Source organism: Crocuta crocuta, unplaced genomic scaffold (genome assembly GCF_008692635.1).
Source record: "Crocuta crocuta isolate KB4526 unplaced genomic scaffold, BGI_CrCroc_1.0 scaffold140, whole genome shotgun sequence".
Lineage (NCBI taxonomy): Eukaryota > Metazoa > Chordata > Mammalia > Carnivora > Hyaenidae > Crocuta > Crocuta crocuta.
Genome location: NW_027527775.1, coordinates 4,867,337 through 4,939,425, shown reverse-complemented (window position 1 = coordinate 4,939,425; position 72,089 = coordinate 4,867,337). Strand labels below are relative to the sequence as shown.

Sequence of the window (72,089 nt, the reverse complement as noted above, 5' to 3'; positions counted from 1 at the left end):
TCTGACACGGGGCTCAAACTCACAAACTATGAGATCATGACCTGAGCCAAGGCAGGATGCTTAACTAACTGTCCCACCAGGTACCCCGAAAGCCTTCAGTTTCTAAATGGTTTGAAAGTTATTCTAGAAAAGAACTACTCAGTCTGCTACATGTCCTAAATCTAGTCAACTCAAGTCCCTCATCAATACTGAAATTACTACTAGAATTTATAAATAAGAGACCACAGAACTTTGTGTGATGCACACCTTTCTGTAAAATCAACTGGAGACCATCCATGAGGTGGGTTTAGTTCTGCTTAACTTCAGAAAACTATCTTTTGCCTAACTTGAGTCCTCATAAGAGAAACCATTTCCTTGTGAGTATTTACATGGCACAGATAGAATAACTAATGCAATAAATTAGACAATGCCATAGTTATGGGGTCAGAGCACTTCCAAATAGGTACACTTTCAATAAAAAAAAATAGTGGTATTTCTGCCATTCTCAGATAATTTATAATAATGCAATAACCTTGAGGTACCTGGATGGCTCAATCAGTTAAGCATCTGACTCTTGATTTTGGCTTAGGTTATAATCTCACAGATTGTGAGTTCAAGCTTCCTGTTAGGCTTGACAGTGAAAAGCCTGCCTGGCATTCTCTCTCTCTCCCTCTGTCTGTCCCCCCCCCCCCATCTCTCTCTCTCTAAATAAACCTAAAAAAATTCAAGAACCTTAAATTATGTCTCATACACAACTCAAACTAATACCATAAAACTTTATTTTTATTTTGCCTACAACATGATGCTAGTTTTATACATGTTAGTGGATCATTGAAATGTAAATCATTTGTCTATACAATAATGGTCATTTACTTTATCCAGGAACCTCCAAGAGGGACCTACTATTTCCCAAGTGTTTTTTTATGTTAATTTATTTTTGAGAGAGAAAGATACAGAGTGCGAGCAGAGGAGAGGCAGAGAGAGGGGGAGACAAAGAAACCTAAGCAGGCTCCAGACTCTGAGCTATCAGCACAGAGCCCTATGCAGGGCTCAAACTCATGAACCTCAAGATCAGAACTGAGCTGAAGTTGGATGATTAACCAACTGAGCCACCCAGGAGCCCCTCCCAAAGTGGTTTTTATGGCTTCCAATTAACCATTAAAAAGTAATGCTGTACTATGAACCAGATACCTCCAGTAACTAACCTGTGCTTTTTAGTGATTTTATTCTTAATGGAAGAATGAAAACTGCTTGAGCTCACTAGAGTTATGTCTTCCTTATCTTCCTCTATATTGGGGTGAATGCTTGCCATGTCAATAGAAAAGAACTACACCTTAATAATATTATTTCTGGCATAAGATGGCTATTTCCACCTATTCCAACATCTATTATCAAAAAATGCTAAACAGTATTTTAACTAATATTCATCTTATATACAACCAGGGGCAAATAATAGCAATCCTGAAGGTAAGAACAGTTTATTAATAAGAAAGTATCATTAATTAATGCTTTTTGGAAAGGATAGTTTAGGAAATATTACTTATTAGCTTGAACCATGAGAAATTGGTATGCCTTTTTTTTAGGTCAAAATTGGACAAATAGGGATCATTATAAAAGAAAATTTTTGGTTTGTTTCTTGCTTCTATGTACTGTTTTTGAAGTTGGAACAAACGATATTTTTAATTCTATTTTTAATTTCTTTTTGATGAGCTGATAAGAATAATTTATAACAATTATATATTTATATACTGTGGCAACTTAAATCATTTTTACCTAAGTTCCTGCATTGGTAATGAAAACGTTCATGTTTGGAAAGATCGGTATGGCCCTTATTTTGAAAATCAGAAGAAAAAAGGTTTTTTTCTTTAACAAATATTTACCTATTGGCCATTGTGTAATAGGCACGGACTGAAGACATAGCCAAGTTCCTATGAAGCCTATCCTCTGAGGGAACATGATAAACAAGAAAATGCATGAATGGGCAAGTTACACCTTTTTATCAAGGTTCACAGGATCTAAATGAAACTGTGAGCAAATGTTAATATAAATCAAGAATACAAAGTTTCTGGTATTCTGAATTCTGGAATTTTAATTTCATTTATATGAGACCAATCATTGGGAATTTAATTTCATACTACATTGTTTCATAGTGTCCAAATTTTTTTCTTCCAGGTTAATCTTCTCTCCCTAATTATTTTGTAAGATCCTGATGACACAGGCAACATAGGTCACTATTTCTGTCACAGCACCTGTAACAAAGCTTAGCATCAAACAGGGACTCTAGTGACACGGATCGATTTTTCCAAAATTATTAAGGAGGAGAGGTTGGAAAATCACTTCTACCAAGTTGATTAAGTTTCTAATCTTGTTTATAGTATTAATCCATTCAGTTAATTATTTCACTTGACTTCCAGCCCAGTCCTTCTGTCAATTACTATAATTCTCAATTACCAGGGCCAAAATTAACAAAGTATTGTTATATTATCTACCTATCCCCAAATCATTCATTGTTACTTTCTGAAGCTAAGAATTAACCGAATCTACCCATCTACCCCCCCAGATGAATCCCTTTTATGTAATTCCTTTAAGAATATTTTCCGTGATGTACAGTTCACTATCTAGTGAGCAATTCCATGTTTTAATATTGTAATGTCTTTCTTCTATTGATGAAAAATCTGTCTCATTTAAATTTTGTTTGTTCTGTCTTTCAAACTCTGAAGAAATTATCTTAACTTCCCCACATCTGGTTTCTCCATGCTAAACAGTCACAAGCTTTAGATTTACATATTGTTTTTCAGTAAACTTTGTAAAATAATGATTTAATTATTAGGCTTTTTAAATTGTCACATAAAAACTTAAGTTTGGGTAATTCTCTTTTGAATAACAGGTCAAATTTTGAGTTGAGAAAATATGATTTTAATCAAAAGGCATGATTTTAACTCCTGAGCTAGCCTGATCCCCCTCCACTGAGTACTTTGGTTTGTCTATCTAGTGCTGAGAAACATCCCTCTGTTCTGTCACCTAGAATCACAATTCCCCATGTGTTCTTTGTTCTCGGTGACACCTCATATTTTGGAAAGCGTATTTCTATCCACAGCAAAAAGTTGAAACATACTTTTAATTACCATTCAGCTTTATTAACCATATAGAGCTAGCAGTCAGTTAATCCCTCTATAATACATGAGCTTCTATCAAGTATTCAATCAAGTATATCCCCACCTTGTCCTTTAATAATCAGCTATATTATCTAAATATAAAGTGTTATATTTATTATAATTACTTTTCATCTTATTTAAGTTAGTAAACTTATGATTCCATTTAGTCTTCCAAGCGTGTATCATCTTCAAAACCAATGCTGTCTTTCATATACTTGATCAATGATAATGATAACTCTCAGTTGGGGAATGCAAGGCAGTGTCTCTCCAATTTACAATGATTTTCATCAACACACACTGGGATATAGTCACTCAGCTAGTTAAAAACCATTACACATTCCTCACATCACCATTTAATATGTAAGATCATCAGGGAACAACTTGCCAAATTTCTTTTTTGACTCTGTATTTGTGACATTTCCTCAAAACTTATTTTTAGTAAATTTATGATCCTGCAGTTTTCTTTTAAGTAAATACAAACCTTTGTTTAATAATAGTCTCAAAATTTTGAAGGAGATTAATAATTTTTAATAGCTGAATCTAGAGTTTTGGTCCATATTTTATTAATCTATTGATAGATATTTTAGGATAGATGTTAACAGAAAGCCCTGCTAAACTTGAGACTGAGTTACTCCTTCCTGTAGGCCACCTGCCCCATAATTTCCTTATAGTTTTATAAATTAAATTAAATTAAAGGAAGAGAGAGAACACAAGCAGGAGAGAGGGACAGAGGGAGAGAGAGAATACCAAGCAGGCTCCAAGCTCAGTTGAAGCCCAATGCAGGGCTCACTCCCATGATCCTGGGATCATAGCCTGAGCTGAATCAAGAGTTGGAGGCTCAACAGACTGAGCCACCCAGGTGCCATAAATTTATTATTTTCTATTATGATCTCTATTATTATAAAAAGAGGATAATAGGGGCACCTGCATGGCTCAGTCAGTTAAGCCTCTGACTTCAGCTCAGGTCATGAACTCACAGTTCCTGAGTTCAAGCCCCACATCGGGCTCTGTGCTGACAGCTCAGAGCCTGGAGCCCTGCTCCAGATTCTGTGTCTCCCTTGCTCTCTGTTCCTTCCCTGCTCGCACCCTCTCTCTCACTCTCTCTCAAAAATAAACATTTTTTTTTTAATTTTCAAAAAGAGGATAAAAATGATGTCATGATATGCCTGGTAACTCATTTGAAAAACTGTTTACTTTGATTTATACTGTACTTTAATATACTTACTAAAAACCAATTGGTATTTTTCAGACCTGAAGAGAGCCCAGATGTTTAACCAAGAACCTTTAGATACAATGAAAATATTCAGCAATCTATACCAGAACAATTACCTTAAAAGTCCTAACAACCAGATCATTAATTTGTTCGTAAGTAATAATCTTAACTTCATTATGATACCTAATATTAGATGATACTTTCTACATATGTGTTGTATTTATTTTTATTTTGCTTTGAGGAGGGATAGGATAGAGAGCATTTTACTTGTTTTCATCAGACTAAAGGCATTCTGAATTCTCTGACACATTCCAGCTTTATTTTATTTCCACCTTCTGAAAGGTGACAGAGTGAGCAGAAAGCATCTGTGGGCTACAGGAATAATTCAAATTGCCAATAATCACCATAATGGCCAGATCTGGTCAACTGTATCCGAATGGCTCCCATTTCTATATCACCACAATACGACAGCCCATCAAAATCAGTGGATCCTGACTGGTTTAGTGTTTCTCATATCTCACTGGAATATGCTGACACCATAGCACCTCTTCCCATGAAAAGACAGAGTCAAATGAAATCCTGGACTCTAAGAAACCCACGGAATACAGAGTAGCTCCCCAACAGGGACAGCATTTGGTAAACAAGAAAGAAACACAGCATGCTGCCAGTCATACAATCTCTGGCAGTTAAGCCTGGCCTACCAATCATGTTAACTTAATCAGATATAATTTTGATAAAAATAAAATTTCAGAAATGATGAATACTTCTTTTTAAATATTTTTTATTTATTTTGAAAGAGAGAGAGAGAGAGAGAGGAGAGGGTAGAGCAGAGGAGGGGTAGAAAAAGAAGGAAAGAGAATCCCAAGCAGGCTCTGCACGGTCAGCGTAAAGCTCGCCAATGATGATTACTTCTATGGAGAAATTTAACTTCAGTTCTTATAATAAACCTGAAGTAGCACTTTACTGATTACAGAAATAGCTTGTTACAAGGAGAATACATGTTGAAATATATACAAAGGACCAAAAAGTATTGTTTGAAATATTTTATGTATGTATAAATATTATTTTCTCCATCTTTTGATCTACCTCTTTATCTCCTAAAAACTAATTAGGTTTAGAAACTGAGGGTAGTTTATAGCCTACGTGGAAATTTGAAAAAAAACTTCAAAAGAATAACAAAATTAATATGCAGCAAATTTTACCTATATATTAAAATGATAAAAAGATTGTGCAGAGGTCAAAGGATTTTAAAATAATGGTATTATTTGGGTCACCTCGGTGGCTCAGTTGGTTAAGCATCTGACTTTGGTTCAGGTCAGGATATACGGCTCATGAGTTCAAGCCCTGTGACAAGCTCTGTGCTGACAGCTCAGAGCCTGGAGCCTGCTTCAGATTCTCTTTCTCCTTCTCTTCCTCTCTCCCTCTCTCTCTGCCTCTCCTCTGCTTACCCTCTCTCTCAAAAACAAATAAACATTAAACATTTTTTAAATATTGATATTATTCTAATAAATTATCACTTAGGTTGTGTTTATTTCCATATCCAAGGTAAACAGTAGCTGCATTAATGCTATGAATGTATCCATTTTAGATATCATTTTTTCCAGTTTATACACATTTAAGTAAAATAAATAAATGATAAAAAGGATACAATGGTGTTTGAAATAATGATAAAGATGAACAGCAAACTAGAGATAAAACAGGGAAACATTCCTTTTCAAAGTCCTCTGAAAATTATATACATTAGACAGACCCACGTTGCTACTGCTCCACTTAATGGCTGGAAAGCAGTTACAGTTTGTAGTTTTTTGGTTTTTTTTTTAAACGTATGTAAGATACCAAACATGACACAAGACTCCAAAATGGAGTCTTATAGATGGACAAAATTCACAAAATGTCCTTTGGAAGAAAATAAAATCCATCTTTCATCAGCAACACACTGATTTCATATTACTATAACTGTAGGTATAGAACTATATATATATATTTAGAATATAGTTTCTTTCCAATGTTTCATTTCAATGAAACATTTTAAGTAACTGTACACCTCGAATGAGGACAAAATAATGTGGAATATAGTAATGATGTTTCCAAGTTGTCATGGTTACTTGCTTGTCAAATAACGTTTCTAAGCCATACACCATGTCTGTCAGCAATGGAGCAGCACAGCAAAACTCTGCACATCACCATTCACCTGAGAAGGCCAGGATAAAAATGTCAAAAATGATGGCATATGTACAGATCTTGGCTGTAGTTTCAAATACTGCTCTTTTGCCAGAACCCAGAAGCTTCCAGAATTAATGAAAAATGAAATTTTGAGTTGAATGTGATCTCAACAGGAATGAAATACATCTTTCTACCTCTTTGGAGGACTACCAACAGCATCTCCGTGCATCAGGTCTGCTTCCAATTCTTAATTGGGTTCCAAAAAGGAAAAAGACTAACACTACACAGTAAGAGAATAAATTGTATAGCTACCCAATTTAATCATTCTTGTTTGGTTTAGATTGATGATTTATTTTGTTCGTTCTACTTAATAAAATTATTATGATATATTTTAATAACCCACCCTATCACAAATAAAAATATCCAATGGGGTAGAGTGGAAAGAAACAAAAAGAACGTGGGAAGGTATCTATTTTGGCTAATATATTAATAACTCATTTTCATTTAATTAAAAATAGAAAAACTCATCCTAATTGTTCAGTGTATTTTCTAAAAATTAGGATTTTAATATTAACAAACATATTGGTATGACTCTAAAAACAAAATGTGATTCTTTAATTAAAATTAATTAACTTATAATGAATAATAATAATAAATTTATATATATAAATTAGTATAATTTAATGCAGGAATGTATAGAAAAATATATATTTGTGTATTTTCTTCTTATAATTCTAAATATCCAGACCAATATTATCTAACCTGCATGCTGAAAATATGGTCTTAGAAAAGAGGGCCTTTAGTTAAATAGATTTGGGAAAGCTACGTTCTTGAAGATTTACAATTCACCTTCACATGCTAAAGGCTTTGAAATGTTGGAGCTAAATAAACAATACTAGTTTAACTTTATCTTGTAGTATCTTTTTTCATAACAAATGTTCATCATACAGGCCTGTAACGCGAATAACCTTAAAATAATACACTGTGAAGTCTCCTTAACAAAAGTATGCATGAAGCCGGTCCTTCAGACAGACTTTCTTCCACCTTAGCGTGGAACATGTATTTATTTTTGTCATGAAATTTAAGTTAAATCTATGTATCCATCCACTATGGTAAATTTTGTATGTGAGGTATTTAATAAATGACAGCACTATACTCATTAAAAAAATATTTGCACATAATAACAGGTCTCAAAAATATAAGTCAGAAGTCAATGTGGGAAAATGGCAGCAGGCAGGAAAGGAAACAAAGATTTCTCTAATAATAGGTTTTCCAAATGAAGTTGCTTAAAATAAAAATCAATACAGCTCTCTGGCCATTAAAATGATACAATTAAAGCCATCTTGCTTCATAGCAGTCCCTAGGACAGCTGATTTCATGAATGTGTGAAGGGAAAAAGAATCAAGTTTGCAGAAGAATAAACAAAAATGTTTCTAGCTGAGAGTATAATCATGAAATTCACTGTCCTCAAATGTATAGAGAGGTATGACAGACAATCTAAAAATTGCCTAAAAAATTGTCTATATACTGAATTGATGATTCAGTATATGTATACTTTGTGAAATAATTTCCTCAATCAAGCTAATTAACGTACCCATTACCTCACATGGTAACCATCTTCTTTTTCCATTTTTAATAGTAAGTATATAAAGTAGAAAAATACATAGATGATCACTACTACAGTTACAAGAATGCATCCTTTTTAAAGGGTAGGAGAGATTATTCAGAAATAAACACCTTTAAAGATTAAAATATGTTTGGAGAAATTCTGTAACCTGTATTCATGCATAAATTATACAAACATATGTAAAGCGTGCACAAAGACACACATATTGTGAGTACATATATGAGAAATGTGAAAGCACTGATGTCATAAACAAAGCAGAATAAGAGGTCTGAGAGGCATGACTATCTTAGTTCCCAGCCCCGTGTCTCTGCATCCCTCAGTGTTTACCTCAGTGTTACCCCTAATTCCTTCTCACACTCCCAATTGTAGTTTCTTCAACACAACTCTCTGTCTATGCTCCTGGTTACCTCTGAAAGCTCTTATATCAGGTAGTTTTCTCTGTCCACCAGCCTTTCCTAGCCAGCTAAGAAATCTATTTGGCAAAAGTGTGTAACAGATAAGGTCCAGTGAAAAATGTCTACACTGCCTATAGGTCTACCAAAGGAGTTCTCTTAGTTAGAGTACATACATTCCATGAATAATACCTGCCAGAATAATACTTTAAAACAGAAGTATTTGAAGTAATTTGTAAAACTCTCTTTCAAATGTTGTTCCAAGGGCACTTGAGGGCTCTAATGGTCAGGCATCATGGGACTCTTGGTTTTAAATTTTTTTTAATGTTTTATTTCTGAGAGAGTGAGAGTGAGTAAGTGAGAGAGAGAGAGAGAGAGAGAGAGACACAGAGAGAGAGAGTGTGTGAGCAGGGGAGGGTCAAAGAGAGAGGGAGACACAGAATCCCAAGCAGGCTCCAGGCTCTGAGCTAGCTATCAGCACAGAGCCCAACACAGGGCTCAAGCCCACGAATGGTGAGATCATGACCTGAGTCAAAGTCTGACGTTTAATGGACAGAACCACCCAGGTGCCCCAAGACTCTTGGTTTTGACTCAGGTCATGGTCTTGTGAGCTTGTGAGCTCAAGCCCCATATGGGGCTCAATGCAAACAGTGAGGAGCCCACTTGGAATTTTTTCTCTCTCAGTCTCTGCCCCTCCCCCACAGCTGTCTCTGTCTAAAAAATAAAACGTTGTTCCAAAAATCTTATCCAACAAATAGGCAAAGGTAGAGGAAGGCATTCTCCACGAATATTAGTAATTCCTTTGCGTACTTTTAAAAACCACATTATTCCTTTAAACACATTGGGGAGCAATTTTGGGAAATGTTATTGTATTCACAATTCAGAAGGTCTCACATTACAGAAGTTGCTGCTTAATTGAGAGCCAGCCCAGCAGCCCTCCCCCCCAAGATCATTGCTATTAGGTTGCTAACACTACAAAATTTTGCAAGAAAAAGGATTGGCAAGTGGCTTCATTTGGAATGGAGCATGACACACATTTGCTACATCTCATCTGTGGTTCTTACTGTACTAAAAATGTTTTTCAGCCAGCAAATGCTCTTTCATATCTATCTTACTGATGTATCTTACTGGTTTTTTCCGCCCCTTTCCTAAACACAGTTCAAAGACAAAAAAAAAAAAAGTATGGCTATTTTCCATAGCATTAGAGGTGTACAAAGTTTACATACATCCAGATAAATGACACCATACAAAAATATCTGAGTATCAAACCTTTGGGGGAAAAATGTTTGTGTGTGTATATTAGTTATTTACTTGAGAGACTGGATACTCAAGAACAAAAATATATCTATCCTTACATTCTAATAAATGTTAGCCATTTTAACATGTTTTCCAGTAGATTGGTAAACACGTAGTCAAAACAACTTAAATGGAGTTTCTGACCCATCCATTGCTTGTGTGGAGGCATAAGAAAATCTAGTTATCGGGGCATCTGGGTGGCTCAGTTAAGCATATGACTTGGGCTCAGGTCATGATCTCAGGGTCCATGAGTTTCCAGCCCTACATCTGGCTCTCTGCTGTCAGCACAGAGCCTGCTTCGGTTCCTCTGTTCCCTTCTTTGTCCCTCCCGTCCTTGTGCATACATGTGTGTCCTCTCTCTCTCAAAAATTAAAAAAAAAAAAAAGAATTTTTTAAAAAAGGAATATCCAGTTGTCTCCAGAATTAGTCTCCCTCATTGTAAGAACTCTAACACTGATGGGCATACATTACAGAATTGCTGCCAATTTTTTAAGAAAATGTTCTGAAAACTATTAATTGGTACCCAGAAATGATTAGTCAGCCTGGAGGCAGTATATATTTGGTTAGTGGCATGGATTCCAAAGGCTGACTGAATAGTTGCCAAAACTCTCCTCTGATGTCTAGCACTGTAACCTTGCATCCTAAGATTTTCATTTTCAGGGGCACCTGAGTGGCTCAGTTGGTTAAATGTCCAACTTTTGGTTTCTGCTCATGTCATGATCTCATGGTTTGTGAGTCTGAGCCCCACATCGGGCTCTGCGCTGACAGTGCACAGCCTTCTAGGGATTCTCTCTCTCTCTCTCTCTCTCTCCCTCTCTCTCTCTCTCTCTCCCTCCCTCTCTCTCTCTCCCTGCCTTTCTCCAGATCACTTGCTCTCTCAAAATAAATAAACATTAAAAATATCTTCATTTTTATGTATGTCAGTGGTGATAATACCAATACTCAGCTTTCATACTGTTAATTTGATTCAATAAATTAATACTTTTTTATGTTTATTCATTGAGAGAGAGAAAAAACAGGGGAGGGGAAGAGACAAAGGGAGAGAAAATTCCAAGCAGGCTCTGCACTGCCAGTGTGGAGCCCGACGCAGAGCTCAAAACCACAAACCTTGAGATCATGACCTGAGCTGAAATCAAGAGTCAGAGGCTTAACTGACTGAGCCATCCAGGTGCCCCCTGATGAATTAATATTTTAAAATTATTTAAAATAAAATTTTTGTTGGCAATATTTGGTAATGCCAGTAATATTTACGTTTGTCAAATAAATAAAATGAACATATGCCAGATGTCACTTTTATATGTATGGTTCCTTGTACTCATATCAGAGAACACACAAATAGACTAGAAAAATAATATAAGTTAAAATACAGACTCTGAACAATTAAGATCAATCAGTAGTAATATTATCCCATGGTAATTTTTAATAGTACCAATGTCTACAATTTATTATACATCTACAGGTAATTTTCCTATTCTTCAGAAATGTTATTGCTTAGACCCACCTTTAACCCTTCACATAGAGCTTATTTTCCCATTTTAAAAGTGTAGAAACTAATACCAGTAAAGAGTAGAGGTTAAGACTAACCGCTAATTATCTGGGCTCCTCTGGGTAAACTGTTTATTGCTTAAAACTGAATAGGAACTTAGAGTGCATGCTAGCTTATGACTTTTTGTGCAGGGCTGCGATTATTGTCTACGGGACCAGGCTGTCAGACACTCAGGAGCAGAACTTCAGATGATAATAATAACCCAACTGAAAAGGTGCTATAATAAGTTTGAAAGTGGCACTTAATGATTCCTGAATAACATGCCAGCAAATCTGTCATTCCAGATATCACTGTCTACAATTATAAGAAAAGCTGGACAACCTTGTCCAAATGTACTGCTTTTTACCAAGATGATCTGAAGCACTTACAAACTGTATTTAAAGAAGGAAATAGTTGGTCCAGGCAAGATAATGAATAAACTGGAACTAACCAAGCATTCCTCCATTATTTGAAAAAATAATCAAGAGAAAAGCAATAGAAAGCATTCTACTCTGAAGAACGGCCCAAAGACACTCTTGAGGAGAACCAGACAAAGATAATGGATTAAGAATATATCTCCTAAAAAACATGGTATGTCAAAGCGGCCACAATTTGCTTCCAGAGGAATTCCACTAGTTCTGGACATCATTTTACAGATACAAAGTTTGCAACAATCAGCAAATTGAAGGACCCTATAATGATGACTTTGTGTTCCTCTTTCCCACATTTTGTTACAATTTAATAAAAGATTACTTTCTGTTATGGGTCCAAACATTTTCAACCAATGAAAGGACTTTAGATAAATGTAAAGAACAGGCTGAACAACAGAAACCCTAGATTAAAAAATAAAACTGAAAATGGCAATTTGCATCATTTTTATGTACCAAGAAATAGTAATCCATGAATACACACTTGATGCAATACTATAGTATAATTAAATGGTTTTGGTGGTTTTAGAGACTTCAAATCACCTGTCATTTATCTGAATACCCTTGATTTTATTTTCCTTACCACCACAATATTGATAGAACTTGAAGCCATGCCAAATTGTGCTCATTCCTGCTTTGGCTGCTTTATTTCAAATATCCCTTGGTCAGCCTCAGACCTTGGGGAACCAGGTGAGTAAGATATGAAGCAGTAGCAGCAGCTAGAGAAATACCACAAAAATCATGAGAAGACTGCTTACAACTATCCTTTGTAATAAGATTGTTACTGGGCTAGGCAATTTGTCTTGTGTTCACCATTTCTTTAAAAATATATTTGATATAGAAAGATTCTATAAAGATGGTCTTGGGGCACTTGGTGGCTAAGTCAGTTAAGCATCTGACCCTTGATTTCGGTTCAGGTCATGATCTCACAGTTCATAGATTCAAGCCCCACATCGGGCTCTGGACTGATTCTCTCTGTCTCTTGCTGCCTCTTCTCTGCTCGCTTGTGCACACTCTCTTTTTATAAAAATAAATAAACTAAAAAGGTTTTTTTTTTAATTTAAATAAGTAAATAAAGATGGTCTTTAAGGAACAATGCTTTCAATTTCAAAATATAACATTCCTTCAATTGTTTTCAGAACAAAAATTATTTTTTGCTAAATTAATATTATTTGAGCAACAGTGATTCAAATAGATATAGGTTATCTGATTCTAAACGATATTCCCTGATTCCCAAAATAAGATGCTTGCACCCTCATCTTCAGAATCATGAATACAAAAATACACATGGAATACTTTTAAAATACTCCACTAGACTCTAGAAACATAAAACAATTTAAGATATCATCATCTTTTAAGACAAAGTATTTTGCATATATTTAAAGACAAAATAACAATTCAAGGCGATATGTATATATCAAACGTGTGGAGCAAGAAATAAAGGTACTCTTAAGAGGGCACAAATTAAAGACCTAATTGCCAGAATCCCAGAGGGTGGGGTCAGTAAAGAAATCTTGGAAGAAGCGGTCTTACATGGACTTCTGTATTTTAAGCTCAACCACAGGGGAAGAGCTGAAATTTCCAACAATTTCTACCAATTAATTGATTTACAATTTCAATTTAGACTTATACACAATGTTATATTTTGACTGTCAAATGGATTTGAGGGCTTTAAAATGAAATAAAATATCTTTTTCTGAACTAGAATTTTAAAATTTGGAGATGCTTGAAAGGTCATTTTCTGGCAGAAAATTATAAACTCAGGTAAAACTGTTCAATAACTTCAGAGCAGTGGTTTGGGCAAAGTCTGCTTTCACAGGCCAAACAGCACTGACTCCCAGAAGAATGTGACTATTCCGGATCCCCTCTAATGTTACCTTGATTTGATAGAATGGCTGGCTGGTATTATCTACTGTGCTATTTCTAAATATTTTTAGAAAATTTTAAATTTCCCAATTTAGTGTATTTTTACTAAAAATATGTATATTTCACTTCCTTAATTTTCAGAGAAAAGGAGATGAGCCTTTCTGGATGTGTGCCCAGAAGCAGAGAGATAACAGAATTGGATGTGTGGAAAGACTAAAAGTATCCCCATAGTATTTGCTCTTCATATGGAAGTTTTCTGCAGCTACAATATAGCAGGTGATCAGCTGAGTGAAAGAAGTTCCCCAGGAGGTCATTTATTAATTGTGCTCTGTTTGCTGTATTAAAAAAATCATTTCAAGATTCCTTCTCTACTTCGCTGTATGTGGGATGGAATTCAGAGGCCACGTACAATTTCATACCCAATGGAAATAGAGAGTTGTATATTATGTCACCAGAACAAATGTTGCTGATTAAGGAAAAGTTCAGTCTCCACCTAAGCTTGGAGACTATTGTCAGGTTTTTGTTTGTTTTTGTTTTGTTTGTTTTATACGTGTTTTCAAATCTTATAATCTTCAATACAGTTAGTGATATTGCTACAAGAAAATCTAAAAATGGAATTAGAAACTTCAGTATGGGGACCCACTCTGAACCCCGGAGATGACAGGACAATGTTTTAAGCTCAATACGTGTGAGATTCAACAGATGCAGAATGAAGCCTTTCAGAGCCTCCCTTACCTGAACAGAAGCAGCTACTTCTAGAAAACGCAGCTGCCTTGAAGTCACTTCTAGTAGACAGACCAAGAGTAAACCTATCATAAAGCTGGGGGGCAGGGTGGAGAAGAGTTGCACCTACATAAACAAACATTACCACAAAGTTTATCTCCCATTGTTCTCCTAAAAACCCATTACCTCTCCTAAAGAAACCTTTTTGTTTTTCTTCTCCTAGAAGAGTTTTCTCCCCTTCCCCTACTAAGTGATGGGACCTTCAACTATAACCATTTAGCCAGCTAGCGGCATTTTTATTAGCTCTCTGGTGCACCTGACATACACATTTTTTTTTCTCTTGTTCGTCTGCCTTTTCTCATTTTTTTTTTTAATTTTTATGCCCTCCCTCAGTTTAATTCGCAGGCCCACATTCATCAACCGAAGAGGGTGGAGGAAACATTTCTCCTCCCAGACAACAGAAACCAAGGCATCGAAATAACATTTCAAATACCAGATACGCTCAAGTTAACTCACGAACAAAAGCCCAAGAAATGGAAGCCTTTTTGGTGGCCTGGCTCACGTCACAAATCTAAACCCAAGTCAGCCGCCTCTGGAAACAGGTCAGGAAAGCTAACACACATCAATCACCGTCCTCCAACTCAACGCTCGCGAGATTACAACTCAACGCTCGCGAGATTACCCGACGCTGGACCACACGGCCGGCGAGCCTCCTAAGGAAGTCCGTGACCTCCTGGCCAACCGTGCCGTGTTTCTGCCTTGCCTCTTCGAACATTCTAGAAGCCCCAAGCTTGTCCCCAAATCCCTGGGGGATAGTGCGCCAGGCGCGGAAGGTACCACATCCACCCCCAACCACCCCCCAACCCAGGGGCTGTTTTCCCCTAAGAAAGGGACACCAAACGCGTCCCTAACCTGCCTTAGCTTCGTCACTTGGCAGTACTGGCGGCTAGACGACGCTGGAAGACGCTGCTGCACATTCAGGAAGGGCCCCGAGAGGTAGGTGAAATTTCCCAGGAGCCGTTTGAGTTCTCACCGCAGCCTCTCCCAGAGGGAGGGTGTGCAGCCTGTTTGACCTTCCGAGGTCTTTTAATTTCTCCTCCTCCTTCTGGCTGGGAGACATTCCAGGTGCTTCTAGTGAGGCCTGGCGGGCCTGGACACATGTGTTCGCGGCCTCCCTCATCAGCAAGGGAGCATCTCAGGGGGGCCTTGGGGGTCCCAGGGACCGTGCCCTGGTAGCCAGAGACAGTAGTCTGCTTGAATTCCGGAGGATAATTTCAGTATGGGGAAATCGTAGATAAGCCTCAGTGTAAGAGTGGCAGCCTCAGGGGACTCAGAAGCCTGGAGGTAAAGCCACAGCTTAAACCACTGGGGGCCTTGGAGAAATGAATGAAGACGTTCCATCCAAATCTAAGTAGGCACAAGTCAGGCTATTAAAAGCCACCAGAGCACCTGTCACTATGAAGAAAATCTTGTGAAAGGAATAAATAAATAATAAACAAACAAACAAAGGATAGGAAAAGAAAAGATAAAAACAGGGATGCAAACCAAAAGGGACTCAAACACAGAGAACAAACGGTTGCTGGAGGGAGGAGGGAGGTGGGCTATGGATTAAGGAGGGCCCTTGTTAAAATGAGCACAGGGTGTTGTATGTAAGTGATGAATCACTGGGTTCCATTCCCAAAACCAATACCATACTGTATGTTAACGAACTTGAATTTAAGTAAATTGCAAAAGAGAAGGAAAAGTGGAAGGGCGGGCGCCTGAGTGGCTCAGTCAGTTAAGCATCTGACTCTTGATCACATTTCAGGTCAAGATATCAGGGTTTCTGAGTTTTAGCCCTGAATTGGGCTCTGGGCTGGAGCCTCGGAGCCTACTTGGAATTCTCTCTCTCTCTCTCTCTCTCTCTCTCTCTCTCACCCTCCCCTGCTCTTACACACACTCTCACTCTCAAAATAAATAAACTTAATAAATAATAAAAAGAAAAGAAAGGGATAATAGAAATAGTACCAGTGAGAATCTTAGAAGCCAAAATGGTGGGATTAGTGGGCACAGACAATGGAACACTGTTATAGCAGTTGCCACTTTGTCTTTTGATAGATATAAAAGGTATTAGAAAATATTAATTTAGCTTAATGAAAAGCTGATACAATAAAGGAAAGTTTCGACATTTCATGTTTGTGGGCCGCCTTCTGGGCTCCCAGGGAAGCTATATGTTAGCATTTACCAAGGTTAAAATTACTCAACAAAGCCTCATAGCAGGGGTTCTATTTCTGCCCAGAGCCAATGTTGTATGTCTGATCTGTTAAGGAAATAACCCAAAAGGAGCATTCCAAACATAAAGATAAGAAAAAAAAATCCTGGGGGCACCTGGGTGATTCAGTCATTTGGGCTGCGGACTTGGGCTCAGGTCATGATCTCACAGTTCGTGGGTTCGAGCCCCTCTTCCGGCTCTGTGCTGACCGCTAGCTCAGAGCCTGGAACCTGCTTCGGATTCTGTGTCTCCCTCTCTCTCTGACCCTCCCCTGCTCATGCTGTCCCTCTCTCTCTCTCTCTCTCAGAAATAAATAAAGCATTAAAATTAAAAAAAAAAAGAAGAAGAAGAAGAAGAAGAAAAATCCCTTCCTGGTTCCCATAAGATTAAAGTCACATAGCCTTGCACATACTAAAACCATAAGATGAAGTCTGTAACTTTCTGAAATGTCCTTCATTGTGATGATTTGTAACTGTTTATGTTAAAATTTATACATATGTGTGTGTGTGTGTATATATATTATATAAATATATATATAACCCTGCACCAAATGTTCTTTCCCTGGAGCAATCTCTTCTTTGTGAAGATTGGGTATCCTGGGCAACAGTCCTAACTTGGGCTCAAATAAAACTGGTTTCTTTTTTTAAAAGGTTTGTTCATTCTGTGTTGACAAATCAAAAATCTCTCATGAGTTCCATATATTTTGGTTTTCTTTAAGGAAGATAATTCAACTAATGAAGACTAGGTGCAAAAAAAAAAATGTACACCCTCCAATTTACACGAAACATATTTATCCATATAATTCTAGATTTTTTTTCTAGATTCTTTAAAGAAGAAAAATATAATGGTCAGAATGGGGATATGTTTGTTAGTGACAATATTTAACATTCATTTTTTTATGTAAATAAACTTCAGAAAGAATAATCAAATGAATAAGCTTCTCAAATCTTTTTCAACATAGTGAATTGAATTTAAAGCTAAAAATCCTAATAGGTTAAAACCTTAATTTGTTAAAGATTTGTTATTATTGTATTATGTTTACTTCAAGTATATTCTCTTACATCTTTAGGAATTTGAGATATTTTCTGTATTGCTGCAATTAAATCTAAAATTTTATTTTCTTATTTAGTATATGTGTATACTAACACAATATTAACATGGTCTTTAGTTATCAGGAGCAAAGACAAATTTGTCTCTTGATAGAACATTAATCTAATTCACATGGCATTTCTTTTTGTTTTAATTTCTTAACATCAGTAATTTACTGCCCTCACAACATGAGAATTCCAGCTTTTAAAAAAAAGGGAGAGAAAATTGCATGTTAAGAGTTTTGTCCTTTACTTTCACGTACCAGGAATCAAAATGTCTTAAGAATTGACCCAGCAGATACAGCAACTTCTAAAAAGATGCTTCTTAAAGGTTAACTCTTTCTTCTCAAGAAAATACATGCCTATAAATATATGCACAGAAGTGGCTGAGGAGGACAGCTTCCCTAAGGTTGCTTGAAAAGGCAAGAAAGTCCTTAAAGAACCTTGCTGTTGCTGGTGTAAGAGGCAACGTTCCTGGTCCAGGCCCAACAAAGCCGCCACTTATCCAGGGTTGGGTTTGGCGTTTCCATTGCTGTCTCAGATGGACAAAAAGAGCACAAGTCAATGAGTACCATGGTTCTTGATTCCTCTGACCACCAGAGAGGGGCAGGAGGTCCAATGAGAGTGGATACCTTAGGACATAAGGGGAAAAAAAGGAAAAAGGGACGCATTCTTATTTTGGACAGGGTAATTACAACAGAGCACAGATGGCCTTTTTAACAGTGTTGAACAGCAAGAATATGATTTGCAAGTAGATAGCTGAAGTGCAGGTTATCTCGGTGGGTCTGAAGTTAATTATAGGAAAAATGTAGATGAATTCACAAAAGGGAAAATATAAATCATGATTGATGTATGGGGCAATCACTATGAAGAACACTGGTCATTAAATTCAAACTTTAATTTCAAAGAAAACATTTTGTATTTCGGCCACATAGATTTTAAATTTTAACAGCACTTACATGCTTGTTTACTAATTTATAAGTCAAATTTCAGCCAAATTTTTAGAAAATAAGTACACATAATAAATGGTTATAAGAAAGGATTTTGTAATCATGTTTCACTTACATAAATTATATCTAATCCAGGTTTTTAAAATAAATTATATTGATAAGGTAAATATGTAGCGAACCATTAATGTTAAAAAAAAAACTATTCTTTGACTATGCTAAGTTTTAGAGGATCTAGGTAAGCATTATCCCTATGAAAACTTACTGGAGCATACACATTTATCATCTAAGTATCTTACATGCACTGATTTTCTTCAGAAGGGGTGCAAGGGGGAGGTTCCCAGCTTTATTGAGATATAACTGACAAGTAAAGTTGTATGCATTTAAGATGTACAGTGTGATATTTTGATATATGTGTACATTGTGAAAATGTCACAGTGAAGCTAATTAATTTTTTTTTTTGAGTACAGCTGACACACACTGTACCATTAGTTTCAGGTGTGCAACTTAGTTCTTTTTTGTAATTTTAATTTTTATTTTTGAGAGAGAGTGGGAGAGGGACAGAGAGAGGGAGACAGAGGATCTGAAGCAGGCTCCACACTGTTAGCACAGAGCCTAATGCAGGGCTCGAACTCATGAACCATGAGATCACGACCTGAGACAAAATCAAGAGTCAGTCACTCAACCAACTAAGCACCCAGGTGCCCCTACATTCTTAGTTCTTAATTCTAAACAAATGTTGGAATGATACTGTATTTTGTCATCTGGTATGTTAGGAGTACTGGATGAACTCAGTTGATGTTTTAATTTTGAGAGAACTGAGTATCAAAGGGATTTCATTAAATTTCCAGAATGTCACTGTCCAATGAATACACCATATAGATAGTCTCTCAATATTTAATACATTAAAATTTTTTTTAATTTGTTGTTATTTATTTTGAGAGAAAAATAGTGAGCAGAGGAGGGGCAGAGAGAAAGGGAGACAGAATCCCAGTACAGAGCCTCACACAGGGCTTTAACTAACCAACCGCAAGACCATGACCTGAGCTGAAATCAAGAGTCCAACACTCAAATGACTGAGCCACCCAGGCACCCCTCCCTACATTTTTTATAGGAAATTTAAATTTAACATATACCATATTAAAGTGCTGGGTTCTTAAATTCAAAAATATATAAATAAAATCCACCTTTCATGCTATTTGTATATTAATACAAAAGAGAGCAAGAATAAAGAATGGAGGAGAGGAATAACAAAGAAAAAAGAGAGAGAAAGAAGGCAATATAGAAGAAAGGCAGAAGGAAGAGCATGGAAAGGTAAAGATCCAAATATTTATTTGAGAAAACCATTAAAATAATTCTTCTAGGTGTGTCTTTATCGTGTCAATATATTAGCATATTGAGAAAAGGAAAAAAAATCCAAGATTTAAAAGCAAAAATGAGATAACACTGTCCTGCTTCATTAAGGGGTCAAATTCCACTCTGACCACATGTGTCTTGTGTTAAGAGTTAATACAAACAATGCCAGGAATTTCCCGCACAGAACAGAGAAATGGCTGCCATGGAATTCGATAATCCTCATTCGTACACATTCCATGACTCTGGAATATCCCAAGAGCATGGACGTTGCTGACTAATGTCCCATCACAGTCAAGTCCTTTGACCTCAGCTGACCTTCAGAGACCTTACTGCTTGTCTGGCGTGTGCCAGACGTCTCTGCCTTCATATGGTTTCAGATCCTGGTCCCTCCCAACTGGCCATCACAGTACCAATCCAGGTCATGTGAAAATACTGTCTGAAACCCAAGATGTTTCACATAAATTTTTCTCTTGGCTAGATTCTTCTAAGGAATAAGATCAATATCAGTGACATCATTCAAGTTGAAAACTGACTACATCACATATTTAAAACTGAATGTTGGCATATGGCCTGCAGTTATTATGAGCATGTCCTGCAATTTCTCATTAATTCTCAAAGTCAAATATTCTGGCCCATTTGCTTTTAAATACACCTATGCTCAATAAGAAAGGTGTGGTAACTCTTCTTATATCTTACATAGCTCTAAACTAATTGATGACATGAAGGTGGAAAAGTAATGTAAAATGAGACAAGTAGGGACAAAACAAAAACAAAATAGAACCTACTTGAAGGGAACAGAAGAAATGTATGGTACCAGACATAAAAGATTTGCAGATTATTATAATTTTATCTCTGAATTCAGCTTTAGGTGTGCCGCTGTTTAAGGTTAAAAATGAAAACTATGGGGCACCTGGGAGGCTCACTTAGTTAAGCCTCCAACTCAGGTCATGATCTCAAGGCTCATGGGTTTGAGCCCCACATTGGGCTCTGTGCTGACAGCTCAGAGCCTGGAGGGAGCCTGCTTCTGATTCTGTGTCTCCCTCTCTCTCTGCCCCTCCTCTGCTCGTGCTTTGTCTCTCTCTCCCTCTCTCTTTCAAGATTAAATAAATGTTAAAAAAAATTTTAAAAACTAATTGGTTTGCATAGTTTCCATTTTATTAAATTTTTGTGGAAATCATATATTTTGGGCCCTCACTGGCAAAAAAATATTTCACTGTAGCTTTGTTAGAGACAAAATTATTATTCAAATTGACAATTGGCAGTTTTTTTTTAAAAAAAGTTACTACAGGAGCACCTGGTGGGTTCATTCAGTTAAGTATCTGCCTTCAGCTCAGGTCAGGATCTCACACACAATCTGTGAGTTCAAGTCCCACATTGAGCTCTCTGCTGTCAGCACAGAGCCCACTTCAGATCCTCTGTCCGCTTCTCTCTCTGCCCCTCTCCCACTCGTGTTTTCTCCCCCCAGTCTCAAAAATAAAGAGAATAGAACAGAATTACTATAAGTGCTAAAGGGGTAACAACTTTTAAGGCATTCCTCCATGTAGGACTTGTGATAACATGCACTATACATTTTCTTCCTGTAGATCTAATGTAATATTGAAAACAATGTGTAATTTTAATAGAGAGGAATGGATGGCTAACATACCCATCTCTCAAATTTTAAATTTCTTCCAAAATTGAAGGCCTTTTTATTGACAGGAGCTTCATTATATTTAATTCTTGATCGCATTCTTCAAATGCCCCTCAGACAGACACGGTGCCATTGCGTCTAAAGTGAGAGATGTATGCTGTAGATAGGAGAGAGAGACTGAATAATTGTTATGCTATGAAAATGTAAGTGCCAAGCTAATCCTCACTCTGACACATTGTTATGGAAATGCCTTCCATAATGCCTGCAAAAGAAATGCTCTATAAATGTTAGTGGAATCTGAGGCTGAGGCAGTCCTACACACTGATTATTGGCCTATGGGCCTCAGGGGGTCTGAGTGAAATAAATTTAAAGGAAATAAACTTGGTACACCTATTCTTAGTCTCCCAAAGAATGAAAACACACCCAGTAGCCTCTCATGAGTCTCAGAATCGACATTTTTAGACCACCTTTTGTAAGGTCTGTTGGTATAACAGATATAAACCGTGGGTGAAATCCAAGGCTGACACTGAAGATTTGAATTCAGGCTTTCCTGGTTAATTAATGTCTTCCTTGCCCAGTAACAGGTAGTGCTTTAACATTATGAGAGATGGAATTTGGCAGAAGTAGCTCCTAATCACTGTTTGAACAGAATGACAGGTGCAGGCTAGGACTTAAAGCTGATGACTATCATTCACCAAATAATTATGGCCAGCAACCTAATTACTGAATTTTTTTTAAAAAAAATAGCTTCCGTGCTGTTCTAAACTTGGGTTTGTGGTACCAATTCCTAGTATCAGGAAAATCCTGGTATTTCTGTAACTTGAGATTAGGTCATTTTAGACTCCTACTAGGTCATTAGAAAACTTAAAACTGGTCTTTATTAACTCAAAATAGTTTGTGAATCAGATGAGATTGTGAATTAAATGTGACTAGTTTGGATGCATCTTTTTGCTTACTTTTCTCAAATACTTTACACTCCTTTAGGTCCAAAATCTATTACAGGGATTCTAGAGATCTGTGTCAGATGTAATATTGGCTTCATTACTTCTTTCACCTTTCACATTAATTTCTTTTCTTTAATGTTTGTTTATTTATTTTTGAGAAAGAGAGCATGTGAGCAGGGGAGAGGGGTAGAGGGAGGGAGGAGGAACTTAAGCAGGTTCCATGGTCAGTATGGAGCCCAACATGCAACTCAGTCCTACAACACTGGGATAATGACCTGAGGTGAAATCAAGAGTTGAAGACTCAACTGACTGAGCCACACGGGTGCCTCACTTTCTCATTAGTTTCTTTGATGGAGTCTTTTATTTATTTTTAAAAGACTCTTTTTATAATAGTTTTAAGTTCATCACAAAATTGAAATCACAGGGATTTCCCAACTATTCTCAACCCCCACATATGCATAGCCTCCCTCACTGTCAACATCACTAACCAGAATATGTATTTTTAATTAAAAAATTTTTTTTAATGTTTATTTATTTTTGAGAGGGAGAAAGAGTGTGAGTGGAAGAGGAGCAGAGAGAGAGGGAGACACAGAATCTGAAGCAGGCTCCAGGCTCTGAGCTGTCAGCACAGAGCCCGATGTGGGGTTTGAACCCACAAGTCGGTGATATCATGACCTAAGCTGAAGTCAGACGCTCAACCAACTGGGCCACCCAGGCGCCCCCGGTTTGTATTTTTAAAACAAGGATGAACCTACACTGACACAATATACTACTCAAATTCAGTAGTTTACATGAGGGTTCACTGTATGAGTTTAGAATAAACTTTGATGATTGATATCCATCATTATTTCATACAGACTATTTTTCACTGCCCTAAAATTCCTTTGTGCTCTGCCTCTTCATCTCTCCCTGCCTCCCACCCCTGACCATTGGTCTTTTTATTGTCTAGTTTTGCCTTTTCCAGAAGGCCATAGAGTTGGGATCATACAGTATGTAGCCTTTCCACATTGATGTCTTTCTCTAAATATTACATATTTAAGGTAGTTTCATGTCTTCTCATGGCTTGATGGCTCACTTCTTCTCACTGCTGAATAATATTCCACTGTCTGGATGTACCACAGTTTATCCATTCACCTACTTAAGAACATCATGTTTGCTTCCAAAGTTGAGCAATTATAAATTAAGCTGCGATAAGCGTCCATGTGCAAGTTTTTGTGGGGACATAAGTTTTCATCTTCTTTGGGTAATAACAAAGAGTATGATTGCTGGATCCATAATAAAAATATGTTCAGTTTTGTAAGAAACCACTAACCTGTCTTACAAAGTATTGGTGCCATTTTATAGTTCCAAGAGCAATGAATGAGAGTTCCTGTTGTTCCACAGCCTCACTAGCATTTGGTGTGTCAGAGTTCCAGATTCTGGCCATTCTAATATGTGTGTAATTGTATCTATTGTTGCTTTGGTTCGCCATTTTCCTACTGACATATGATGAGGAGTATATTTTCAAATGCTTATTTGCCATCTTTATATCTCCTTCGGTGAGGTGTCTGTTAAGGTCATTTTCATATTTTATTATTGATTTGTTTTCTTTTTTTTTTTAATGTTTATTTATTTTTGAGAGACAGAGACAGAGACAGAGCCTGAGCAGGGGAGGGTCAGAGAGAAAGGGAGACACAGAATCCGAACCAGGCTCCAGGCTCTGAGCTGTCAGCATGGACCCCATTGCAGGGTTTGATCCCACAAACCATGAGATCATGACCTGAGCCAAAGTCGGATGCTTAACCAACTGAGCCCCTCAGGTGCCCCAAGTTATTTTCTTGTTTTCTTATTTCATTGCATATATTGAATAACAATCTTTGATCAGATATGTCTTTTGCAAATATATTCTCCCAATTTGCAGGTTTTCTTATTTTTTTGGCATCATCTTTTGCAGAGTATTGGTTTATAATTTTAATTATAAAATTAAATTATTTCTTTTGTACATTATATTTGTTGTTGTTGTATCTAAAAAACATCTCACCATACCCACTGTCATCCAGGTTTTCTCCTATGTTATCTTCTAGGAATTTTATAATTTTGCCCGATATTTAGGTCTTTCATTCATTGTGAATTATTTTTCATTTAATTCTTTTAATTCATTTAATTCTTTTAAAGGGTATAAGGTTGGGGTATCTGAGTGGCTCAGTTGGTTAAGTGTCTGACTCTTGAGTTCAGTTCAGATCATGACCCCATGGTTGTAGGATTAAGCCTCAGGTCTGGCTCCACATTGAGCATTGAGCCTGCTTAAGATTCTCTCTTTTTCCCCCTCTGTCTCTCTTCCCTGCTCACATGCTCTTTGTCTTCCTCTAAAAGGAAAAAAAAAGTCAAAGGGGTATAAGGTCTGTATCTAGATTCATTTTTTTTGCATGGATGGTTAGTTGTTCCAGCATGACTTATTGAATAGACTGTCAGCTCCATCGTGTTGTCTTCACTCCAATGTCAAAGGTCAATTAACTCTATTCATGCGGGTCTATATCGACGTTTTCTACTTTATTCCATTGATCTTTCATTTGTCTATTCTTTTACCAATCCTACACTGCCTTGACACTGTAGCTTTAATTTATAGTAAGTTTCGAAGTTGAGGAGTGTCGGTCCTCCAACTTCTTGCTTGTCTTTCAGTGTTGTGTTGGTTATTCTGGACCTTTTGACTCTCCGTGTGAAATCTGGAATCAGTTTATTGATATCCACAAAATAACATCTGTGGATTTTGATTATGATTACATTGAAACTATAAATCAACATGGAAACTCACATTTGACGCTAGAGTCTTTCCATTCATGGTCATGGAATATCTCTTCATTTGTTCTTCATTGATTTCAATTATCAGAGTTTTGTAGTTTTCCTCATAGGGTCTTGTACATATTTAGTTAGATTTATACCTATGTATCTTATTTTGGAGGATACTAATATAAATGGTATTGCATTATACTTCAAATTCTACTTGTCCATTATTGATTTTTGGACACCAATTTACTTTGGGGTTTTTTTCTTTTTTTTTTTTATAAATCACCTTATCTTTTTTTAAAATATTTTTATTTATTTCTAGGAGAGAGAGACAGAGAGAGACAGCATGAGCAGGGGAGGGTCAGAGAGAGAGGGAGATACAGACTCTGAAATAGGCTCCAGGCTCTGAGCTGGCAGTCAGCACAGAGCCCAACGTGGGGCTCGAACCCACGAACCGCGAGATCATGACCTAAGCAAAAGTCAGACGCTTAACCGACTAAGCCACCCAGGTGCCCTGACACCAATTTACTTTGAAATATTAACTTTTTACCCTGACACCTTGCTGTAATCGCTTATTAATTCCATGAGATTTTTGTAAATTAGTTTAGATTTTCTGCATAGGTAGTTGTCATCTGAAACAAAGACTGACAGCTTCATTTCTTTCTTATCAATTTGTATAACTTTTATTTCCTTTTCTTGTGTTATTAAATTAGGTAGGACATCTAGTATGATGTTGAAAAGGAGTAGTGAGAGGGAATCCTTGCCTTGTACCAGATCTTAGTGGAAAAGCTTCAAGTTTCTCACTATTACATATGATGTTAGCTGTAGGGTTTTTCATAAACCTTCTTTATCAAGCTGTGGATGTTATCTTCTATTTCTAGTTTACTTAGGGTTGTTTTTTTTTAACATGAATGGGTATTGGATTTTATCAAATGACTTCCCGGTATCTATTGTTATATTACTGTAAAAATATTTTTGTGGTCTGTTGGTAGATTACATTAATTGATTTCTGATTGTTGAAATCAGATTTCCTTGGGATAAATCCCACTTGACTATGGTTTATCATTTTTTTAGCCCTTTTATAGGTTCAATTTGGTAATATTTTGTTGGAGACTTTTGCATCTATGTTCATGAGCAGTACTGATCCATAGTTTTCTTCTCAGGTTTACATGTTTTTGCTATTTGGACAATGCTGGATTTATGGGTTGAATTAGGAAGTGTTCCTTTTGCATCTGTCTCCTGAAGGACATTATAGACAATCTGTATAATAATTTCTTCTTTACATGTTTGGTAGAATTCACCAGAGAATCCATTTGGGTCTGACCCTTTTTTATTTTGAAAGGTTATTAATTACTGATTCAATTTCTCTAATGTAGGCCTTTATAAATGGTCTGTTTCTTCTTGTGTGAGTTTTGTATATTTCAAGAAATACTTGTATTTTATCTAGGTTAACAAATTTGTGGGCTTTGATGGGTTCTTGGTCACATATATGCATTGCCTATTTAATATGAATTACACTGCCCTTCCACCCCAAAAGTAACTCTATTCACTTAGTGTTTGTTGCTTTTCTAATGATATAAATTTCCATTTGCTTTACAAAACTTTTTGGTCAGTTTCCAAATATTTGCATCTAATTTAATAGTTTCTATTTTATTTTTGCCGTAACAATAAATAATTGATAAAATGCAGTATTCCAGAAAGATATTCATACTGTATCTTGGGCATATTCACTAATGCTTCTAGAATCCCTCCTGCACATTCTTCTCATTCCTGTTTAGTGCCATTGATGAGGAACAACAATAAAAAGACATGCCACATGATCCTAATAGCTTTAGCAACCTGGTCTTTGTTTGCAAGAAATCTGATGGATGATTTCATCTTTCAAGATGAGCTATAAAGCCATTTAGGTAATTTTCATATTATTACACTGAAAATACTGATTAAGTTTCCATTACTATGTAAATTATAGAAGATTATAAAATTAATAAAACAGCTCAGACAATCTTCTGACATTAAGGCTGTTTTAGAAGTCCCTAAAAATAGCTTTGTCCATGAGATGAACCTAAAATGGGAATTTCTGGGTAAATGACTCCCAACAACACTACGTCACTTTTCTCAGTAAACTCTGTTTCCTTGTTTCATTTTATAATTACTTTTTTGTTAAATTTATTTATTTATTTGAGAGAGAGAGAGAGTATATACAAGTGAGGAAGGAGTAGAGAGAGAAAGGGAGAAACAGAGAATCCCAGGCATGCTCCACGCCACCAGTGCACAGACTGATGCAGGGCTTACAGTTCTCAGGAACTGTGAGATCATGACCTGAGCTGAAGTTGGACGCTCAAAGGACTGAGCCACCCAGGTTCCCTTCATTATTTGGATTTTATTCACTTTTGTTTTAACCTTGACCCTCTATGAAACATTATGGTTTTCTTTTTCATATTTTTTTTTTAGAGAGTGAGACTGGGGGAGGGGTGGAGAGAGGGAGGGAGACAGAGAGAATCCCAAGCAGGCTCTGCAATGTCAGTGCAAAGCCCAATGCAGGGGTTGAACCCACAAACCATGAGACCATGGCCTGAGCCAAAATGAAAAGTCGGATGCCTAACCAACCATGCCACCCAGGAGCCCTGAAAATTTATCTTGATGAATCATTGATAAGATATTTTGCAACTGTGCCTCTTCATGGAGACAGTTTGTACAACATTAAAGGTGAACCCTAATATTATATTGTTCTTGTTTAAGTATACATGTTATTAATAAAAACTACATTAATTATTTCTTAAATATTTGTACTTGACAAGATCGGGTGCATTCAGAGTGGTATGGCCATAGGCAAATATTTGTACTTGAGATTACACCATCATTATTACCATACTGCTAGAAATAGAATCTGACATCTTTGAATTCTGTTTTTTGAAATTTGTTTTAAATTCATTTAAGAAGGAAAATTATACAGTACACATTTCCCTTGTGATAATTAAAAATTATGCCTTCCCTAATAAAATTAAACTCATATACAAATTATGAAAGTTAAAATGGCTAGATTTTGAAAGTTCCAAAATAACATAAAACCACTATTTATAAAAATTCTCAAATTGTTCCTACGTGGATTTTGGCAAACTCTAATAGTAAGTCATCTCAAAAGTTGGAGGTTGTTTGCCCTTCTAATGTAACTGATGAATTGCAAAAGGTGTCTTCCATCACGATGCAAAGAATAAAATAAAACTGAACCTTAATTTATGCCCTATAGAGTAAAATTGGTACATTCATTCTGTATAAAGGCTTTTGCCTTCCAAATTTTCACTTAATTGGAAGAGAGAAAGAAGGGAAGGGTGATGACAGATTCAATATTTCACCCCCGCTACTGAAATCATGACATATTTTACCCAAAAAAACAATGATCCTCATAATATATACCAGCTGAGTTTGTCAAAACAAAAAGAAATAAGCATAAATAACTAATAATGTAGAATTGTGTACTCAACAGAGAATACATTCAAACATGTATTCTTTTTAATTAACAACCTAAACAAACTTCTCTCCAAAGCAGAATTTCAGAATTTTTATAAAATTTTCTAAATGCAGAAAATTTTCTAAATACTTTAAAATAAAACCAGTAAAATGTTAAAGGATGAAAAAGTAAATAAAAAGTGTGAATCTAATGTTGAGAAAATATCCTATCATGAACTCAGTTCAAGAGCACCAAACACAACCTAATAACTTTGAGCCCCATTTTGAAGATTGCGCCAACACAAGCAGAGGACTCAGAACCTAGGGTGCATCCTAAGAGGAAGGAAGGTCTGAGATCCCAGAGGTTTTCACCAATCATTATTTTTCTGAAATCTAATGGCCAATTATTCATGTCAAATGTCCCCATGTTATTAGGACGATAAAACCTTGGATTGCAACTTGTTCTGCAAATGTTCCACAAGATGAGCAAACATTTCTAATAAATTTTAACTTTATAAATGGGTGATGTCTTGCAATATGAGTTGTACATGACTATGAACGTCACATGATCACAAGTGAGCCTGTGGTTCTTGAAATTCATTTGGATATATGAGTGCTTTGGATTACAAATATGTTTCTGGAACAAACTATGCTCACAAACTAAGGTTTTACTTTACCTCCAAAACACATCTGTTGTTGAGAAATATGCTTTCAAATAATTCCTTTTGATAAAGCTCTAAAGAACATATATTCACAATCAAAACACAAAATAAGAAATGGGACAAGGCACCACTGCAATAAAGCTACAAGCTACAAGAAACAATAGCAGAATTAGACTTTCATAAGCATTAAATATCAGGATTATCATATATGAAATACATAAAATCAATTAATTTAAAGATATACATAATATGTGAGGCTCGAACATGTGATTAGGAATCAGAGACTATTAAATGACCAAGATTATTTAACAGAGAACCAAAGGGAACTTGCAGTAATTAAAAAGCATAGTAACTAAAGGTACTAATTAAATGGGCAGTTTAAAGAGTCTATCCATAATGAAGAAAGAATATACAAATTGGAAAAGAGAGCTGATGTAAGTGCAGTTATCCCTTTCTGCAAATTCACATTACAACACTTTACTTCTACAAAATACCTGTATTAGTACCTGTTTTCATTAACTGAAAGAAATCCAAAGAGGATTTCCACTTTGACAAAAAAAAGATGAAAAGTGAAAATTGTATTTAGAATTTGTTTTGCAGCAAACCTTTACATTCTATAAGAGGCAGCACATACCCCAAACAGCAACAGTGACATCACCAAGCTTCTTCCCCAGTAACTACATTCAGCACCCCAGCATCAAGCCACCATAGTTTTGAACTGTGTCTGTGAGCATCTGTGCTTTATCTTAAATTATTCTGTGCATCTGTTAGCAAGATGTTCCCTAAGGCATCAGAAAAATCTATGAGAGGTTACATTTTGTGTCTGGAAACAAAATGTTCCATATATATTAATGGTAATCACATCTTCACTTTATACCATTTTGTTTTCTGAAAGACTTCATAGGGATGTTCTACTTTTGGATAGCAGGGGAAATCACACCCAGATTGCACCTCAGAGAGTTAAAAATAGAGAAAGATGAAAGAGAGGTTAAAATACATGAAAATAGACTGAGAAATTTCTATACATCTTAATGTAAAATAAAGACAGAATAAGGCAGAAACATTATGCTAAGGGATAATGTTAAAGGTGATTTTTTTAAGTGATGAAAGGTATAAATCTTCAAATTCAAGAGGTCTAAAGAAACCCTATAACTAGACATAGCAAAGTGAAACTGAAAACAGAAAAAGACAAGGAAAATGCTCAATGCATCCCAAGAAATATTGAAAGTTAATCTACAAAGGAACAATAGCTGAACTGACAGATGTCTCCTAAATATGAATAGCAACAGCCTAAAAGAAAAAAAAAAAGAGACTTTCAATCTAGAATTGTTTATCAAAAAAAAGCTTTAAAAATTTTAATGTTTATTTTTATTTTTGAGAGAAAGAGACAGAGTTGTGAGCAAAGGAGAGGCAGAGACAGAGGGAGACACAGAATCCAAAGCAGGCTTTAAGCTCTGAGCTGCTGGCACAGAGCCCAATGTGGGGCTTCAAGTGCAAACCATGAGATCATGACTTGAGTTGAATTTGGATGCTTAACCAACTGAGCCACCCAGGTGCCCCCCCCAAAACCTTTTAAAGAGGAGGACAAAAAGAGGGGAAATAGAAAATTTTATAAAAGCAAAACGTTGGTGTTTTCCAAAGATCAAATTCTAACTAAGAAAATTATAATGAAAATAATTTAGAAACATGGAAGGTGTAAGAAGAAGAAATGCTCATGGATAAAATATACTAATTTTGTTTTTTAAAGTAGATATTCATGCCTTATTAAAAATAGAGTGAAAGTATTAGATAACAATCATTAATATTGAATAGTAAGTAAGTCTAAGATCTTTGAATCATTTGGTATAAGGGCAAAAATATTGATTAAATTTAGACATGTTTTAGTAAATATATCAGTAAACCACAAAGGTAATCTATAGCAAATGGAAAAAAATATAGTAAGTAAAACAAAAATCTAATCAATCTAAAGTATGTGACAAAAAGAGAAGGGCCACCTGGGTGGCTTAGTCGGTTAAGCGTCCGACTTTCGCTTAGGTCATGATCTCACGGTTCGTGGGTTCGAGCCCCTGTCAGGCTCTGTGCTGACTGCCAGCTCGGAGCCTGGAGCCTATTTCAGAGTCTGTGTCTGACCCTCCCCTGCTCACGCTCTCTCTCTCTCTCTCTCTCCCCTAAAATAAATTTTAAAAATATTTAAAAAAAGAGAAGTAAAAAATATATATCAGTAAGTCCAATAACTGTAAATGAACTAAAGTTTCTAGATAAAAAGACAAAGTCTGTAAAGAGGTATAAAAGCTAAAAACAGCAAAACGCATATACAAGAAACACTCCTAAACCATAAAAACACAAAATATGGGGGAAAAAAGATGGAAACCAGAAAAAGAAAACCATCCCAAAGAATCTGATTAGTTTACTTAATATTAAATCAAAATCTCTTTAAAGCAAAAAATTAATTACTAGATCAAAGAAAATCACTTTCATGTGATTAAAGAGGTTATTCACTAGGAACATATAACAATCCTAAATTTTAATGAATCTAGCCTCATTAACTATTAGAAAAATGGACCAATTCCCCCAACACAGTTCAAATGTTTTTATATGTAACTTAGTACTTGTATATCAGGTAGGAAAATATCAAATAAGTCTATGGAACATAAGTATAACTCAGAATACAACATAAGTATGAAGTTTGATTTAATGGATGTATTTAGAACTCTGAACTCACTAACTATAAAATACACATCTTTTTCTAATCTATATGAGTAGGGATAGATCACAAACAAAGATCAAATAAATTTCCAAAGATGGGAACTATGCAAATTGTCCTTAAAACAAGTAAATGAAACTGGATAACAAAAGCTTCTTTTGAAAAATAGATTCAGGAATTACAAGATAAAAAATAAAAATATCTCTAGATTCAAAAAGTAAACCAAGTTGAAAATACAATATTAGGGGCACTTGGGTGGCTCAGTCGGTTAAGCTCAGGTCATGATCTCACAGTTCATGGGTTCAAGCCCCGCATCAGGCTCTGTGCTGACAGCTCAGAGCCTGGAGTCTACTTCAGATTCTGTGTCTCCCTCTCTCTCTGCCCCTTCCCCATTTGTGCTCTGTCTCTCTCTGTCTCAAAAATAAATAAACTATATTAAAAAGTTTTTAAAAAAAGAAAATACATATTTAAAAACAGACTTTTAATGAAAAATTATGTATGAAAACTTGTGGGATACAAGTTTGACTTACTATAAAATTGACTACCCTAAAGTCTTATATTAGAAAAAAGAAATCTTAAAATCAAAAATCTAAACTTTCAAATTAATCAGCTAAAAAAACCCAAAGTTTAACCAGAGACTGTTTAAAGGAGACTATACTGGCAGAGATTAGTGAAACAAGAAACACAAAAGATTAAGTTAGCCAAAAGTTAATTATATAAACAATAAAAACAATTGTTAAAGCTGTTCAAGGAAAAAGGAGAAACAGCAAATGTTAGCAATATTAAGATAAAAACAAGATTAAAAATACGGCAATTATAGGGGTTTCTGGGTGACTACATTGGTCAAGCTTCCAAATCTTTAAAAAGAATTTTTTAATGTTTTATTTATTTCTGAGAGAGAGAGAGAGAGAGAGCAGGGGAGGGACAGAGAGAGAGGAGACACAGAATCTGAAACAGGCTCCAGGCTCTGAGGTAGCTGTCAGCACAGAGCTTACACGGGGCTCCAATCCACGAACTGTGAGATCATGACCTGAGCCGAAGTCGGACGCTTAACCAACTGAGCCAACCAGGCACCCTGAGCTTCCAAATCTTGATTTTGACTCAGGTCGTGATCTCTTTGGTTGTTGAGATTGAGCTCCATGTCGGGCTGTGTGCTGACAGCTCAGAACCTGCTTGAGATTCTCTCTCTGCCCCTCCCAGCTTTCATGTGAGTGCTCTCTCTCAAAATAAATAAACGTTTAAAGAAATATGTGGATATTTCAGATTAAAAAGATAATTCAAAGGGGTGTCTGGGTGGCTCAAACAGTTAAGCACCCAACTCTGTTTCTGTTTAAGTCATGATCTTAGAGTTTCATGAGTTGGAGCCCTGCATTGGGCTCTGTACTGACAGTGCAGAGCCTGCTTGGGATTCTCTCTCTCTCTCCCTCTCTCTTTCTCTCTCTCTCTCTCTGCCCCACTCACACTGTCTCTCAAAATAAGTAAATAAATTTAAAATAATAAAAAAATAATTCGATATTTTTTAAAAAGCCATTCCATTTAGTTTAACAACTCAAAATTGAAAATATCATAGAAAATAATATTAAGTAATGAAGAAATGGGTAATGAAATAATCTTATAAATATTAGCAATACTGACTCTTTAATTTAAATATCTTTCCACTAAGGAAAATAGGCCCAGATGGTTTGTTTTTCAGGTTATACCTGAAAACAACATTCAAAACATAAAAACATCAAATTTATGCCAATTCATCTCTAGGACATAAAAATCAAAAAACTTTACAAATACTCTGTCACTTATTTATAAACCTATAACTTTGATACAGAACCCAAATAAGATGAATATGACAGGAAAAGGAAAATTAAACCAACTCATGAATGTATGTATATGTATTTGTTTTATAAATACATATATAAAATAAAGGTGGAATTTCATATTTATTCTAGAGATCACTTTTTACTATAATAGTAAATAACAATGAATTGTATTGAAATCTTACAGCAATAACTTTATTAATAATTTTACTTACCCTTTTTGTAAAAAATGACATTTCTCCTCATGTTTTGTCAGCTTTATTTTTAAATGTCATAAAACAAATCCATAAATTATCTCATAAGTGAATGTAGATTACAATGAATAAAAACATACACTAAATAATCAAATATGTTTAGAGCATAAAATCAAAGATTTTTAAAAATTCATGATAATTAGTAAAATAACACATATGACTAATATTCTAGGGGAAAGTCACATGAGCGTAGTACTTTTTTCATTTTGCGAAATCAGCTAAAGAAACACTGGATTTGAAAATACTTGACGAAACATTGGAAGTTCACTTTTCTAACATACAGTTTTAGAAAAATACAAATATACTGACACAAAAACATAACATTGTATATTTTGTTTATACACTGTTTCTTTGGTGTTGTTCTATGTTTTACATTAGCTTATATAGATTCTGCATGTTAAAATTGAGTAGATTCATCCAATTTTATAACAGAGCTATAATTAGAAACAACTTAGGATACAGTAAGCCAGAAATGCAAATTAGCAGAGATGGGAACCCAAAAAGACATGAATTTGCAAATCACTACATAAGATGTGACTATGTAAAAATTCCTATGTATATGATCAGTATTTTAAAGAACTAACTTAACTTAAATTCCTTAAGTATATCTTACCATTTATCTTGCAAGTTCATTTCATTTCAAAGTTTGTCAATAATAGATCTTTGAGTATATATTTTTTAAAACAGTGATATAGGAGAAACTTATATTTTATCTGATTTCAAATGGCTGATTAAAATTGGACTTTATTAATGTTGGTATTAAAATCTAGCATACATTGGGGCGCCTGGGTGGCTTAGTCGGTTAAGCGTCCGACTTTCGCTTAGGTCATGATCTCGCGGTTCGTGGGTTCGAGCCCCGCATCGGGCTCTGTGCTGACTGCCAGCTCAGAGCCTGGAGCCTATTTCAGTCTGTGACTCCCTCTCTCTCTGGCCCTCCCCTGCTTACGCTGTCTCTCTCTCTCTCTCTCCTAGAAATAAATAAAACATTAAAAAAAAAAATTTAAAATCTAGCATACATTATGAAAATTAATTTCTGAGATTAAATTAAATTTCAGTAATATATCTTAGCTTATGTTTTCTGTTGCTTCTGAACACATATACCCTATAAATAGAATTTCACTAACTCCTTAAAGCTAAAATAATTCCAAAATAATTCCTAACCAACCCTAAGTTACTAAACTTTCAGCTAAAAGCAGATTTTAATTTTTTCTATTCTTTACTTTTATGTTTCCTTCAATTTGCCACTTTTTCATTGTAAATGTTGTCATTTATCTCCTGTTTACTATGCTGCAAAATATTTCCTGATATGGTAATTTTAGAAAGTGAACTGAAACAAGAATGACAAATACCTGAATATTTCACCACCATTTCCCCAGGCTGTACCAGAGCAGACATTACCCATAAAGTATTGCATTCTTTCCCACTGAGCCCAGCGCTGCTGCAAGGCCTCTCACTCTGTGCTTTAGCCCTGACAAAGTTGGGCCAAAGCAATGGGGACAATCAGGATCAGAGCCAGCATCCCACAAATACTTCAAGGTCTTTCCAGGTACTTCATTCCAGGATTCCCAATTTCTAGATCAACTTTGGATGCTCTTTGCCAGTCAGGATCCTACTCCAGTGAATACTAAGGACTAGAGACTTTAGGCCTTTCTCAGATCTAGGACACTGGAATCCTGCACCAAGAGCTACTCTTGTCTCAGTTTATACTTTTAGGATCACTAAGGCAACCTGGAGGCCTGATACGTACATAAGTAAAAGTTTTAAATTAGCTAGAACTGCCAAGTACCTACCTTATAGTCAATATCTTCTTCGAAACACAGTTAGGATTAATATACCTGAGAATATAATGCCTTCTGAAACATTAGCTTCTACATTTTTGAATCTCACACACCAAAAGACATATGCCCCCCTCCCCAAAATAAATTTAACAAGAGGATAAAATAGAGCAGACAACTCTTTGTCATGTAAGGACAGTTAAACAAAGTTAAATAAAATGAATCAAATAACAAAAATGATGACCATAGCTGCATCAAATAAATACTTCAACACATAAAGAAAAAAGAAAAGGGAATGACATCATCTCAGAATCTTAGACGACTGGCAGATTAACGTTGACCTATATAAATGTTCATTTCGCTAAAAGCTAGTAAAAATTCATCACCAGCCCACAGATCTAGCTGACATGAAAACTAAGGAACTACCAAGGGGAGACTAATGCAAGTAGTATTCACTCAAGGGAAGCAGCTTTTGGGACTTCATGGCATCCATGATTCCTCCGATTCGTCTCTGATTCCTCTCCACTTTAATACCCACCCTACTTTGTCACAATTCAAAGAAATAAAGCCACGTCAATTTCAACTGAATTATTCATCACTCTCAGCTCTAACTAGTTTCATGAAATAGTTATAAATGGGCAATTCTCTCACTGAATCATCTACCAAGGCTTAGGGAATCAGCACAATATAGGATCAAAGCAATCAACTCAATAAGTCAACTGTTTGCAAGTTTTATGTTTATACAAAGATACGTTCTTAATGCCCATTCTTAAGTTCCTGGACTTAGATTCACTTTGAACCTATCAATTTTATTTTTAGATATCGGTGATAATGAAAAAGTCAAAATAGCATAGCAGCCCAGGCTTTTAGGATTTCACAAGCCAAAGAGTCTCGAGACATACTGAGATTTCATAAACTGGAAGGCAGCAACATATGAACACCACTTTAGGATAATAGCTGCCTTCTAACAATACTTACCATCTTAATGCATTATTTGTCATACAGATTATCTACAAAATGTCCTCAAATCTGAAGATAAATAGTCTAAATAGACTTAAATACATGTGTTTCTTGATTAGATGATACATTTATGTTCTCAAAACTATACAACAAGCAGCCAAGAATGTACATCTTAATATCATTAGTAATGTTCAGATTTTTTTTCCTAACTAGAATATATATGCTTGAAGAAAACACACTTGGAATCCTAGGAAAAAGCAGATATAAGTTAAATGAGGGATGGGCTAAAGATTTAAACATATCAATGAAAAGATCAAGTAGTACAAGATGTTTATAAAGATATCCTATTAACTGTTGGGAGTCAGTAGTCTTTTTGATAAGGCAGAAATACTGGGAGCTGAAAGAAACAGACAAGCATATTTGATGATGTATGAACAAATGACATGTGCTTATAGATAACCAAAGACACTATGAATGAAATCAGAAGAGAAAACACAGAATGAGGAGAAATTGTATAACACCTATGTACAAAAAAAGGAGATATAATGTTACTATATCAAAAGCTCCAACAAATTAATAAGAAATAAGGCATTCCAATAGAAAAAAAAGGATGTGAACAATTTCCAGAAAGGAATGCAAATCTCTAAAAAATCTATAAATAAATGTGCAACCTCTTTTTAATATAAGATTCAATAAAATGTTAATTAAGAGTACAACAAAATACCATTTAAGTTTACAAAAAGTTAACATCAGGTGTTGGTAAAGAAACTGGGAATTGGCATTTTTATGCATTACTTGTAGAAGTGTGAAATACTACATTCATTTAAAAAAGAACCCAAAATCAGTTTCAAAAAGTTTTTAAATGCAAATTTTAACATAGTAACACCATTTTTTGGACACCTCTTCGTACAAATAAAAAATAAGAAGGTGAAGTTATCTGTATTTAAGGATACTTATTACATCTTTATGTATAGTGGCAAAAATAGAAACCCATCTAAATATTTATTAAGAGGGAATCAAACAAGTACATTAATCATACAAGCATACAATGAAATAATATACAGGTATTTTAAAATGCTTTCAAAACTTTAATTTGTATAATAGGAAAATAGATATGAGTTGCAAAGGCATGTATGATTATATGCTTATCACAGCTACTAAAACTTCAACACAATATGTAAGTCATTATGGAGAACAGAATAAAGAGAGCCTCTTAGGCTAGTGAGTCTTGACTGGGTCTAAGATCTGGCCCTCTATCTTGAATGTACCTACCACTCTGGTCTTGTAAATATAAGGACCTTTCTTTCATGAGAGAGCTCATGTTCAACCAAGAGAAACAGAAAATATCAGGATGCTAATGCACTCATTTAAAAACATAATTTTAGTAGGAATAAAATAAAAAACCCTAATGCATTTATTCACCATGAAAAGTAACAGTAACAATGGACTAGCGAAATCAAAAGCCATAGGTTTCTTGTAAGATGACATAAATAGGAAGTCAAAGCATATTCAAAAACTTGCGGGATATCTAAGTCCCCAGACATTTAAATGTATCAAGATGAGACTGTCCATCGGCAAAAGTGCCTTCTGTTTCTCGTAGCATTTGAATGAGCCAATTTTTCCCTTCGTAATACTCATCTCTGGGTGTTTTTATAGCTGACAAACTCCAGCTCACAGCTGCATTTCCCCCCTTTAGATATGCTAATACATTCAATCAAGTTATAGCCCCAGTGTTTCTATGGTAAGAACAATTTTGCTTCTTTTGGGTGATTTCATATCCACACACTGATTCATTAGGTATTTATCTTACAGTTTAACTCTTAAAAAAGAAGTCATTTATATCCCTCATCTCCCTATTCCTATGGGCATTTTATTGAAGTTCCCCACATACTGACAATAGGCTCTATTACTACCCTTCAGAGAATACTGCTTAATATATGCACCCGTATTTTGAGATTGATTGCTGAATCATGCCAGTCTTATTCAGACACATTCGGCTCTTAGATTTTCTAACTGTAAAAAATAAAACATTATTACAATGAAGAATTGTTATAATGCAGCAATATTTCACCAGTATTCACAGAATATGCCAAAAGCGATTCACAACATTGCATTCAAAATACTTGTACTGTTCCCTTGACTCACTAAATCTAGACTATTTAAGTGTCAGCAAAGGATCTATCTTCAAAGATATAAAACAGAGTCTCTGAATGAAGAAGCAAACAACATTTTAAAATGTGGCTATATGCTTTGAAGAAGTAAAAAAATATATATTTTATTTTTCCATTTTAAATATGTAACAGAATTTTGAGTGAAACATTTTCTATTGCTCCAAAACTGTCAAAACAAGTTCAAAAAACCACCTCACATTCTAAGCCAAGCCACTAACATTTGAAACAAACAAAATATGGAGTGTCTGTATGCATGTTGACTTTCTTATGTGGTTTGCTGGGTCCACATGGAAGATTACTAGCCTTCTCTTAATCTCTTTTCCCTCATTGAGTGTGGCAGGAAAAAGCCAGCACACTTCCTATTAGACTAGGAATTTGCAATTCTGATTCAACCCTCCCTCTTCCTCTTCCTTCAAATTATATACATTAGGAAATGTGCGGCCTATAGACTAAAAGTAGCTGATTCTCCCACCTTTCGGTAAATTTTAAGAGACTGTGCTATAGCTTTTGGCAGCTCCCTTAAGTATACTTTAGTCCTCAGTTTTAAAATATAGTTGCAATTTGTTGTTAATAAGACAAGCTTTATTCCCATGAAACAAACTGTATTAGTCTTATAATAACTTGTAAGTTACAATTCCTCAAAGCCAAAAAACCATATTATTGCATAAACTAATGATGTCATGCCACCAGATCATGATGAAAGGGGGACAGGACACTGTTGCCCTTTCTGGTCAAAATATTCAACTCAGGGCTGCATTGGTGATCACATTATCTTACCTATAACATGGTCTGCCACTAGGGTTATGATTATGATATCAGTGAACCAAATATTTGAGTTATGAGTGTATTAGAAAATTTAAGCTATGTTATGGATTCAATACCCTGAAAATGGATTTTAGATAATTATGTCACATTAACTTATTAAAAAGAGGATACTATTTTTAAAATGCAGATAAAATACCTTATGCAGTGGACTCTTGATTTCAGCTCAGGTTATGACCTCACGGTTCGTGAGCTCAAGCCCCACATCAGGCTCCACACTCGGCATGAAACCTATTTCGGATTCTTTCTCCCTCTCTCCCTCCTTGTCCCTCCCCCACTCATGCATGTGCATGCACTCTTTCTCAAAATAAATAAACTTTTAAAATTTTTTAAAAAATAAAACAGGACCAATAGATTCTACAAGTTCGTAAGGATAGGTAATTGCCTAAGCTGTGCGAATAAACACAAATGTATGTTTATATCTGCATATATGTACACTTATATTTATCCATGGTATAATATTTTTAGACAGGAAAATAAAGTTACGTGAGCTGTACTGTTCAATGTTCCTGTTAGGTAGCCCACAACACATGCCACCATCAATATAAGTCTTTCAATCCACTTATTTCTAACTGCCTGAAAACTAGTGCTGGAAAGAGGCTCCTACTCACGTAAGGTATGATTGAACAAGGAAACAATAAGAGTTACTGTAAGATCTGACACTGAAGTTCACATTGTAGAGAGAGAGTCCAGAGAATTCATTATGGTACATTTACAAAATGAATTTATGGTAGCACAAATTATAAATAAGGCCAAAAATCTGCATTACACTTTCCCCATTTCCTTCATAACCTCTACCACGAAGTAGACTTTCCTAATTAACTCTCTCACATCCTGTGCAAGACTCTAGTAGGCATTTAATGGTAACTTCTATTGTTTGCATCCTACTATTCTAAGGTTTCTTTTGTGTTTGGCAGTCATTTTAAGTAATATCACAAAGACTTGTCTGGATTTCAAAGACTGGCAAGAAAGACAATTCAGTTTTGGTTCAAGGCTAACTGTCATGTTGCTTGACTCCTAAATCAAGAGCAAATAGAATGAAAATTATCAATTTCGTTCTCATAATGAGTATGCACAAATTCTTGAAGCCTGTCTAGTTCCTCATAGTGGCCAGTGTAGTCCAGAGGGAGGGCAGACTCTAAGCTGGAGAAATTATGAAACTATAAGCTCAATGTCTCATATGCTGCTAGTCCAGGCATGACCACATCCACTCAACACCCAACACCATCGTGAAATGCTGAGCACAGTTATACTTTGTGGTCCATCTCTAGCTGCACCATGACTAATCTCGGCAGGGTATTATCTGTGCACATTGGTGTGTTCTTTGTGAATGTGCTTCAGATATTTCTGATAGAGTAGGCAGTTGGTGAGACTTGAGCTGGAGGCAGGAGTGATGATAAACAGATTACACATTAGAAGTCAGGGTCACAACACCCCGATCTCGTGCCTTCTAAGACCCCAGGGCTAACAGACCAGGAACCACAGGTGCAGAACATGCACCCCCTCTTCCACCTTTGCCCCAGGGTAACCCCTAGGTTCATAATGCATTTGCATTGCAATTTTAGCCTCCCCCAGCCATGGGGAAAGTCTGCCATGATACTTCCAGAAAGAACCTTGTAGAGTCAAAAACTCCCCTTCCCAACTTATAGCAGGAGTTCCTCAGATGATTGGAAACAGGCTCAGTCTGTAGCCATAGCTACGGCCCATAGCCTATGCAGACAACAAAAAAAGACACCCTTGATTTCAATGCAGCTGCCATCTCTGGGCTGTCCATTCTCCCTTCCTGAGCATGTGCTTTTGCTCCTTCAATAAAGATTCTCTGCCGCCTCACTGGCACTGTCTGCCCACTGAATTCTTTTCTCAGAGAAGCCAAGAACTGAGGACCAAAGGGTAGTAACATTTCCACTTGTGCAGTTGGATTCTCCCTTTATGTTATAAGGTGCCATGCAGTTCAAATCTCTATCTTTTGTACACTGCTGAGTGTCCATCACAATGGTTGTATTCACAACCAGTGCTCAAATATGTTATTGAAGAGCAGGATAGAACACACACCATCTTCAAATCAGAGGATTTGTTACAAATACGAATTTTTGTCTCTTTCTGGATTGAGTTCAAAAACAAAAAATGAACTTAGAAAATGAAACAAACAAAAACCAAAAACAAAAAATGAACTTAGAAAATGAAACAAGCAAAAACCTCTGTATGGCCTTATCCCATCCCTCGCAAAATAAGTAACCCCAGCTGACATCAATAGAGCTGAATCCAGTTTGAGTAGAACCGCTCGCTCTCACATATCAAGCAAGGTGTTGGGTGATTGGGGAAAGAGAAGTTGATCCTAGTACAATAAAAAGTAGTGAGAACAGGGACAAAAGCAAAGTATCTTGGAAGCAATTCAAGTTCCTTAATGGGCCATTAGCAAACACTCCGTGAGAAAGTGCTCCAGATTTGGGTGGATGGCACTGTTCCGATCAGTGGCTGAAATCAAACAGCGAGATCTCTTCAGGCATTGCGGTGCCCCAGAGCAAATCGATTGGGTCTTTTTTTATTTATTTGTTCCTGTTTAAGTGCTTCTCTGTCCTGATGGGTACAGCCTCTGCAAGCTTTGAAAATTCCTGGATCTCTGATCCTTTTTTTGAAATATTTTTCTACCAGAAAATCGGTGTGGTGGTAGCGGGGGTGATGGTAGAAGGGAAGAGCACGACAGTCCACATTGCTCTGTAACTAAACTGTACATAAAACTGTTCTGCTTATGTTAGGAAAGGCATAGTGCCTCTTCCATGCAAATAATCAGCCTTGCAAGGTGAGCGAGAGCAAATACCATTAAGTATTTTATTCACTGCGTTTAATCCATTCTAGATGACACTTGGAAGAAAAGCATGACATGCGTCGCCACCTCATAAGGATTCTGTAATTTTAATGTCTAAGGCATTAGGGCATCACATTCAGCCTAACTTTGACGGCTAACACAGCATTAGTGTTCTAATAAGCCATTTGATTTGCCTTGTACACAGCTACATAGGAATGGAAATTTCTTTATAAAATTTATCAGATTCCATTTTAAAATCTGATGATGCAAGTTGATCCAGTTATTTTTTCTACCTCTTTGCACCAGAGCCATATCTAATGGCAGCAAAAGCTTTTTAAAAGGCATTTTTGCATTGTTTGGTAAAAGCCAGGCTTCTGCGCCTACTCCACTGTGGAGAAGGGGGAGAGGAATGGGGTAGTCAGAAGGCACAGGAGGCTGCAGGTTTGTCAATGGACAGCACAGACACTGTTCCCAGTGTTCTGTGCACAGAATGGTTAGACTTACCCCTGCTCTAAGAGTAATCCTAGGATTGATCAAAATTTAAATTACTGAGTAAGATGTGTGAAAAAAATATTGTATTTAATATTTCCTAGTCGGCTGAGATAGAAACTGCAAAAAGATTTTAAATCGTGATAAAATGATGAACATTGATTATCCTTCCCTCCTAATATACTGGCTCTGGGAAATTTAAAATGAAAGAGATCACTAAGTGTTAAAATTCATTGATATCAATAAGAAAGAAATGGGGAGAGTATTAACTCTGTTTAAATGGAAAGATAGTTTGGAAAGATTATCCTCAAGTTCACCTATCATCATCATCATCATCATCATCATCAAAAGAGATATCCTCTAGCTCTAGCTATTATGAACCCTCTTCCCTTTGTAGTTAAGCTCCTCGGGATTTTTTTAAAGTTTATTTATTTATTTGAGAGAGAGCATGTGACAGTGGGGGAGGAGCAGAGAGAGAGGGAGAGATTCCTAAGTAGGCTCCACAATGCCAGCACGGGGCTCACTCAGGAGCTTAAACTCACAATCCATGAGATCATGACCTGAGCTGAAATCAATAGTCAGATGCTCAACTGACTGAGCCACCCAGGTGCCCCAGAGTCAAGCTTTTTAAAAGCAGAACTTTCCCGGTAGTCTTGACTTTCTCACATCATGTTTATTCCTTAAACCACTCCATGTGGCTTTCACCTCCTCTTTTTAATGTAAATGCTCCCATGAAGGTCACTCACAACTTCCTCTTGTGCAAAGTCCGTGAATGCTTTCAGTTCTAATGTCACCTTCACCGTCTGCAACACTTACACAATTACCCCCTCTCTCCTACTGAACGCCTTCTTCCTCTGACTTCCACATCAAGGTGCACTACTGGCTTTTTGTTTTTTACTTCTCTTCTTACACATTCATTCTCTGACTCTGTGTTCAGGCTTTCCTTTCTCCAATCTGCTCTTCAAAGCTGGGATTTCTCAGCATTTGTCCTCAAATGTGTCTCTCTTGTTCTCGTTTCTTCTTCATTTTCCCTGGGTGATCTTATGTACAGATATACCCACAAAGATTCCCCACACATACTTCTTACTGCTCATCACATCCAATATACATTCAACCTACTGCCTCTTCTACTTCCCCAGAATTTGATCTCTCAAGTTCCAAACCAGAAACTCAAGAATTGACTTAAAAAGGAAGTTTTAAAATTAGTATATGTATTAATATTTTAGGGTGGGAACTCCGTTTTGACAGACCTTTCTAAACCATGAGAGGTATGGCAGTGTCATACATACATACATACATACATACATAATTTAGATAAGATAATTACAGCGATGAGATTTTTTACCCTATAAGGAAGAAGATATTGATCAGACTCTACTGAAAAAAGCAATGACTAGAAATATTGCTTTTCTTTTGACCTTAGACTACTGTATGTAAACAAAATAAAAAAAGAACACAGAGCAAGGGTCGCAATAGGTACCTATTCCTTTAAGAAGAAAAGCCTTCAATATATAGACCAAAAATTTACTGTATAAAAAGAAGATTGATTTTGCTACACATGACTGATTTGTTTAGAGTACAAGATTTATTATCATAAGAAGTTATTATTTCAGGAAACTGAAGATAAAATCAATACTTTGGAGATCATTATTTCTTGGCATGAATTGAGCACTGAATGCAGGTTATTTTATTGGGGCACTGGGGCGTTTATATTTTGGGAACTCTAGAGGTCATTTTGCTAACATTCTTCATTTCATTTCAGTCTAAACAAAGGAAAACAAATTATCTTTTTAGATTATCTCTGCTGAATGTTTTAACAATGTGTGCTACTCAACATTTGATTACAAAATTTTGATTTGCTCTATAACTGTGGTCAATAAAACCAAGGCAGATGAGAAATGAAGTTATAAAGGTTTATAGTCAATGTAAAAATTCTAGAACAAAAACATTTCAGCCAAAGAAAGGATAAAAAAGTTTGGCAAAAGATGGAAAGCTTAAGTAATTTGTGTTTAAAAGTATTGTTTTTGATGTAAATAAAAGTAAGCTATTTTATCTTTCAGTGTAACAGTAAATGAAAACACCAGGTTGTTTCTTAGATTTTATTTCTCAAACACTATACCTGGATCCCTATTAAAACCCTTCAAAATAGATTTCAATAAACCAGGATTCAAGTGATCCTAAACCACTCCTGAAACACTGAAACTACAGTCTCCTCCAGAGTAGTCTATTCTTTCTTGTGAGATGAATTCCATCTTCTGGAATATTCAGTAAATAAATGGCTGCTCTCAGAAGTTTACAGAGATGATTACAAATGGGCCAGAAGGTCTTTATGGGAAATAACAAGTTGAAATAGACCAAATGAAAAAGTTTTGTATTGCCAAGTATAAGTGTGACTTCCTTCCTGTCTTTTCTCACTTCCTACCTTTTCTTTCCTTTTGTTTTTCTTTTTTCTCCTCTCTCTTCTCTCTTCTTCCCTCTCTTTATCTCTTCTCTTCAGAAGGAACAAGAAAGCTAAGAGTTAAGTGTCTTTAATTTTAACAGTCACTATTAACATAATATTTCTATTAACAGTCATCTTTGATAGAAACGACATTGGATATGGAATGGGTCTGAGAGGATCTGTGTTTTCAACTTGCTAGTAGAAACATCATTTTTAAAGTTAGGCTTTTGGCACTAAAGTTATACTTCAATGAAAATTTCTAGAGAGACAAGCATCCATTTGATGCTATTTGAGAAATGTGAATGTGATGAGCAAAATGAAAACATAAGCAATAAATGAGAGTTGAAATACATGGAGATATTTGTCAGAAGTAATTACACATTAAATCTGTATTATTGATGATATTATCCATAATGAAACTGGGTTAGAAGACTTCTAATAAAAAATTTAAAAGGAAGATTAAGTAGTTGATAGAATAATACTGTCTTAAATTTAAGACTTGGAAAGAGCAAATACTAATGAATACTCTGGGCTAAAATTAAAACATTCAGTGTAGACAAAAAAGTCAATTGGAGAGTAAGAAACTATAGGCCATATGTAAATGAACATTATTCCTTGTAGTATCAATTTTGTGAAAAAATTCTGATGAAGAACCAACACTCCCCCGCACCATCGGGTGTTTTTATATTAGAAAAAAAATTATTTAAACAAACAATCCTAACATAAAGAGTAATATCTATCACAGAAGTTGAGCTGAAGGGTTTTTTTTTTTCATATAGTTCTACTTCAATCCTGCTTGTTATACTAAATTAAAACGTAATTACTCATTTTATCCAAAAAAACTCACACAAATTAATTTAAGAAATAAGCTATAAAAATAAGGATTATATTAGGAACATGTTTTAAACATAGTTTCTTGTATTCTTCCTATCACACAAATTTAAGATTTCCAAGGAGTGAATTTAAATACCTCCAGTATATGTCAAATCCATTGTCTTTGAGAAAGAGAAAGAAAAGAGAATATTTTTTTACATACAGACCATAATTACTCTTAATTACAGCTATGAAATGATATGGTGAGATACCAAACAGATTTACCACAAAATAATTCTTAAACGCGGCTAAAACATGTCAGGTTTTATCTGCTAACAGTGTATTCATAGAAGTTTAAATATTGTGAGGCACTAGGGTGGCTCAGTTGGTTAAGCATCTGACTTCGGCTCAGGTCATGATCTTGTGGTTCATGAGTTCAAGATCCACATAGGGCTCTGTGCTGACAGCTCGATGCCTGGAGCCTGCTTTGGAATCTGTGTCTCCCTCTGTCTCTGTCCCTCCCTCACTGCACTCTGTCTTTCTCTCAAAAATAAATAAGCATTAAAAAAATTAGAAGTTTAAATATTGTTAGGCTGGTTCAACATAAAAGAATCATCAGTGTAAATGCTCGGATTAAGTGTTAAGGTGCAATTCATAATGTTAAATGATTAAAATCTTAGTCACATCTTCTAAAAAACAGCAACACCTCCAAATACTCTGGTTGTTTCAGGAACACAGGACCTCACCTTCTGTGCACCTATATATAATAAAACTTTTCAATTAGGCTACCTACATGTTGTCACACCCATAAATTGGACAGGTACAGTAAATAAAGAAATTCACCTTCCTTTTCAAGATGAACATTTTCACATTAGTTCTAAAAAGATAGCTACTTTTATTCGGAACAAACAACTTTTGCTTGCCTGCTGGGCATTCTAAACTGAAGGGCCTGACTCTCTAGTGTATAAAGTCATTTGATAAGATGTTTTCAACAAACATTTTCTTATTATGTTGATTTTTTACCTCATATTTACTCTATCTTGAGAAAAATATTGTTGCGTATCAATATTCTACCTAAAATACAAAAAAATTCTAATTATTCTCCAACCTACATAAACAGTCACACTTGAATAGATTTTCCTGAAAACAAGTTATTGCTAAGCATAACCTGAATTATTATTATTTTCTATCATTTCACCAAGATCATAGGAATTACAGGCACAGACTGGCATATAGCGCAGGCCTCATCACTCTGCCTTTGTTTACTTTGAAAGCAGTTTGAAGTTATGTCTGTATTTGAATCTCTTAGTGTTTTCAATACTACCCAGGTGATGCTGAATTAGCAAATTTTTTATGCTAGAGTTTAGCTCTGGACCCATCATCAGAAAGGTGAGTAGAGCGTCACGTGGATATATCAGTTGGTTAAGCATCGAACTCTTGGTTTATGCTCAGGTCATGATCCCAGGGTGGTGGGATAGAGCCCCACATCAGGCTTTGGACTGGGCATGGAGCCTGCTTGGGATTCTCTTTCTCTTTCTCTGCCCCTCTCCCCCATCAAGCTTACGTGTGCGTTCTCTCTTGTTCTCTCTCTCTCTCTCCAAAATAAATGAAAAATGAAGAAAAAAGAAAGGTGAGTATAAAAAAGTTGACTTTGTTTGATAATGTTGATGAATTTGCTTTATTTATTTACTTTTTTTAAAAAATATTTTACCCTCATCCTCTAGCAACTAATAGAATGATTTGCAATAATACTTGACTAACAGAACTCTGACAAGGATGGAATTGATTTTATAGGCACATAGAAAATAGTTTCCCTGATTTTAGCTTCATTAATGTTCTAAACATTAAATGCACCAAAAAAAAAAAAAAATGAGAATACTGATTTGCCTTGAACTCTAAATTTCCCAAATACTTCGTGTTACCCACGGGATTAAAGACAGAGGTTTTAGTAGACTGAGATTTTTCTTAGTAATACACTTGAGAAGAAAGATCTTCTCATACAAAGTGTTCAGCACACCTTACTTACTGCTCAAAACCTTCCCGGAGAAAAGATAGGTACTTGGATACAGCTGTAATTGAAATCAACATTGCAAAACTCTAGACTACCTCTGAAACAGAAATAAATATGGCAATTTTTATACTTTATACATATAATGTCGTGTAAGCAATAGAGGAAAACTTTATAACACAATATAACCTTCTAGTATCAAACTCTATTTTGATGATGAAGTTATAGGCAACTGACTACTGTAAAAGCTATCATACAACTAAATTCATTTTTCATTGATTTTCAGATTTTTCTTGTAGAATATTCTAGACTCTATGCTCGGGGTACAATACCCAGGTTTATTTTGTATTCTTTGCATGTCATTAAATTGTTAAGAGAATAATAATACATTTTTACTATTCTTCCACATTTTAGGAAGGGTGATGAATTTTAGCATTTGCCAATTTGGGTGAACTGCCAGTCCTTTTTAATTGAAAGCATATTTTTCCTGAATTAAACAAAAATTTGGTTCTGTGTGCATACTCAGACACTCACACACACAGAAATATATATGTGCCTCATCATGAAGAAAAAAAACCCAGAATTTTATGTATATAAGGCAGACTGCTATTTTTATACTTTATGGTTAAATTAATTTGAAGGACTTGGGGAAAATTACTTCTTAGGCTTCAAGAAAAGCTATAAAATTGGACTCGATTACAATTATTATCATTAAATAAATTCTGTAAATATATGTAATTTTGTTTTATGTTTCTTATGCAAATAATCATGTAAATATAGAAACGGTGGTATTGTTCAGTAGAATGAGTATGTATTAACATATGCATCCACATTTATTTGGCAAATATAAATTTTCATCGTCTTTTTAAGTATAATAGTTAATATAAATCTTTAGGTAAAGTAAATATATTTGGAAGAGTTGCAGTATGTATGTGGAAAATTTATATCTGTTTACATTATTTGAACGTACTTCTTATGGAAGTTGTGATAAGATGTTGATTTTAATCACTTGGTTTTACTGTTAATTCTCAAAATTAGATGTATTTTGACACTGAAATATATTTTATAATTAATGTATATGTTTACTTCCCAAACCTGAATTTTACAAATCATTCCTGTAATTTGCAATGAGATATGACTACCTTACTTGCCTTGTTTTACTTCAGGTAAACTGCTAAACTTGTTTATGTACATAGCATCCAGATACATTTTTAAAACCTATTTGGGGATTCTTGGTGTTCAGAGTAATTATTTTAGTCCCTTGTGTTTAATAGTAACTTTATACATTGCAAATTCATATTAGTATGTTGTAGAGATATTTATGTACTGTGAAGTCAAGTTTTCTTCTAGTGTTGGATGTTATACTTGGAAATACACATAAAACAAAAATCAACAAATGCTACCTATTGTTGTCCAGAAAGCCTAAAATATCTTATGTAATGTACTTCATTCATTTAATAATAGATATCAACAAGATTTACAAAAAAAAAAAAGAAAAAACTTATGTGAGAATCTGAGAGTCTAAAATAAACTTAACCAAAATATTTTAAAGTTCTAACAGAATCCTACAGTCTTTAGGGAAATAAACAACACATTTAGGGGTGCCCGGATGGCTCCATCAGTTAAGCATCTGACTGATTTCACCTCAGGTCATGATCTCATGGTCTGTGAGACTGAGTCCCATTTTGGGCTCTCTGCTGACAGTGGGGAGTCTGCTTGGGAGTCTCTCTCTCCCTCTCTCTCTGCCTCTTTCTCTCTTAAAAAATAAATAAGCATTAAAAAAAGTAACACATTTATAAGCCATAAAAATGAATTTAGTTTATCACATATACAGGTATATTTTAACATATTCTCATGAAAGAGTAATTTCACTTTATACCATGATGGACAGAATCAGTAGCGTTCTTCCTTGAAGACTGTTTGGCTGTTTTATTTGAAGTTTTGTGTTCTTTCTTTTTCTTATAATTTTGAAAATAAAATACATTAATAATTTATTTCACTTAATCTGATAAGTAAAAATTGAAAAGGACCCAGAAATTTCACTTCTAGGTTTCACCCAAGAGTAATGAAAATATGTATCTATAAAAATTACTTGTATGGGACGGTTAATAGTAGTTTTATACATAATATCCCCAAGCTGGAAACAAACAAAATGTTGCCAGTGAATGGACAAAAAATAGTAGTATGTTCATACAATAGTACTTACCAGTAAAAAGGAATAGAATACTGATATATGAGATAACTCAAATAAACTTAAAAAAATAAATTAAATAATGATGAATAAAGAGGATTTGCACAAAAGCATACATTACATATGATGTCATGTGCATGAAGTTGTAGAACAGGCAAAACTAACACATAGTGGGAAAAAAAACAAGAAAAGAAAGAAATAACAGCAGCTGCCTATGAAGGTAGTAACTCTCCGGACAGGGGCATGAGAGAACATTCTAGCTGATTAGATCTATATTTTGATAAGGATTTGAATTACATGGGTTGTATGCACTTGTATAAAATCAGAAAATTTACACTTGGATTTATGCATTTTATTGTATGCAAATTTTACTTCAAACATACAAAAGCCAAACAATATTGAACTCTCTGATGTATATGCCGAAATATTTAGGAAGAAAAATGCCAATATCTGCAACTTATTTTGAAATGCATGAAAATTCCAAGGTTGTTTGATGGAGGACTAGAAAGATAGGCAGATGGATATTTAAGTGATATGACAATAATAGCAAAATGTTGATTTTAGAATCGATGGGTTAGGTGTTCCAGTTTGTTATAAAATTTCATTAATATTTCCATTAGTTTAAAAATTTTCTAACATGTTTAAAAAAAATTACAAGGATATTAAAAACCTCTGCTACAAATATGCAACACTTTCTTCTTCGTTATGGTATGAGAACACTAACTCACTACACACTTATTACACTAAACATTACTATCAACTATGTCAACTATATATATTAACTAGTGGTTTGAAAAAGCCTTTTTTTCTCAACAATACAACCAAAATATGATAGCACAAAATCATAAGAGTTTCAGAGGTCTGATTCACCTAGAGGCACATGAACATGATATTTTATTGGGAAATCCACCTCTATAGTGATACAATGGAGGTGCAATTGAATTTAGACTACATAGTCATGATTCCTTTATAACTTATGATAATATTGTTTTGTTTGTTGACCAGCATATCAATTTTGGTGAGTTGGAGTTAAACAGGAAGATTCAAAATTAACAGGCTGTAAATCCTCCAAGGATATCTGTAAGTTTTCGAGATTACAATAAGTAACGCCCAATTAATGGGTAAATCTAATGTTGCCTACAATATATATGTCATAATCTTTTCTTGGTAGTATAAATGCCTTTCTTTAAAAAACTACAGAAAAGGAGAATAAATGATTTAACAATTTCTAATGCAGAATTTCTATTTAAAAAAATCTGATATCTGTATATGGACTTTTGGGTTCTTATGTTCTACTTACAGCAGCAAAAAGCAGTGTCAATTTTCCAATAATACTCTTATGCAACTATTATTATCATTTCCCTTTCATTACAGATGAGGAAGTAAGGAAATGAAACTAAGTACATAAAAGGGTTATTGGAAAAGTTAAGTGAGAAAATAAAAAACAAAAATCAGTGTTATTGAACACTTAAGTTCATTATTCTACATCTATGTTCTAGAGCAAAACATGAGGCCATTCAGAACAAACTGTTCTTGCATTACAGTTTAAAGATTCATAATCCGTTACTAGTTACCAAAAATGGACTTCAAATATTTGTTTATTATGCTTTTAATTTTAAAACTGAGTATCAAGATATATGTGTAGTAAATAGTCAATGGATCTGAAAAAAGAAAGATTCTATATGATTATTCACTTTTAATCCTACTGCTTGATGGGTCATTCTCTCCACCATCTACCTAGTTGTATTTGAAGACATTTTTTAAGAAAGAAGAGCTACTACCTTATTTTTTAAAAAGGAGAGTAGAGCCAAAATGCAGGGAGCAGGTAATTAGCTTGTCCTGGCCTTGTATCTGCCCTGAAGTGAATGCCAGTTTTAACTGATTACTATAGAACTAAGCAACCAATCAGAAGTTTTCTAACTGCTCTTCATGACAGAGCTCAAGCTGCCATTTCAATAACCTTGAACTTTACTTTGTTGGCAGATCATTTATGTAACAATCCAGAAGCAAAGAGATTGCTCAGATTATAAAGGTAAACAATGAAATACATGTGCCATAGGTATTTCACATGCAATATGTAATAGTATGCAATAATATTGGGTAATATTTCATGTGTATTTCACATGTAATATTTTATGTGTAATATGTAATACATACATGTAATTTGGTAACATTTTTACCATAAAGTTTTTTTTAGGATATCAACTTATATATCCATAAATGACAACTTTTACCAGAGGGTTTTGAAAAAAAGAACACAGTATTTTTTTCTGTAAAAGTTACTACAATACAGACTTTTTAATTACTCTGACACATGGGTCAGTTGCCATTACAATAAAATTCAATGATTTGCTTTATTTGATTTTTTTCTTATTTTGCAAGGGATTAAGATACGATAAAACACAAGTTGCTTCCCATATTTTCCTTGATGTCATTGGGAACTGTACCAAAGGAGCACTTCTGAGAGCGGGAACTAACATCTAAGAGGCAATGATTCTAAGAAAATGTTGGCAATCATTTTAAATATACTAGAAGTTCCACAAAGTATACCCTCTCCACTCCACCACAAGCAATTGAAGAACATAATCTTCATTTTACATCTTGAACAGCTTCATTTTTTTCTTGAACATCTCCTATAGTCACATTTCTGGGCTAGGGATTGTGCACCGGTTCCAAAAGTGTAAGGAAATGAATCCACCCCTGTCTTAGGAGTTTAAACATTACTTAGGCATCAATGTGACCATTTGGTCAAGTTGTAACACAACACATTATGTGATTGATCAGTGATCATAAATACTGAACCACAAAAAAGCCTATTTATATGGCATCAGTCAGTAGTTGTTGTTATGGACTGTACCAATTACAGAAATTAATAATAATACGATTCACGCCCCCTGTGGTTGCTTTAATGCTATGAACACAGAGCTACATAGATGTTGAGAGTAGAACTGTATCCACTCAGAAGAGAATGAGGAATATTGTCTTCCTATTAAAAGGGAATAGTGCTCATGCATACGCACACAGACAAATTCAAGTGGAAATTGCAAAGGCCCTTTTAGATTTTACTATAGAAGAGGGTGCATTATTCTGTATCTGAGGATGTTCTTTTATGTGGTCACCATTTTAACTGTATGTTCTGGCAGCCGAGTCTGAATCAATGCTTCAATGTTGCCTGAAGTGCGCTGAGTTATGCTTTTTAATCGGTGGGTGCTTTTTGTCTACTGATGAGCTTAAACAATCTGCTGACCTTCCCTGCTCCATCATTTTCCTTCCCTCAATATTTTTATCAGTTGATAAACCTCTCTCATTCCTAAAACCAGCATAGATTCAAATGGCCTACCTACTGACCAGTTTTTGACTGGAGGAACAGAGGATTTCTCTGAAATGTTTTGGAAAATACGTTGGCTTCTACATTCAAACAAGGAAACCACAGGGTGACTTCAAAGGAACAAAATGTAAATGACAACCTTTATCACAGGAGAAGCGAGAACAGAGAGAAAAGAATCTCACAAGTAGAAGTGGTTGGATAGTACAAAGTTGTCCCGTGAGGAATACGTCAGCTGGTCCTCAGCCTGTGTGGTAATAAGGCTCCCAAACCATTCCCTGGCCAGTCAGAAGGGAGTAAATCAGTATATTTCATAATTTTTTTTTTTTTGGATTTCTGAATGCTTTTCTCATCCCTTCTTGTAGAACATTTATCATATCATCCTCTACCTAGTTTATTGTATGTTTCTCCAATTACTCTGCATATTCTCAAGACTAGGCAATAAGCGTTCTATAACTATAGACCAGAGAGAAGGACAAGAAAAAGGGCAGCAGAAAAAGATGGCTTGTTCCATCACTTCCTTCAACATCAAGTATGTCATTGAATTCCCTAAATGGCACATGAATTATTATGTCTATCAGCTTCTGATTTATTTTCCTCTGTCTCTCTTCCCCTCAAGGGATGAGGGTTTCTTACATAGACAATAGTTTATATATTTTTATTTCTTACCATACTGCACCATGAGATAAAGAAAAGACATATTGTCTCAAATGGAATAGCTATTGCCCATCTTAACAAAGAATACTAAAACAAGCATGTAAAAAAATCAGATCAAGGTCATCGCATATATTTCTATACAATTTATGATCTATCATGTACACAACAAAAATTAATTAGTATTCCCTTTTTATGTATAGGTAAAACCAATTTTGTAGAAAAAGCTTCCCAAATACTAATTTAAAAAGTACACAGTTCAAGCATTTATTGGTTTCTCTGTACTTCACTGGTAAACTATGAAAATATTTTCCAATTTGAAAATATAGAAAATTCATCTCGGTATAGATGACATTATACCTGGTTTGTCCAGTTTGAGCATTTGTTAGTTTCTCTGTACTTTATTGGCAAAATATGAAAACATTTTCCAGTTTGAAAATACGGAAAATTCATTTTGGTACAGTTGACATTGTGCCTGAATAAAAATAGCAACACAATCACCTAGTCATCTAAGTAAATGCCAGATCAATTGGATTTTATGTGAAAGGTTGGCACAAAGATAATTGTTTAAACAGTATGTTTAAACATAATAGAGGTGCTATGTCACAAAAGATGTTTACACTTGGGCAAGTGTCCCACATAGAGAAATACTTAAGAGATAAGATATGCAGAATGAGAGAGCCTGAATAATTTGTGCCATATACTGTGAGAACAGTTTCTTCTCTTGCACTGCAGACATGAAAAAATAAGAAAATCCGTATAAAATGTCACCGGCAATAGGGGATTAGCCCTGTGCTAGTCAGAAGTAGGTCTCCTCAGGGCTTGCTCTAGGCAACGTCATGAAATAGAAGGATGAGTAAGTTAACAGAGGGAAAGTGCTTGGACTGAAAGTTTGATTTCTGTGTTTCATTCCCTTTCTCAACTAACTGGCAACAGAATTTTTTCAAGCATCTTAATTGATCTGTATCTTAGTTTGATTATCTGTAAATATCTCTGAATCCTCTTCTAATTATTAAAAAAAAAACTATGATTATAACTATGTGTTCATGGAATTACATCAGACCACATAGCCCTTTCCCTATTTGCGAGCAAGCAGAACCCCTTTCTTTTATATATAAATATATCTATATGTAATTTCAGTATTACTTTTCAGTATTATTGTTCTTTCCTTGATAAACAATGGAACAGCCAGTAGATATTAAGATCATTCAACAGTTCTACTTGATTAGCAAAATTTGCCAAACAGTATGTCTCTTTCTATAATTTTCTTTTTCTTTTTTAAATATAATTTATTGTCAAGGTAGCTAACATACAGTGTATACAATGTGCTCTTGGTTTTGGGGGTAGATTCCCGTGATTCATCGCTTACATATAACACCCAGTGCTCATCCCAACAAGTGCCCTCCTCAATGCCCATCACCCATTTTTCCCTCTCCCCCCCACCTCTGCCCCATCAATTCTCAGTTTGTTCTCTGTATTTAAGTCTCTTATGGTTTGACTCCCTCCCTCTCTGCTTGTAACTATTTTCGCCCTTCCTTTCCTCCATGGTCTTCTGCTAAGTTTCTCAAGTTTCATAAATGAGTGAAAACATATGATATCTGTCTTTCTCTGACTTATTTCACTTAGCATAATACCCTCCAGTCCCATCCACATTGCTTCAAATGGCAGGATTTCATTCCCACAATTCATAGGGAAGCCAGGTGATATCACTACCTGACTTGACCATTAATCTAACCATTTGATACTTCTTGTTCAATGACACCACTCAAATCTGCCCCACCAAAATGACAGGTGAGATGTTTAACTCTAGCCACTCACTTGCTCTTGAGTAAAATCCCAAGAGCTATGTGCCATTTTTGGGGGGCAACAGGAGCCCACACTTGAAAAAAAAAAAGACAAGACGGATTAAAAATAAGAGAGTAGCCCCAAATGACTCAAATTAGGAAATGCAAACAAAAGAAAATACAGTTAATGATATATAATTCTTATTTAACAATGTAGAATTTCAGGCCAGAATATTACAAAGATATCAGCATGGTATTATGTGATAATCACAAGGCTTTATGCACTTAGTAAAAGTACCATAATATAAAGGGAATGGGGAGTTGCTAGCAGTACGGGGAGGAATTTAAAGCTCCAGAGTCTTATTTAGGGATAATAATACACCTTTTTTATAAATCAATAGATTATAGAGGAAAGAAATAATATACAGAATTTGAATAAAATGATAAATAATTTTGGAAATCTGACTAATGCCAAAGATCTCTATTTATAATATTTTACTTCTAAAATATAATTATCTAATGCTAATGAAACAATTATATAAATTTCATCATATTCTGGGCCATAATTTAAATCTTGATAAATTCTAAAAGTGAACACCTTTCAAAGTATGACTTTAGACTACACCACAGTAAATCTAATAATAACATTGAATCAAAAATTTGGAATTAAAAAGAAAAGAAAGAAAGGCACCGCTCCATAATTAGTGGGTCAAAGGAGAAACCAAAATTAAAATATCAGACTGTTTAGATAAAGAAATCTATAGAATCCTTCCCAGTGAGCACTCAGAAAATTGTCTCAAGGGGTGCCTTGGTGGCTCAGTCGGTTAAGCGTCTGACTTGGGCTCAGGTCATGATCGCATGGTTTGTGGGTTTGAGCCCCGCATTGGGCTCTGTGCTGATAGAAAGCTCAGAGCCTGGAGCCTGTTTCAGCCTGTGTCTCCCTCTCTCTCTGACCCTCCCCTGTTCATACTGTCTCTCTCTCTCAGAAATAAATAAAACATTAAAATATTTTTTAAATTTAAAATATTGTCTCAGGTTCTTTTATTATTTTATAAGTTATTAAAATAATGAACTTATTAATCTCAAGGAATGTGTAGAAAATGAATAGAGACACTAAAAAAGCTTTATAAAGAAGGCTGAGGAATGCAAAATAAATGACAAACAGGAAAATAATATAGACAATTACAAGGCAAGAATGGCTTCTACAAAACAAAAGAGTAAAGAGATCTAGGGAGCAGTTTCATGTTATCAGAGAAAAGAAAGGGGAAATAAGTAATCAGATCAAGAGGAGATGATAGTTCACATGTTAAAAAAAGATTCATAATAAATAATGTGCATTGGATTGTACATTATTAAGTTATTTTGTAACAAAGAAAAATATTCCATTCATATCATCCCACCGTATAACTGTATATGTTTATTAAAAATCTAGAAGTTTATATACAATATTTTTACAATGACTAACTCTAGGGGGAATAAACATTTAGAAAGGATTTTGTATATTCAAATTTTTACAAAGTACAGTATTAATTACACAGTATAAAAGTCTATCTCAATTTCAAAGGAAGACAAGAAAATATTTTAAAAACCCAATTTTAATAATACCATATTTAAAAGTTTCTACTTAGGATGCAGTGCATAGTATTATCACTGATATACTCCTGTAAAAGTGCCAAATTTTTTTAAAAAATGAAATGTAACTTGACAATGTGCATGCACCTGCTATAATAGTTTTGGGGTTATTTAAGTAAGTATTGAAGAAGAGATGCATTTCTAGCATGTAGTATTGTAGGGAACTCAGTAATATTTCAATAGAATATTTGAAGGAGAGGTAATGAATGGCAAAGAGATAGGGGAAAGCTGTGAATTTAAACTACAGCTAAGGTCAAAGTTGAATGAAACTGCATTTGAATTTGGGGAGCCGAGTACAGAAAAAAGGTAGTGAGTAGTAAAAGGTGCTCTTACTCCCTTCCCATTCTCTTCCGTTCTGCATGTATTCATTCATTATACAATTATTAAGAATTTCGTATGTGCCAGGCAATACAAAGTTTAAGGTCAGTCTCTCATTTTAACTAGCCCGTGTTCTCCTACGGAGTAGACTAAGTGAACTGCAAATTCCTCCCTCTATAGCAGAGTGTTATAAAGTCACTCTTCTCAAACTTTAATATGCACTCAAATCACTTAGACGTCCGATTAAGATGCAGGTCTCCTGTGATATCTGAGATTCAAATTCCTAATCAACATCACTGGTTCACTGACCACACAGTTTGAGGTACAAAGTTAAACAGCCTCTAACCGGGGCTCTCTCTCTCCAGCCTATCTTCCCAAGGTGTGTACACAGATTCTCATTTTCCATCTCCTTTTTCCTCTTTCCATCTTCATCTTCCTTCTATTATTGTTTATTTTCTTCTTAGGTGACCACATCTGCACCTCTGTCGTATGACTTAAATAAAGAAGGCTCACAACTCTCCCCAATCCTCCTATGAGCTCCAGACTCCCATATCCAGCTGTTTGACACCAACTTTGTATCTACAAAGGCATCTCAAACTCAACATATTTAGAGAGGAACACTCCGCACTCTTCTGCTTCCAAGCGCTCAGAAAATACTGGCCATTCTGAGCTTTCCGTACCTCAGTGAAGAAAGTAAACTAACCATTTACTTAGCTGTACATATCAAAACTGTTGTAGACACCCACCTTATTAAATTCACTATCCAGTGCATTTGACCTCTTTTTTCTTAAAGTTTATTTATTTTGAGAGAGAGAAAGCAAGCAATTGTGAGGGAGGGGCAGAGAGAGAGGGAGAGAGAAAATCCCAGGCTTCGCACCATCAGCACAGAGCCCAATGTGGGGCTCAAACTCACGAACAGTGATAACATGACCTGAGCCAAAATCAAGACTCTGACGCTTAATCAGAGGAGCCACCCAGGCACCCCCTGACCTTTAAGTCTATTTCTTAGCTATTCATTCTCTCCCTCTCTACTACCACCAGCCTGGCTCCAAGTTCGATCATATCTCGTCTGGATGATGACAATAGCTAATTATCATAACTAATTATCAGCTTCCACTTCATCCCACCCAACCCATTCTCCATACATCAGCATCATTAGTCAAACGCTTACATTGTTTTACAATAAGGAGAAAGCTGTATTCATCTATTTTTCAGGGCTTCTTCTATCACCACCACTTTCCTCTGTTGCATTTTTGCAGGTGTGTCATCCATCTTTTGGTCATCCTTAGTCACAATGCTTCCTCCTGACACACCTGTGCACTTCTGGTTTCTCTTACCTGCAATGCTCTCTCTCTTCTCCTAGTTGATTTCTGTTTGTTCTTCTAGTCTCGGCTTAATCATCACTTTCTCAGAGAAGCCCTTCCTAACTCCCTGCATAGTTCAACTGCCTCTGCCATGGGCTCCCCTAGTAGGTTTACCTCTTGTTTGGGGACACTCAGCCCAACTGAGCTTTCCCCCTGGTTCATGTAATTATGTGATTGATAACTGTAAACTCCATAAGGAAAGGAACAGGGCTCGATTTCATTCGCCCTTTATTTCCAGGCACTAGAGCAGCATTTTCACACAGTAAATTCTCAAGAAATATTTGGAATAAAATGTTGATGAAAAAAGATCTCTACCTAAATTCTGCATGTTTCCAGCCAGATAACTGAGCAACCCTTGAAGAGCTCAGCAGTCCCAACTCCACAGCCAGTCACTGCAATTATATAGCTCTCCACAGGGAAATTATTTTCAAATAAAAAGTGTCCAGTAAGCATTTGTTTGAATTAAATGAACAGGCGATGCAATGTGCCCATCTTGTAGAGAATTTAATCCAACTAGAATTTATTGAGCCCAATCTGGGCATGGTTGTATAATAAGCACAAGAATAAAATATACCAATTTTGGCGTCTTATCGGATTGGTTAAAAATGAATGTGTGGCTCTAATTTAGTGATTGAATTACTAGCAAAATCCACACTCCATATGGCTCTTTCATTTGATTTATTCAAGCAATTTGTGGTATCTCATCTTGATACTATCAGACATATAGCATACGACATAATTGTAGTTTCTATTATGATTTTTGCAACAGATTGATTAAAATCACTTGAATAGATCAGCTGGGAACATTTAGAACCTCAGCATTTTATGTAAGCTTACTAACTTAGATTTACAGAGCAGACAGTAGAAAAAGATGGCTGTGAAAAAAACAAAAAGGATTTATCAGGATTTGCTCTAAACCAGGGATATGCTCCCAAGACTGATCAATTTACTCAACATTTTATCAAATATCATATACAGACCCTAGATTAGGATGATGTGAAGATATCACATTACATTCTCTTAGGGTATTAAAAGTACAATGTGTAAGATAGACTAGTCAATGGATAATTAAAATGGAGGGGCTCCAAGCTAAAGAATATGTCTGTGCATGAGGCGCCTGGGTGCCTCAGTCCGTTACGCGTCCGACTTCAGCTCAGGTCATGATCTCAAAGTCTGTGAGTTTGAGCCCCATGTTGGGCTCTGTGCCAACAGCTCAGAGCCTGGAGCCCGCCTCAGTTTCTGTGTCTCCCTCTGTCTCTGCCTCTTCCCCACTCACACTCTGTCTCTCAAAAATAAATAAATATTTTTTAAAAGTATTTTAAAAACTGTCTTTTGACCTGTTGATTGACACTGTATTAAAACTGGAGATCAACCTGGGGAGCAATAACATACTAAAAACATTGAATCTTCCCACCCATGAAAATAGCATATGTCTCCCTTTAACATAGGTACTTCTCATTTCTCTTAGCAACATTGTTCACTATTTTTCAAATGTTCTCTAAGATCTATCCCAAAGAATTTCGTATGTTTGATAAATCTTATAAATGGTAGTATTATTTTTGTTTCTAATTTTTTTTAAATACATTTGATTTTGTATAGTGATTATTTTTTTCTTGCAACCTTGTGATTTTTAGCTCTGGTAGCCTTTTTAAAAACATTTTTAATGTTTATTTTATTTTTGAAACAGAGAGAGACAGAGTGTGAGTGGGGGAGGGTCAGAGAGAGAGGGAGACAGAATCTGAAACAGGCTCCAGGCTCTGAGCTGTCAGCACAGAGTCCGACGCAGGGCGCGAACCCACGGACTGTGAGATCATGACCTGAGCCGAAGTCCGCCGCTTAACTGACTGAGCCACCCAGGTGCCCCCCTGGTAGCCTTTTTAAAGACTCCATTTGATTATCCACTTAGATGATAACATCATCTTTCAGTACACAGTTGAATGTCTCCTTTTTCAGAGAATGCCTTCTTGCTTGTTATTGTTGTTGTTGTTGTTTTTTTGTTTTCCTTTATTTTACTGGCCAACACTTCTGGTTTAATATTGAATAGAAGTAGCCAGAACAAATATTTTTGTTTTAATGACTCATTTTAGGGGGAAAGCATTAAGTCTTTCAACACTAAGCATGATGCTAGCTGAAGGTTTTTCATAAGTGCTGTCTATCATTTTGAATAAAATCACTTCTATTCCTAGTTTGCTGAGAGCTTTATCAGGAATAAATGCTGATTCTTGTCAAAAGCTTATTCTGAGATATTAGTCTCTTCTTTATTTTGTTAGTGTAGTAAATTACATTGATTTACAAATGTTAACCCAATCTCTTGCATTCCTGAGACAAATTCTACTTGCTCATGAAACCTCACCATTTTTATATTTTGTTGGGTGCTATTTGCCAAAACTTTATTTAGAGCTTCTGTATCTATGTCTATGATGTATATGGTCTGTAGTTTTCTTTTCCCAAAATGCCTTTTGCTGTGTGGTTTCAGATTATTGTGGGCCTCATGCAATGAGTTGCAACAGCTCCACCTCTCTTTTCCAGGGCGTAGAAGGGGTCCCTTGACCTCCACTGCCCAACGTTATGGCCTGGGAATTCTCTCAAGGAACTTAATCATAAAACATATTCCTTCGCTTTCACATCTTCCAGAATCATTGTCATTGCCTGCTGTACAGAGACTTGAAAACTGTTCTTTTATATGTTTGTCCACTTTTCTTATTGTTTCAAGTGGCAGAATAAAGCCAATTCATTTTACTCCATTTGGACACAAGCTGAATATGCAGTCAACTGTCAGTTGAAGACAGTTAAGATGGTCAATTTTATAGGCTTACTTTATTTTTTATGAGGACACAAGAGTATCATGTCTAACAGATGTTAAAATGATTGACGTATTAGGCATTTATTTAATATGCACAGGCTTTGGTCTCTCTGTCACCATCTTGGTTACAATGACACATCTGAAATAAGAATCTAAAACTTTAGAGTAGTGTGGACTATGTATTTCTTATCTTTGCAGCTCTCATGTGATTTTGCAAAGAACCTTGCTAGCTTGCAGCACTAAACAGTGCATGCTCGGAGGCACACTTACACAGCTGTTCTGTGTGTGTAATGTTTTCTTGGTCTGTGGCTTGTGTAATTTTGTGCACCTGAGCTCCCTTGCCACCCTTTCCTGAATGCTCTTTTTACAGGTATAATATTTTTTGAATCATTTCATGAATGCACTTCCACTAAAAACTGGTTTCAAAATATCCAAGCATTTCAAATTAGTTTTACCTTCTTCATAGTTCCTTAAGTACAAATGTAAATTGTTATTTTTCACTTAAGTGAAAACCAGGGCTTCCAAAGTATTCACCAGATCATTTGATTTGGTATCCAAATTCTAAGTAATTGTGTATGACAAAGTGTATTTAATTTTTAATACTTAATTATCTAAATTAATGTTGTCCAACAGAAATATAATATGAGCTGCATAGGGACTTTTTAATTTTCTAGTAGGAAGATTAAAAAATAGAAAAGAAACTGGTGAAATTAATTTTAATGTTACATTTAATTTGGCTCAATATGTCCAAGATATCATCGTGGAACATCAATTCAATAAAAAAGAAATGTTAATATATTTTATATTCTTTATTTTCTTCAAAATTCTTCAAAATTCAGTACATATAAAATATTTACAGCATATTTCAATCAGACGAGCTATTTTTCAAGTATTCAGTAGACACATATGGCCATCCATTATTGGATAAGTGAGATCTAGGTAATACTTTTATTTTATGTTTATTTATTTACGTTGAGTGAGAACAGCAGAGGGAGAGGACGAGTAAATCCCACGTGGGCTCCACGCTCAGAGCAGAACCCAATACGGGGCTCGATCTCAGAACCATGAGATCATGACCTGAACCCAAATCAAGAGGGGAATGGTTAACCAATTGAGCCACCAAAGCACCCCACAATATAATACTTTTGACGTCATTTTCAGCAACTGCAGTAAATCAGTGCTAAATCTGGCATGCTAATAAAACGTATTTTATTCATGTATCAGCTATAGCACATGCCTGAAATTACAACGGTGTCACTGACTACTTTCAGAACTTCTAATCACTGGGTTTAGAATGGCCATGGCAGCTGCTGGCTATGTCATCTATCAATTTTGAGACTTACTAAGATTGTTAACATCCTTGGGTCTCAATACTCTTAACTCATTAAATAAGTATCATTTTTGTTGCTTCAAATTCATAAATTGATGTGAAAATCAAATAAAATGGATGTAAATAGAGTTTAAAATACAAGATATGATCTAGAATTAAAACAGAAAATTTTTCTCAACAAAATGTTTTTGATTTTTACCTCACTTTGACTAAACTTCAGAAAGGCTTCTTCCTGACCCTGGTTCCTGACCTGCCTTTTCTTAGAGCACTTATTCTAGAAAACCTATAATTGTTCTTTTTCTTTTGGTAGTGGTATTACATTTGAGAGTCAAGGTAATAGAAAGATGTTCCCACCTTAAATATATAATTCAGCCTCTTTTTTAAAAGTTTTAGTTTACTTTTAATTAGTCAATTTACTATTATTTTTTTTTTTTTTACCTTTGGTCCATTCTTTCCCTGTCCCTTTCAGGGATATATCTTTTTAAATGTCCCTTGCCAGTTACACAATCGAGGAATATCTTTCCTCAGAGATCGGGGAGCATCTCTTTGAAAGGTAATGTCCAAGAGAGTGTCCCTTTGCAGTCTCTGTGGGAGAGTGGTGTCCAACTGGGAAATATCTTTCTGGTAGAACTATCAGAGAACATTCACTTTTCCTTTGAGCAAAGCAAAGTAGCAAACAAAAATGGCCTCTGTTCTTCTCACCCAGCACACACAGACACATCCACACATCACCTCCACCCCACCCTCTGTTTCAGGAGAACTGAGCTCAGACTTCCTTCCTCTCTCTCTCCTCTGTTGCCACGGCCTTGAATAAAGTCTCTGTTGCCTGTTTAACCTTGTCAGTGTGAGTTTTGCTTTGACACCGTCTTAATCAATTTGCTTTCTTCTCTGATTTACAGGAATCTAGATTTGAACATTTAGGCTTTGCATCCAGTGCCGCTCATTTTCCACTAAGTCAGCATCACATAATCAAAACAAGCTAACTGGTTTAGAAGATGGGAGAAATGAACTCTGTGTCTTCTACTAGATCTTCTTATGACCTTGGAAAAGTGGCTGATACCTTTGATAAAGGATTCCCTCCTCCGCAAGATGACAGGATTGGGAAAGGAAACCTCTTAAATTGCCTTTGAATTTGAACCTCTTTGAATCTGTTCTTGCTTGAGTCCCGTGGATTCTTTAGGCTAAACCAGTGCAGCCATGTTTTTAATCAGCTAATTCACATCAACTTTATGCACATGACAGGCGACTATGTTTTTTTTTTTTAAATCTAATGAACATTTTCACATTTACAACAGGAAATAAATTTAAACACGTATATTCCCTGAGGGTGAAAATGAGGTACAATTTTTCTCCACCTATAAAGCAGCTGCTATCACTGTTTGCTGACTTGCAAATCATTACTGAATGCTTCAGCACATCTTTTTACTTGTTGACATTGTGCAAAGTCAGCTCTTGAACTGCCCATAATTGCTGGACTCATGATTTGCTTTTTTTTTTTTATTCCCACGTAGAAAACAATTTGATTAGTAGTGTATGTTGCACAATACATTTTTATGGTACATTTTTAAAGTCTATGTTGTAATTTAAGTTCGCTCCTTAAACAGAAACACAAGACTGTTGTTTCATATGGCATCTGCTGTATTATTGAAGACACATTTGGGAAATTAAAATTAGCATGTGATGCCTCTAGTACCACGGCTTTCATCAGACTATACCTGGCTGCAGGGGAACTAACCTGAGGAGCATTTACCAGGTGCTAGGTCAGTAATTCCCATATTCCTGTGCACTTAAGAATTACTTAGAGACCTTTCTGAGCTTCCAAAGCCCAGGCCACACCCTCAAACTAATTAATTCACAACCTCTGTAAATGAAATGGAGCCTCAGTCTTTTTCAAAGCTCCCTGGGAATTCCAAAGTGCAGACAAACATGGGAATCTGGGCTCTATGCTGGGCTCTGACTCTGCAGGCATGACTTTCAGAGTCATTCTTATAACCATCCTATGAAGTGCACATCATGTTGTAAGCACTAGTCCACAACACTACAATTAGCAAAGTACTTACAAGCAAAATTACTTTTGCAAAATTCAGTTGGGTGAAAAAAATAAGAGAAGTGAAGAAGGAAGTGAAGGGTTATCTATCACTTCTGCTCTCCAGGTGACCCAGTGTCTGGTCATTTAAAATTCCCAGTTATTTGAAGTGGGGAAAGGACTTCGGGCTCTCCCTCTGGTATTTCCCTGAGGTTAGGCCATGGCTGTGTTGAAAAGGAGACAGAACCAGAGACTGTCAGCCTCATAAAGGGGAACTGTATACCGGTGGTCCATTAAACCATAATGACAAGAAAATCTGGGTCTGATTCTCATTAAGAGCCTAGATACATAAAATAATTAAATCATCACAGATGGGAAGCATATACAGACCTCCATGGTAGTGAATCTAGATTTTTCCCTCTGTGAGGAAAGCTGGACTCCTTACACACAGTGTATTTGGCTCTAGGATTTTTCACTGAATTACACATACAGAAATTTTTTATTGACACTGAATTGTACTTTAACATGGAACTTTCATCTTCTTCTGCGAGATGCTATAACAAATATTTGTTACTACCTTTGTTGTCAGAGAACTCAGTAAATGTTTCAGGGATAAGCCACGGGAGCCCTTTTTCCTCATCACTGGGGCCAGGAAATGCTGTGCCTTCCCATAAGAAGTGGTGTGTTTTCACCTTATTATCAACAGGATATATATGTATATTTTTGGTAACTTCACCTTTTCCTTATGTGTTTTGCTCACAAAGTTTGGACCCAACTTTGGGCCCTTGTTTCCTACTCAACAAATCCAGATATACAAAAATTTTCATACCAATAGTCCCTCCGAAATAATATTCCCTCTTTAATTACCTCTAGCATCCCTGACGTCCCTAGTTTCTTATTTTTAAGTTATTACATGAGTTTCATAAGCTCTCTTGTAGCTTATAAATACATTTATAGGTATTTATTTTTACATCCCTTGTAACATGTCTACTTCTAGCTGTGAAGCTTCTGACAACAACACATAAAATCAAAACACACGCTCCCTCAGAGCGATGTTATTCTCTAATTCGCAGGAGACCACTATGAGCATTCAGTGAAGAATTAGAAAAGATACATAGTGCGAAAATATGACAAAATAAGATGAAAACTTACACATCACATGCCAGCATTAGTCTTAAGATAACTGTTAATCTTACTTGAGAATTCATGAATTATAGAATACTTACACTGCTTCCATTTATATGAATCTCTGAGTGCTAGGGATCAAAAAAAAATAAAACTAGGCCAAATTTAGCACCTGACCTATCGTAGGCAATGCTTTAAGATCTGAAAAATAATTTCCTTTAAAGTCTAGATGAAGTATTCTGCTGAACTTAAAATTACCCTCACCTAAAGTTATTTGTGATTATCATTTCTCGGTGAGCAATGCATTTCACACACGCTATGGCACACGGAGAACGCGTGAGTCTACTGATGCACTTGCCCTGAAAGAAATTTAGTATTTTGTGTTGTTGTTGTAATCCCTTTTCATGGAGAAGTTCATTCCCCTAAAAGTAGCTTCCCCGACACAGCTGGTCCAGAAACATATGAAAGAGAATTCTGCTAGACGTCTCATTAACAACAGATGTTATGGGTCCTTCACAGTTGAACACCCAGCGCACCCGAGTTCCGAAGCTCTTGAAAGATTGAGGACCTCCTGTCCTATCACCGGCACACAGAACAGTGCCTGGAAGAAAGGAGGCACTAAATACACATTTGCTGAAGGAATGATGCGGGGAGGTCTTCCTCCAGCGCTGAACAGCTATTTAATATCTCCATCCACGGTGGGCATTTGCGTTATCACCAGGCCTAAGTAGTGCTTTGTCATTTTCCACAACCACGGCATCATTCTCTTTCTCTTCCCTTGGCACCATGAGAGTTTATTATGTGCGTAAGGCACGTTTTAAGGTATTTAACTCGATATTATCATTTGCTTTAAAAATAAAGGAAAACAAGGACTTAGAGATTAAAACCTAAAAACAAAACACACTTCTCTGAAGTATGAAACTGGCACAAAGGGAAAAGGCCAGATTGGAACCAAGGTTGCCCTAAGACTTAAACCTTTCTCCTTATACTCTTAAAACCAAAACCCTCCCTAATAATGAAGATATATGTTTTTATAGGAATATCACACCTATCATAAACTAATTATCAGTGTTCAAAATCTGGAAAAAATTATATGCACAAATACTTTTTTCTCAAAATCATACATTTTCTTACTTCCCTTTACAACTTGGGGGTGATTTCATGTCACCCACTTTCCCCCGATGTGCTGACTATTCACAGTCCGGAAGCTTCCCATTCTCAGTTATTGGGGGATGAGTTCTACCAGCTACCAGCTTCTCATATGCCATTTCAACTCTTCTCTATTTCTTTAAATTTTTACCTTATCGTCTCAAAGTTATTTTACATAAATTATGTCCGTTTGCCTTTGATGTCTTTTACTCTAAACTTTGATGAGAGTGACTTTTGCTTAATTTTTTATACCAGCTTTTATTACTATTTAGCCTTAGATGGGTTTTGTTACCTGCGTGCTGACATCCTGTAGATCTGAAGCAGGTCTTCGGCTCATGGTTTTTGATGTATCCTATGCTATTAAATACTTTTTCAAAAAAATAAAGTAAGGCTTCATGGAGTACCTCTTATTTCTCTGACACAAAGAGAGATGGATGAATTGATTAACTATCTCCTGCCATCAAAGATTTTCCTGTGTTCTTAAAGAGACAAGATATAAGTTCAAAATAAAAATATTCAACTTGATCATAATCAGCCATGTTGTCCTAGGTAACTTCAAAAATAACTTTTGGGGTGCTTGGGTGGTTCATTCGGTTAAACCTCCAACTTGATTTCGGCTCAGGTCATGAACTCACAGTTCTTGAGTTCCAGCCTCACATGTTAGCACAGAGCCTGCTTGGGATTCTATCCATCTCTCCCTCTCTGCCCCTCCACTCTCTCTCTTTTTCTCTCTCCCTCTAAAAAAGTTTCAATGATGGCTTAGTGTTGTCATAAAAATAAGTAATTTGGTATGACCATAACACACACACACACACACACACACACACATACATGCACACACATACATGCACACACATACACATATATACACATATACATTTAATTCCAATAGATAAATATTTTGGAACTGCTAAAATTTATTTTCAGAATATATTCAGTTATCTGCATATATAATTCAAAAACCAGGATCCAGAAAATTTGTAGCCATTAAAATTAAATGATCTGCAAAGATGGGAGAAGACCATAAGATGCTTACATAATCCTTTTTGCAATTTCAAAGGGATGTCTTTTTTATGTCCTGTCTGCTACAGTTATTCAGTGTTGCTTTTTAATGTTAACTGCTACCACATTATCTCCCTTGAGAAAACTTTACATAAAGAAGTGAATGATGCAAACCTTGGGCATAGACTGCATTTTAGAAGATGTTTGCTAAGTGCACTTGAATCAAAGGCACTTATTAATACCAGTCCCTAAAGTTCAAAGCCACAGCTTTTAAATCAAGTAACATTCTGTACTTAAGACTTCTTTCAGTTACTTTTTCCTAAACATGTTAGATTAGGATATGAAAAGGTAGAGATGGCTTTGGGTCAGTAATAACACATAATCCTTAAAATTAATAAAAGTGGGGGTTCCTAAGTGGCTCAGTCAATTAAGCGTCTGACTTCAGCTCAGGTCATGATCTCCCAGTCTGTGTCAGTCTGGGCTGACAGCTCAGAGCCTGGAGCCTGCTTTGGATTCTGTGTCTCCCTGTCTCTCTGACCCTCCCCTGCTCACGTTGTGTCTCTCAAAAATGAATAAATGGGGCACCTGGGTGACTCAGTCGGTTAAGTGTCCGACTTCGGCTCAGGTCATGATCTCATGGTTCGTGGGTTCAAGCCATGTGTCGGGCTCTGTGCTGACAGCCAGCTCAGGGCCTGGAGCCAGTTTTGGATTCTGTATCTCCCTCTCTCTCTGACCCTCCCCTGCTCATGCTGTCTCTCTCTCTCTCTCAGAAATAAATAAAACATTAAAAAATTTAAAAAATGAATAAATATTAAAACAATTTATTTCATTTTAAAAAGTGAGCCAAAGGTAGTTTTCCTTTTTCCTAGTTTTGACTAATTTGTTGCTTTATGTGTTATTTTTTCACACTATATGTTAAACACTGGTAGTAACATATTTGTACATTTACAAATTTTTTTTTTTTTTGAGAGAAAGAGTGTGTGTGGGGGGGGGTGTGTGTGCATGAGCTGGGAAGGAGCAGAGGGAGAGCTAGAGACAATCTTAAGCAGGTTCCACACTCAGCGGGGAGCCTGACCCTGAGCTGGATCCCAAGGACACTGAAATCACAACCTGAGCCAAAATCAAGAGTTGGCCACTTAACCGACTGAGCCCCATATGTTTTAAATTTTTAATAATCACCTTTAAAATAATTATCTCAAATATTCCTCATGACAAACTTAGGAAACATGTGAAGACTGATTCACCAATTGAGATATCAAGGCTTAGAAAAGGAAAATGGTGCAGAGATGCCATCTAAGTGCAGAGATGCCAAGGTTCGGGCTTCCTGGCACCTGGGCATGGCCGTGTGACCTCATTCCAGCCTGTGGACTGAGGTGGACGCATCAGCGGACATTGTGGACTGGCTGAAAAGGAAATTTCATGGCCTGGTCACACTACCTTTCCCCTCCCTCACCCAAGAAGAAAAAGTGAGCCAGACTTGATCAAGCAGACACAGAAAATAAATAAGAGGCAGGCAGAGGAGGGAGTAGTATGAAAACTACTTCTCATTGGTCAGAAAGCCTGGGAAACCCAGCACATTCACGCAAAACCCAAAATGTGCTCCTACCTGTTTCATACCAGGTGGTTTAAATTAAGGGTTTAAATTTTTTCTTGTGATATCTTTATGGTTGTCTTAATTCATATAGAAATATGTACGTATGTATCTATTCACCTATCTATCTGCCATCATCCCTGCATGCATTTTCTATCCATCCTGACCCTTAGCCTGTTTTCCTTCTCAATTCCACTGCCTACTCCACACCATACTTCATCACTTGACATCCGGATGGCTACAAAAGCATTCCCTTTGCTCATAAACTCTCCTTGACACAACTCACTAAACATAAGACTGCTATACTAAATCTTACTTAAATGAGACTTGTATAAAATTGTTTCTCTTGCTCAGAAGTCTACTATCCATTCTTATTTGCTTTGGAATAAAGCACATTCACTTAGCCTTATATGGAAAGCTCTTCCAATTTGATCTCACCATATCTCCTGCACTGAAATTACCCCAGAGCCACTTGGTCCAAATCCCATCTCTTCTATCAAATCTTGCCCAACTACATTAGCTCCAAATTAATTGGTTTCTTAATCTTCCATACTTCTCATTGTCTTCAGAATATGTTTTTAATTTTATGTTTATCTTTCCACCTGTATTAAAATGCCGCCAAATCGAAGGAACACTAGTTAGATTCCTTTTAAGGACTATATCGTGACTCATTGAGGAAGGAAGGAAGCACCTGGTAAAAGTTTGATGCCTGCTGAAATAAACTGAGTTAATTCTACAGGCTTCCTATCTGCAAAAGCAAGGAGAAGGATGAATGTATTTCTTCATAAGAATAATCCTGAGCATTAAATTGCCTTAACTATCCAAACAATGCATTAAAAACTGGAATCGAATAATGTCCCTTTATATTTTCTTTCATTCCAACTCAAATCCTGATCAGTTTTTGTTCATGTGGCCCCAAAACTTGAAGGTTCCAATTTACTACAGGTAATATACATGATCTATGAGCAGCATATGCGTCAGTGTGTATAAGAGAAGAAAGCATGACAATGAATAAGGTGTATTATAAAGAAGCTGCCGTGAATATGATCTACCACATACTTTAATCAGAATGCATTTTCCACTTGGAAGTACGACAGTCAAATGTATTCTCTGTTCAAGAAAACAGCATTTCAAAAGGGAATGACAACATACATAAATACAAATAAGATTGACATCAGTCTTTTTTTTTTTTTTTTTGCTGGACACTAGGGTTAGTGGTTATTGTCTCAAGTGACTGAATGCAAAAAAATTGTCATATATAAATATATATATTTATACTTAATTTTT

At 35.7% G+C, this 72,089-nt stretch overlaps 1 long non-coding RNA gene across 1 annotated transcript; it reads left to right on the top strand.

Annotated features, from left to right (window-relative positions):
* The first annotated feature begins 15,090 nt into the window (after positions 1-15,090).
* Positions 15,091-66,240, top strand: LOC144239333 (uncharacterized). Its single transcript, XR_013337393.1, has 4 exons — positions 15,091-15,363; positions 51,705-51,779; positions 52,683-52,731; positions 64,809-66,240. It is a non-coding gene; the product is annotated as an uncharacterized LOC144239333 (long non-coding RNA).
* The last annotated feature ends 5,849 nt before the right edge of the window (positions 66,241-72,089 follow it).